At 49.2% G+C, this 71636-nt stretch overlaps 3 protein-coding genes across 3 annotated transcripts; all 3 read right to left on the minus strand.

Moving 5' to 3' along the window:
• Nucleotides 1–2353: 2353 nt before the first annotated feature.
• LOC100283858 (60S ribosomal protein L27) lies at nucleotides 2354–2939 on the minus strand. Its single transcript, NM_001291614.1, has one exon. It carries the CDS (start codon nucleotides 2876–2878, stop codon nucleotides 2465–2467), a length of 414 nt encoding a protein of 137 aa, NP_001278543.1. The 5' UTR covers nucleotides 2879–2939; the 3' UTR covers nucleotides 2354–2464.
• A 34299-nt stretch (nucleotides 2940–37238) lies between these two features.
• LOC103626278 (uncharacterized) lies at nucleotides 37239–38975 on the minus strand. Its single transcript, XM_035959009.1, has 4 exons — nucleotides 38877–38975; nucleotides 38477–38787; nucleotides 37791–38394; nucleotides 37239–37550 (listed from the first exon to the last, which is right to left on the minus strand). The coding sequence occupies exons 2-3, from the start codon at nucleotides 38570–38572 to the stop codon at nucleotides 37792–37794; spliced, it is 699 nt and encodes a 232-aa protein (XP_035814902.1). The 5' UTR covers nucleotides 38573–38787; nucleotides 38877–38975; the 3' UTR covers nucleotides 37239–37550; nucleotide 37791.
• A 64-nt stretch (nucleotides 38976–39039) lies between these two features.
• LOC118471924 (uncharacterized) lies at nucleotides 39040–40397 on the minus strand. Its single transcript, XM_035959008.1, has 2 exons — nucleotides 39896–40397; nucleotides 39040–39814 (listed from the first exon to the last, which is right to left on the minus strand). Exons 1-2 carry the CDS (start codon nucleotides 40394–40396, stop codon nucleotides 39122–39124), a joined length of 1194 nt encoding a protein of 397 aa, XP_035814901.1. The 5' UTR covers nucleotide 40397; the 3' UTR covers nucleotides 39040–39121.
• Between the last annotated feature and the right edge of the window lie 31239 nt (nucleotides 40398–71636).

The raw sequence follows: 71636 nt of genomic DNA on the forward strand, positions 1-71636 counted from the left end.
TAGACTAGAGGAGATACACGACTTGTGAGTAAAGTTGTACAACCTCTACTGGATGTAAAAAACGGATATATTAGTCGTGCTCACGGTTAAGAGAAGCCTGGACCCTCACATGATAATCAAATTTAAAGATGGAGATTAAATCGTGAATCCTTTTGATTCAAGTGGTTCACTTAAGCGTTTTGCTTAAGTGGCTTCGTGGTGATGAATAATACTATTGATTAATTGGGTTTTGGTAAATACATACACTTAGTAAATAGATGTTGTTAATAAAAGTTTAACCAACTAAAATGCAAAATGCCAACCTCTTAAACTCTCAGCCTATCCTTGCTAAGCTTTGCATCTTTCCTCCTCTTGCTGAGTACCCACCGTACTATAAGGAGGAGAAATTCATTTTATTCAGGTAGGTGAGGAAAGGTGGCGTCAGGTTGACCCTGTTCATAGAAAGCAAAGCAAGGTCTCACCCGAGTGACAGATTTTTTTTGGTTTGCATGGGGGTGTGGTCTTGTTCTCCAGGGAGAATGGGAGATCCATAGATCTTGATAGTCTTTCTCGCAAGGTAACGCAACACGATTCACATAAAATATAGAAAATATGAGAATAAAAATAGAAAATAACTTTTACCCAAATAACTCTCCAAATAAAAATTTAAAGCAAAGTTTAAAAAAACTATTGAAGGTCCTCTTAACCACATTCCAATCGCACACAACTATTACCTTTCCTCCATTTTAACCTCAATTTTTTAAATTAGATCACTCGCTCTTCCCATTATACATTTCTTGGAAATATTGATCATTGTTCATGTCTTGTCACAGAGGAACAGGATACAGTTCAAGAGTAGTTTATATAGCAGAATATTTTATCCTGCTGTTACGATTTGAACAGCAACAGAAGATATAGAACTATCTGTACAACAATTCCGAAGACCAAAAAGTAAGATGAAATTCACGGAACCAATTATTGTCCCGCGCGAAGACTGAAACTGCAGAAATCTCAGCTGTAGGTAAATACATTCTGAAATAGGTTCGAAACTGGGATTTGGTCATTTTCATGCCAGATTCCGTTCAAATAAGATTTTGAGGTGCACGAATTAAGTTATAAAATAAGGTTTACTGGTACCAAACGCATTGATAAATTGTAACCAGGAAGACAATGTTGAACTTGTAAAGCAAACAACACAATAGTAACGAGCAGCAAAATGTGCCAAAGCAATCAAAATGCGTACCAAATTACAAGAGGTTCTAGGTGAAATAACACCTAACACGTTTGTTTAAAAAGGCAACATTAAAACATACCCAGCCTCAGAAGGTTACATGAATTATTTGCTTTACTCCACGGTATATTCTATTCTACTCACATGTCACAATTTATAATTCGTTTGACTTTTTGAACCGAGATTGACCGGTTCATCTTATTCAATTTTTTTGCAAGAAAATGGAAAATTCAAAGCCATATTTAAAATATATTATATACTAAACGATATCACAGTAAAAATTAATAATAATTACGATTTTTTTTGAAAAGCCAGTCAAACAAATTATAAAATGGAACGAAGGTAGTAGAATTCTTAGGATCCGTTGTATTTTATTTCACGAGTAAATAAAAGATAACAAGAGGCTACAAGCATGATCAACAAACAAATGAGAAACTAAAACTAACTGCCCATTAATTACAAGACAATGAATGAAGCAGCATCCAATGTGATAGCCAACAGCGCTTCGATTCGAACGTATCAAATTTTCCCTAATGTTACTCAAAAATATTTGGAAAGGAATGACTACCCAGCTCCGAAAGGCAGTATGAACAGTATTAAAAAAATTCTTTGACAGGGAGTCAAACAGCATCTAAGTAAAGCATGATTTTCCATGGAAGTTTAATATTCGCAATCAACCCGACATTACAAGTTTAACAAACTAATCAATAGGATAAATAAGATTGTAGCCAATATTTGTTGTCATCTACTTGATGAAACAGTTAATCCTAAAGACACAAATTGAACATTCAACAATTCCATAGAGCCCAGGGCCACTAGCTCAATTCAGCTAAGACCCCCTTTGAATACATGAAATTGAATTTCATTCTAATAATCGTAATTTAGACATATATCAATTAAACTAATATGGTTTTATACATAATATATTTGTATACCTTATGCTACATTTCTACTTTTCATAATTAACCAGATCATCAGGAGAAACAAAAGAGCATACTTGATGAAACACTACTAACAAGATGCATCACAAATGTCTGGCACCAACAAGAAACCCGCAAGCCGTAAAACAGAACAAAATTTTAACCAGACCTATCACGAAAACATGTAACACAACAACGGCATATCTTAGCAAATTTATCTCTGAGAGCCCCAGGACTAAACACGAAATATTCATGGTAATACGAAAACAGAGATGGAGTGTGTCCGATACAACAAATCGACAGCTAAAGCAGGACTATTCGGGAGGCCGAGCATCTAGAAGCGGAGCTTGGTAAAGAACCACCTGTTCTTGCCGGTCTTGAACCTCTCCTCAAGGCGCGCTTTGGCCGTCTTGCAGGCGGCGACCTTCTTGTCGTGGGTAGAGAGTGCGTCGGGCCCACCGGTGGCGACATCCTTGAAATCGACGTCGAGGGTGTAGCGGGTGGGCATGAGGTGAGTGAAGTTGACGAGCTTGATGAAGCACTTGACGCGCGACTTCTTCGCAGTCTTCTTGGCGGAGTCCTTGCGGATCACCTTCTTTGGGTACTTGGCGAGGCCTGCGACGAGGCAGTGGCCATAGGGGCGGTCGCGGGTGCCCTCCTCGAACACGCGCACGATAACTGCCTTCCTGCCGGCGAAGCGGCCCTGGAGGAGGATAACGGCCTTGCCGGGCTTGAGGAACTTCACCATCTTCGGATGCTGCTGCCGCTGCTGCGCCGCCGCCGCCGCCGCCGGGAGTGTAGGGTTTGGGAGGTGTGTCAAATCGGAGCACGGCGAAGAGAGAAGGTTATATAGTGTGGCGGCGCTAGGGTTTCCAGGTGGGTGGGTTTCGGCTGTTGGATCCAGGATCGGACGGTGCTGCCGTGCTCGAGCTTCAGGGGGCGCGGGATGAAGTAGTTCTGGGTCTGATGTAAGGCTCGTCGTCAATGGCCCAAGGCCCAACATGAGCACTACTGTAGCTTTTCTTTGTCGTACAGAAAAAGATCCAGTCGGCCAGTCCAAATTCCATCCCAGCATTCCTTCATGTGCCCCAGCTCTGCAGCTCAACACCGGTCTCATCTCTTCTCTACTCCTTAAGGTTGTGTGAGGCAACTATGTCATCTCCTATCTTATCTTCTTATAGCATATAGTTTGTTCTAACACTACGATCTCGATCAGATGAGGAAAGAAGTCGATGGTGGCAGTGACACGAGTGAGAGGAGGGGGAGGGGCCGGCGGGGTCACAATAGAAGAGGGACTGGGGGAGGCTATGGCGGTGGGGTCACGGGGAGAGGATGAAGAATGATCCAAATAATATTGTCTATTTGATTTACGTGAGTAATAGATATTAAGTTATCTAATGTTCTGAACCGTTGAATTTAATGGTGTTAAATTTGGGTGCAATTTGTTTGGTGGATTTAGTTATTGTTATGAGTGTGGATGATTTGGTCAAGTGAGTTTTGCAAAGTTTAAACTATTGAAATATACAGTAGTATATATTTCAAACTTTACTAAATAAACAATAATGTCTACAATGCAAACAACAGTTTTTTTGTATGGCCTTATGTGCGATCTATTGAAGGTAGCCTAAAATACAAGTTTTCATTGTTCCATCATTTCCACTGTCCCGTTTGTCATGCACAAAGCATGTAGATCCATTCCTCTCCTCCAGCATCTCATAAACAAATAATTTTCGAGATAAGCTTCCATCCATATATGATCGAACAAGGACAACAAAAATATGATAGGCTCGAACCCCCATAGAAGCGGGCGACGAAACAGGAGCCATGAGGGACGTGCGCTCCCTGCCGTTACACCTAAAAATCCTTATCATTTAGTTGTCGGTTTTAGGGCTGAAAAATAAGCTCGAGGCTCACGAGTCGGCTCGAATTTAGAGTGGCTCGGCTCGGCTCGGCTCGAAGCGACTCACGAGCCTCGAACGAGCCGAGCCCATTTCTCGAGCTCATTTTTTCAGCGAGTCGAGCTGAGCCGGCTCATTTCGACTCGCGAGCCGCGCCAAATTGTTTGATTCCGAATAATGATTAATATTAGATAATTTTATGGATAATAGCTTGTTTTTTTAGTCTTTAATGGCGAATATATTACACTTTATAATTTAAATTACTCATAATATTGAATGATGATTCCATATTTCAAATTTATATAATGTTAATTCACTAAATAATGCAATAATCAGTATTAGGAATTAGCTCGCGAGCCAATATCGAGCCGAGTCGAGCCCATTCAATCATCGAGCCGCATCGAGCTGAGCCGAGCCGAGCTTGGCTTAGCTCGTTTCCAGCCCTGGTCGGCTCCCATCTCTGGTGCCGTTGTCGAGGACACACTAAACGCCTCGCTGATGTATTTGGCTCGCCTCGGATGGTCTCTTGTCTTCTGCCTCAACCGCTCTATCATCCATCGGTGCCCATGTCCACTCTAGGGGTGAAAATGGGACGGGTACCGGATACGGGTACCAAAATTACTCGAATTTTTGGATACAGATACATATATTTTTATGTCGGGTTGGATACATGTACTAGCCTGATATTTAACTTTCGGGTACGGGTAGAATATGGAATCAGTGTTACACGGCAACTACTCGGATACTAATACGTTCGGGTACCCGGCTGGCAGTGGCGCAGTGCGGTACAGCCATGTCCGTCAGCCGCATTGTGCCTTGGCCTGCTCCTGTGCAGCGGTGCTCACTGCTGGCTCAATAGCAGTAGCAGTGGTGCGCCTCGGCCTGCTGGATCTCTCCTGGGCTACGATGTATAGCAACGATCGACAGGTGTTGGCGTGTTGCTGTCGCCATTCACGTAGCATTTTGATGCCCAATTATTACGTTACACTGGCGCTGGGAGTTGAATATACAAGTAACCCCGTGGAGCACAATCTGCACATCGTCTACCGGCCTTAGGCCTGCTAATGGCAGAAAATCCAATCCACTCTCATCTATACCCAAATCTAATTACTTTGATATTCATCCCACACCTAACCAAAAATACTAGAAGTAAGTTAAACTCAACTCATCCAATAACATTATTGATCTCAAACCAACTCGTAATTGGATGGAAACACATGGAAAACCCGTGGGTTTAGCTTATTGTCTCACATCAAGCCAACTGCATACACTGATACACAGTGATAATTTTATAGATAGTTTCAGTGACATACAAAAACATAGTTGCATATATAGTGACAAATTTGGTCAATGAACATTTAGATCTCGAGAGAATAACAAAAACATATGTTAAAGATCCTTCATCCATCTATGTTTAAAAGAAAAATAAACAAAGTTAACAATTCAATTAACAAGGAGATACATAAAAAAGCCTTTGCTAAACGTGAAGTAGAAAACTTAGAGTAAAATAACTAAATGGCATGTGGTGGTGCTGTGGCTTAATTATCCTGTGTTCAGCCTGTAGTAGCATTAGTAGTTGTACAGCCTGTATAGAGCCGACAAGACAGACACTACCGGAATTTCTCTCTTTGCTGAGTACCAAATACTTTGTCGAGTGTTTTTTTCGGGCTCTCGGCAAAGAAGCTCTTTGCCGAGTGCCACACAAAAAACTATCGGTAAAATAAAACACCCGGTGAAGAAGCTCTTTGCCGAGTGTTTTTTTGACACTCGACAAAGAGCTTCTTTGCCGAGTGTCAAAAATATAACACTCGGCAAAGAGCTCTTTGCCGAGTGCTTTTTTCCAACACTAAGCAAAGACAATTTAAAAATCACATTTAAAGCAGTAAATTAATTCAAATGAAAAGGTTTTTAACTACAAATTTGTATAACTCATCATGATGTACATTTTATATTTTGAACATTTCTTCATATGACAAACTAAAAAAAAATTTGTTCATAAAACCTATATCTCTCTCATAGTTTATGGAACTACGAGAGATATGTATAGAATTTGTGTATATTGTTAGAACTATCAAGTGAGATGAACAAATGATCAAACAACCAAAATAAACTTTGTAGATCTTGAAAAGTTATAGAAGTTTGTAGTTGACAACTTTTTCATTTGAAGTCATATTGTCAACGAAAACTATGTCTGAATTTTAAAAAAAAATAAAATTTGAATTTTTAAAACAACCTCGAAAGAAAAAAACCACCAACATGAAAGTTGTAGGTATTGAAGAGTTATGAAACTTTATAGTTGACAATATTTTGATTTGAAATCATCTTGTTATGCAAAATTATGTTTGAATTTTAAAATTTGAATTTTTCAAACTACCTCGGATGGAAAAACCACAAAAATAAAAGTTGTAGGTCTTGAAATATAATGAAACTTTGTAATTGTCAACTTTTTTATTTGAAATCATCTTATCATTGAAAAATTCGTGTGAAGTTTTCAAATTTAAATTTCAAATTTTGTAAACGGCCTCGGATGTAGAAACTATTAAATAGAATTTATAGATCTCAAAAAGTTATGCAACTTTATAGTTGGTCACATTTTCAAATAAAATGGTACTGATAAAATGGTATAGTATAGTGTGCTGTGTGTGACTAAAGAAATCAAAGACTTCTCTAAACCTGAAATAAAATGGTACTGATTAGGGTGGTAGTCTGATTGGTGAATACCCATGGAAACCCATACCTATACAAATCCATCTATACGCATGGATATCAACCATTTTGACCCGCAATATAAAATAAACACACCTGTCGGCGTTTCGAGACAGGGGGGTCCCTAAGCCGACGAGTGAGTGTGTTGCGTGCCCCAGCCCAGATGGGTCGAGCGCGTGGGCGAGCGCGAAGGGGGGAGAGGCGAGGTGGCCGGAGTCGAGCGTGAGAGAGGTGTAAGTCCCGCGGCCTTCGTGTTCGTCCCGCGCCCAGGTCAGGTGCGCTTGCAGTAGGGGGGTTACAAGCGTCCACGCGGGTGAGGGAAGCGAGCGGCCCCAAGAGAGCGCCTGTCCCGTCCTCGGTCCCGCGCGGCCAACCTTCTCTGAGAAGGCCCTGGTCCTTCCTTTTATAGTCGTAAGGAGAGGATCCAGGTGTACAATGGGGGTGTAGCAGAGTGCTACGTGTCTAGCGGAGGGAGAGCTAGCGCCCTAGGTACATGCCAATGTGGCAGCCGGAGAGATCTGGGCACCCTGCTGGCGTGATGTCGTGGCTGTCGGAGGTGCGGCGGAGCCTGATGGAGGGACAGCTGTTGGAGCGGTCGAGTCCCTGCTGACGTTGTCCTGCTTCCGTAAGAGAGCCGGGGGCCGCCGTCGTCATAGAGCTTGTGGAGCGCCATCATTGCCCCTCTGGCGGAGCTGGCCGGATGAGACGCCGGTCTTGTTCTCCGTGACCCGAGTCGATTCGGGGTAGGATGATGATGGCGCCTCCTGTTGACGTGGCGGTCTGTGCCCTAGGCAGGGCGACGTGGGGGTTCCTCCGAAGCCGAGGTTGAGTCTGCCTTTTGTTGCCGCGGCCGAGCCCGAGCCAAGGGGTCGGGCGAGGCGGAAGTCGTTCGGCCGAGGCCAGGGCGGAGTCCGAGCCCTGGGGTCGGGCGAGGCGGAGTTTCATCGTCTTCCGGGTCTTAGCCCGAGTCCGAGCCCTGGGGTCGGTCGGAGCGGAGTTCGCCGTCTTCCGGGTCTTAGCCCGAGTCCGAGCCCTGGGGTCGGTCGGAGCGGAGTTCGCCGTCTTCCGAGTCTTAGCCCGAGTCCGAGCCCTGGGGTCGGGCGGAGCGGAGTTCGCCGTCTTCCGGGTCTTAGCCCGAGTCCGAGCCCTGGGGTCGGGCGGAGCGGAGTTCGCCGTCTTCCGGGTCTTAGCCCGAGTCCGAGCCCTGGGGTCGGGCGGAGCGGAGTTCGCCGTCTTCCGGGTCTTAGCCCGAGTCTGAGCCCTGGGGTCGGGCGGAGCGGAGTTCGCCGTCTTCCGGGTCTTAGCCCGAGTCCGAGCCCTGGGGTCGGGCGGAGCGGAGTTCGCCGTGGCAAGGCCTGACTGCCTGTCAGACTCACTCTGTCGAGTGGCACTGCAGTCGGAGTGGCGCAGGCGGCGCTGTCCTTCTGTCAGACTGGCCAGTGGAGCGGTGGAGTGACGGCGGTCACTTCGGCCCTGCCGGGGGCGCGTGTCAGGATAGAGGTGTCAGGCCACCTTTGCGTTTAATGCCCCTGCAATTTGGTCAGTCGGTGTGGCGATTTAGTCAAGGTTGCTTCTGAGCGAAGCCAAGGCCTCGGGCGAGCCGGTGATGTGTCCGCCATAAAAAGGGGGCCTCGGGCGAGACGGAAGTCTCTCGAGGTCGGCTGCCTTTGGCCGAGGCTAGGCTCGGGCGAAGCGTGATCGAGTCACTCGTGTGGACTGATCCCTGACTTAATCGCGCCCATCAGGCCTTTGCAGCTTTATGCTGATGGGGGTTACCAGCTGAGAATTAGGCGTCTTGAGGGTACCCCTAATTATGGTCCCCGACAGTAGCCCCCGAGCCTCAAAGGGAGTGTCAGCACTCGCTTGGAGGCTTTTGTCGCACTTTTTTGCAAGGGGACCAGCCTTTCTCGGTTGCATTTCGTTCCGGTGGGTGCGCGCGAGCGCACCCGCCGGGTGTAGCCCCCGAGGCCTCGGAGGAGTGGTTACACTCCTTCGAGGTCTTAATACTTCGCTTAACGCTTCGGCTGGTCTGGTCGTTCCCTCATGCGAACTGGCCGTAGCCCGGGTGCACGGTCGGGGCCCAAGCTCTCGGGCTGGTATGTTGACGCTGTCAACGATTTGGCCGGAGCCAGTTTTTGCGAGAGCAGCCCCCGAGCCTCTGCACAGGGCGAGAGGACGATCAGGGACAAACTCGACTTTTTACATACGCCCCTACGTCGCCTTTCCGCAAGGAGGAGGGGGGGAGTGCGCCATGTTACCCTCGATGGGCACCGAACATGGTGTCTCCGGTGAGCTGCGAGCGGGTAATCCGAGTGGACGTCCGTGCCCCGTTCGTTGGGGGTCGGCTAGGGGCCCAGAGGCACGCCCAAAAGTACCTGCGGGTGATTTGCCGGACCCGGTCCCCTGGCGACGGGGTCCGAGGGCTCGATGCCTCCCTCCGATGGGATTCCGTTACAAGATCGTTCCCGCTGGTCTCGGAAATGTCCTAGGGTACCTCGGGAGCGCAGCCCGAGCCTTGGTTATGTATCGAACGTACCCCTGGTCATCCCTCGCTCGGTGTCTGAGGCGACTGTGAACCCTTCGGGGGCCAAGCTTCGAACCCCTGATCAGTAATGGGCGCGGAGCCCGAGTAGCCTGAGGCGGCCATGGAGCCCTTCGGGGGGCTGGCCTTCGAACCCCTGACCAGTAGTGGGTGTCGGGCCCACGCGATCTGAGGCGACTGTTGAACCCTTCGGGGGGCCAGCCTTCGAACCCCTGATCAGTAATGGGGGGCTCGGAGCCCGGTTCCTTCGCGGAGAAGGATCCCTTTCGGGGTATCCCCCTTTCCCGGTCCCTGTTGCAAGAGATAGAGAAAGAGGAAAACGGAAAAGGATACGAAATCGGACGACGTGGCGTACCTTTTCTGACGCGTTTATTACGGCGAAGGTGAAGCGTCGCGCGCTCCGCCTGCCAGAGGCGCCGCGTGTCCCGTCGCGGAGTTAATGCGACGGGGCGAGTGGTTGGCGGGGCGGCCGTTGCGCGCGTGCTATCCGTTCGAGGAACGGGTCACGGGTGCACCGTTTCCACGCCGTGAGTGGAGGCTCTCTTGCTGTCTCAGGATGGGACGTGAGCCTGGCTGACGACGTGACCGCTGCGCCCGCCCGCCTGCCACCGCTATTACTGCCGGCCCACTTTCGGTCGCTTCAACGCGCCAGGCTGGCGCTGTTGAGTCGCCTCGAGTCGTGGCATAGACTTTGCAACCGAAGAGGCGCGATGGTGGCACAAGTGGTGGTGCGGTTGCTTGCATGCAGCAACTGGCGCGCCGGTTGCTCGACGCGTGGGCCTGGGTTCCCAAGCTGGCGTGTCAGAAGTCGGAGAAGCGCGTCCATCTGGCGCGGTTGCATGCCGCCTGCATGGCTGCCCGCCCCTTCTGCCCGTTGGTCTGGGCGGAAATGGGGGGTCGCCTGTAACCACCGGTCGGTCGTGCGCACCACGCGCGGCGGTTTGGCTTCTTCTGCCCTGAGCCGGCTTGCATGACATGCGGGACCCAGCCCCCGAGTCGCAGGGGAGGGCCTTGGAGCGTGTTGGAGAAGACTCAGCCCGCGGCGCCTGGGGGCGCACGTAGGGAGAGTTGCCTTTAAAAGGAGGGAGACTCCTTTCGTAAGGCAACCATGTCTTCTTCCTCCCTTAAGCGTCGTGTCTTCCTATCTTCCAAGCCCCCGGATGGGGGGTATCCGCCGCCTTTCCGCCTCCTCGTTGGAGTAACGCAACTCCATGGGAGTTGGTACCTCTCAGCCATCGTTCGGCTTCAAGGATTTTCATCACGCAGCCTGGCCACACCCCGCCACCGGCGGTCACCCAAGATGGTGACCTCTAGTTCGACGGTGGGGAAAACGGGCCAGGCCGCGACCTCTACTCCTCCCTCGGCCTCAAGGATTTTCGTCATCCAGGCCAAGATGGAAGATGAGGCGAGTCGGGGGACCGCCCCCGCGTGGGTCGGCTGCCCCTTTCTTCCCCCTGCGCCCGGGGGTGAAGGGCGTCCTTGAGCCCCACGGAGACTTCCTCCAGCCATGCCAGGATATGTAGGGCGCTAGGGGCCCTGGGTCCCCGTCTCCCTGCCTGAATGGCTGGTTCTCGTCCCCAGCGGGGGGGAGCCCTTCTGCCGTGACACCTTCCCCAAAGCTGCTGCCCAAGCCGTTTCGCTGTCTAGGGCAGGGGTGGTTGCCGTCACGGTTGTAACGGGCGGCAGCGAGCCGCCCATCGTTCTTCAGTTACTCCGCAGGCCTTCCCCTTCGGAGGGGGGTTGTTCATACCTGCGGAGGAGGGAACTGGAGCTCCATTGGTAGTGGCGTCTCGTACGCCAGTGTTCTTCGTTCATTGCGGCTGTCGAGGCCTGAACGTGTATGTAATTTCGGCACGGAGCCGTGTTTTTTCCTCATTTTCGAGCATTAAGTCTCGCCTGTTGATTATCTGAACCGCTTTACCAAGCATGAGTTGCCCCGTGTCAAGGTGACGGGTGAGGTATCCGTATCCCGGAGGCGTAGGAATCCCTCGGCCCGTTCGGCCTTGTTGTCTGGGGCTCCTCTAGCTTAGTTGAAGAGACCCCTCGGCCGCCCTTCGGTGGACCGAGGCCAGGGGTAGCGATATCAGTATGAACAAAGGCGGAGTTGGCTCGAGAATGGGAACCTGGTTGGCCGGAGCCTAGCCGTGTTGTCCGTCAGCGGAGCCGACGCCAAAGTCGATCAGTCGATGCCTCAGGTTGGACTGGCGCCCTTGGAAGCCGGTTGACCGAGGCCCCAGGGGTAACCGGTTGAGCCGCCTGCTCGGGCCGGATTCCCGGAGGAGTCCCTGGACCGCGGCGCCGCCCGAGGCTGGGTCGGGCTTTGCTGAAGACGTAGTCGATGCCGAGGGTGCTACGGCTCCCTTCAGCGTGAAGACCCGAGCCTGCAGGATCAGATCATCTTGTAGCGTGTGCTTTCTGCGGCCGCCGAGGCCAGAAGAACACACCCTCGCCGCGCTTGCGAAGCTGCGTCTTTTTTCCTCTTGTTTCGAGCGTCTGGACTCTGTCGGTAACAGGGATGTTTGTGTGAGCGAGAGCTGCTTTTCGCGGAAGGGACGAGTGAGGTATCCGTATCCCGGAGGCGTGGGAATCCCTCGGCTCGGTCGGCCTTGCGGCTTACGCGTACTTTCACTCGTCCATGAGGCCCTGTCCCCGACTTAGTCGAGAAAGCTTGAAGGACTGCTTCGGCAGGAGAGCTTCCGAGCGTGATGACTCGTTCGGTCCACGGAGTCGCTTTATCCGAGCGCAAGTTACTTATCGCAGAAGGTGATGAGTGAGGTATCCGTATCCCGGAGGCGTAGGAGTCCCTCGGCTCGGTCAGCCTTGGCTGCTTACGTGTACCTCGTCGTTTCCAGGATCCGCTTTCCGAAGTAGTCAAGAAGCACGAAAGAAATCCTGCTAAAAAGAGATCCTTTTTCGAGGAAAAAATTCGACGCAGAGGGGGTCTCCCCCCTTTTAGCCCCCGAGGGAGGGTCGGGCTTTGCCGAGGCTAGGCCGACCCTTCCTTGGCGACTAAACTTTGCATAGGTGCGAGGTATATGAACAACTTGAAAACATCTTAAGGGTAGAAGCGACGTAGCTGTTTGATGTTCCAAGCGTTGCCGTAGATCTCGCCTTGATTGTTGGCCAGCTTGTATGTTCCGGGCTTCAGAACTTTGGCGATGACGAATGGCCCTTCCCAGGGGGGGCGTGAGCTTGTGCCTCCCTCGGGCGTCTTGCCGCAGCCGAAGCACTAGGTCGCCCACCTGGAGTTCTCGGGACCGGACCCCTCGGGCGTGGTAGCGTCGCAGGGACTGTTGGTACCGCGCCGAGTGTAGTAAGGCCCTGTCCCGAGCTTCCTCCAGCTGGTCCAGCGATTCCTCTCGACTAGCTTGGTTACTTTGTTCGGTGTAGGCCCTCGCCCTCGGGGAGCCGTATTCCAGGTCAGTGGGTAAGATAGCTTCAGCCCCGTAGACCAGGAAAAACGGCGTGAAGCCCGTGGCACGACTCGGCGTCGTCCTTAGGCTCCAGACCACCGAGGGGAGTTCCTTCATCCATCGCTTGCCGAACTTGTTGAGGTCGTTGTAGATCCGAGGCTTGAGCCCCTGTAGAATCATGCCATTGGCACGCTCTACTTGCCCATTCGACATGGGATGAGCCACGGCGGCCCAGTCCACCCGGATATGATGATCCTCGCAAAAATCCAAGAATTTTTTGCCGGTGAACTGGGTGCCGTTGTCGGTGATGATGGAGTTCGGGACCCCGAAGCGATGGATGATGTTGGTGAAGAATGCCACCGCCTGCTCGGACCTGATGCTGTTCAGAGGTCGGACCTCGATCCACTTGGAGAATTTGTCGATGGCGACCAGCAGGTGCGTGTAGCCCCCGGGCGCCTTCTGCAAGGGACCGACGAGGTCCAGACCCCATACAGCGAAGGGCCAGGTGATGGGTATTGTCTGCAGGGCCTGAGCGGGCAGGTGTGTCCGCTTCGCATAGAATTGGCACCCTTCGCAGGTGCGGACAATTCTAGTGGCGTCAGCCACCGCCGTTGGCCAGTAGAAGCCTTGCCGGAAAGCATTTCCGACAAGGGCTCGGGGCGCTGCGTGGTGGCCGCAAGCCCCCGAGTGTACTTCTTGCAGCAGTTCCCGACCTTCGGCGATGGAGATGCACCGCTGGAGGATGCCCGAGGGGCTGCGATGGTAGAGCTCCTCTTCGTCGCCCAGCAAGATGAATGACTTGGCGCGTCGCGCTACCCGCCGAGCCTCGACTTGGTCGAGGGGTAGCTCTCCTCAACGGAGATATTGCAGGTACGGGGCCTGCCAATCTTGATCTGGTGTGGCCCCGCTCTGCCCTTCCTCGACGTTCAGTGCTCTGACCTCGGGGGCCGAGGGTACCTCGGGCTGTGCCGAGGGTACCTCGGGCTGAGCCGAGGGTACCTCGGGCTGAGCCGAGGGTACCTCGGGCTCGGGCGTGTCGTCGAGCTTGACGGAGGGTTGATGCAGATCCCGGGAGAAGACGTCCGGGGGGACTGTCGTTCGCCCCGAGGCTATCTTAGCCAGCTCGTCTGCGGTTTCGTTGTAGCGTCGAGCGATGTGGTTGAGCTCGAGCCCGAAGAACTTGTCTTCCAGGCGCCGAACCTCGTCGCAGTAGGCCTCCATCTTCGGGTCGCGGCAGTGGGAGTTCTTCATGACTTGGTCGATGACGAGCTGCGAATCACCGCGAGCGTCGAGGCGTCTGACCCCTAGCTCGATGGCGATCCGCAATCCGTTGACCAGAGCTTCGTACTCGGCCACATTGTTGGACGCCGGGAAGTGGAGGCGCAGTACGTAGCGCAAGTGCTTTCCGAGGGGCGAGATGAAGAGCAGGCCCGCGCCGGCCCCCGTCTTCATCAGCGACCCGTCGAAAAACATGGTCCAGAGCTCCGGTTGGATCGGGGTCGTTGGCAGTTGGGTGTCGACCCATTCGGCCACGAAATCCGCCAACACTTGGGACTTGATGGCCTTCCGAGGGGCGAACGAGATCGTTTCGCCCGTGATTTCCACCGCCCACTTCGCGATCCTGCCCGAGGCCTCTCGGCACTGGATGATCTCCCCCAGGGGGAAGGATGACACCACAGTTACCGGATGGGACTCGAAGTAGTGTCGCAGCTTCCGCCTTGTCAGGATCACAGCATACAGCAACTTTTGAACTTGTGGGTAGCGGATCTTAGTCTCGGACAGCACTTCGCTGATGAAGTAGACCGGCCTCTGAACGGGCAATGTATGCCCTTCCTCTTGCCTTTCGACCACAATCGCGGCGCTAACCACCTGAGTGGTCGCGGCGACGTAGACCAAGAGGGCTTCTCCGTCCGCCGGCGGCACCAAGACTGGCGCCTTTGTAAGGAGCGTCTTCAGGTTGCTGAGGGCTTCCTCGGCCTCAGGGGTCCAAGCGAAACATTCGGCCTTCCTTAAGAGGCGGTACAGAGGCAGACCTCTTTCGCCGAGGCGTGAGATGAAGCGGCTCAGGGCCGCGAGGCATCCCATGACCCTCTGTACCCCTTTTAAGTCCTTGATGGGTCCCATGCTGGTGACGGCCGCAATCATCTCCGGGTTGGCTTCGATGCCTCGCTCGAAGACGATGAACCCTAGGAGCATGCCTCGGGGCACCCCGAAGACACACTTCTCAGGATTAAGCTTGACTCCTTTCGCCTTGAGACACCGGAATGTCACTTCAAGGTCGGAGAGGAGGTCGGAAGCCTTCCGCGTCTTGACTACGATGTCATCGACGTAGGCCTCGACTGTGCGACCGATGTGTTCGCCGAACACATGGTTCATGCACCGCTGGTACGTCGCGCCCGCATTCCTCAAACCGAACGGCATGGTGACATAGCAGTACATGCCGAACGGCGTGATGAAAGAAGTCGCGAGCTGGTCGGACTCTCTCATCCGGATCTGGTGATACCCTGAGTAGGCATCGAGGAAGGACAGGGTTTCGCACCCAGCAGTGGAATCCACGATTTGGTCGATGCGAGGCAGAGGGTAGGGAACCTTCGGACATGCTTTGTTGAGACCAGTGTAGTCTACACACATCCGCCATTTCCCCCCTTTCTTCCTCACAAGCACAGGGTTGGCAAGCCATTCGGGATGGAATACCTCTTTGATGAACCCTGCTGCCATTAGCTTGTGGATCTCTTCGCCAATCACTCTGCGCTTCTCCTCGTCGAATCGGCGCAGAGGCTGCCTGACGGGTCGGGCTCCGGCCCGAATATCCAGCGAGTGCTCGGCGACATCCCTCGGTATGCCGGGCATGTCCGAGGGACTCCACGCAAAGACGTCGGCGCTTGCGCGGAGAAAGTCGACGAGCACTGCTTCCTATTTGGGGTCGAGCCCGGAACCGATCCGGATCTGCTTGGTGGTGTCGCCACTGGGGTCGAGGGGGACGGCCTTGACCGTCTCCGCTGGCTCGAAGTTGCCGGCATGGCGCTTCACGTCTGGCACCTCCTTGGAGAGGTTCTCCAGGTCGGCGATGAGGGCCTCGGACTCGGCGAGGGCCTCGGCGTACTCCACGCACTCCACGTCGCATTCGAACGCGTGTTTGTACGTGGGGCCGACGGTGATGACCCCGTTGGGGCCCGGCATCTTGAGCTTCAGGTAGGTGTAGTTGGGGACGGCCATGAACTTCGCGTAGCATGGCCTCCCTAGCATGGCGTGGTAGGTTCCTCGGAACCCGACCACTTCGAACGTCAGGGTCTCCCTTCGGAAGTTGGAGGGTGTCCCGAAGCAGACTGGGAGGTCGAGTCGCCCGAGGGGCTGGACGCGCTTCCCAGGGATGATCCCGTGGAAGGGCGCAGCGCCTGCCCGGACGGAGGACGGATCAACGCGCAGGAGCTTGAGGGTCTCGGCGTAGATGATGTTGAGGCAGCTGCCCCCGTCCATCAGGACCTTGGTGAGCCTGACATCGCCGACAACGGGGTCGACGACGAGCGGGTATTTCCCCGGGCTCGGCACATGGTCGGGGTGGTCGGCCCGGTCGAAAGTGATGGGCTTGTCGGACCAGTCTAGGTAGACTGGCGCCGTCACCTTCACTAAGCAGACCTCCCGGCGCTCTTGCTTGCGGTGCCGAGCCGAGGTATTCGCCGCATGCCCTCCATAGATCATGAAGCAGTCGCGGACCTCGGGGAACTCTCCTGCTGGGCGATCTTCGTTCTTGTCGTCGTCGCGGGCCCTGCCACCCTCGGCGGGTGGCCCGGCCCTGTGGAAATGACGCCGAAGCATAACGCACTCCTCGAGGGTGTGCTTGACGGGCCCCTGATGGTAGGGGCACGGCTCCTTGAGCATCTTGTCGAAAAGGTTTGCACCTCCGGGGGGCTTCCGAGGGTTCTTATACTCGGCGGCGGCGACAAGGTCCGCGTCGGCGGCGTCGCGTTTCGATTGCGACTTCTTCTTGCCTTTCCTCTTGGCGCCGCGCGGAGCAGACGCCTCGGGAGCTTCTTCCGACGGGCGGCCCTGGGGCTGCTTGTCCTTTCGGAAGATAGCCTCGACCGCCTCCTGGCCAGAGGCGAACTTGGTGGCGATGTCCATCAGCTCGCTCGCCCTGGTGGGGGTTTTGCGACCCAGCTTGCTCACCAGGTCGCGGCAAGTGGTGCCGGCGAGGAACGCGCCGATGACATCCGAGTCGGTGATGTTGGGCAGCTCGGTGCGCTGCTTCGAGAATCGTCGGATGTAGTCCCGGAGCGACTCCCCCGGCTGTTGCCGGCAGCTTCGAAGGTCCCAGGAATTCCCGGGGCGCACGTATGTGCCCTGGAAATTGCCAGCGAAGGCTTGGACCAAGTCGTCCCAGTTGGAAATCTGCCCCGGAGGCAGGTGCTCCAACCAGGCGCGAGCAGTGTCGGAGAGGAACAGGGGGAGGTTACGGATGATGAGGTTGTCGTCGTCCGTTCCACCCAGTTGACAGGGAAGGCGGTAGTCCGCGAGCCACAGTTCCGGTCTCGTTTCCCCCGAGTACTTCGTGATAGTAGTCGGGGGTCGGAACCGGGTCGGGAATGGCGCCCGTCGGATGGCCCGACTGAAGGCCTGCGGACCGGGTGGCTCGGGCGAGGGACTCCGATCCTCCCCGCTGTCGTAGCGCCCCCCACGCCTGGGGTGGTAGCCTCGGCGCACCCTTTCGTCGAGGTGAGCCCGACGGTCGCGTCGATGGTGCTCGTTGCCGAGGTGGCCCGGGGCCGCAGGCGCGGTGTTGCGCGTGCGCCCGGTGTAGACCGAGGCTTCCCGCATGAATCGGGAAGTCGCGGCATGAGGTTCCGAGGGATATCCTTGCCTTCGGGATGCAGTGCTCTCGGCCCGCCGGGCCGCAGCGCCTTCCAGGAGATTCTTGAGTTCTCCCTGGATTCGCCGACCCTTGGTGGTTGACGGCTCCGGCATCGCGCGGATGAGCATTGCTGCGGTTGCCAGGTTCTGACCAACCCCGCTGGATGCGGGCGGCGGTCTGATCCTGACATCGTTGGCGACGCGGTGCTGGAGACCTTGGGGCAGATGACGTATTTCTCCGGCCAGGGGTTGGCCCACCCATGCCTGTCCGACGTCCCGATGGATCGGCTCAAGCGCTCCTGTTCCCTCGTTGAGCCTGGCCTGCGCTTCGCGGACTTGCTCGAGTTGTGGGTCGTAACCCCCCGCCGGAGCGGGGACCACAGCTAGCTCCCGTGGGATGTCGGCGCGAGGCACCGGCCTAGGGAGATCACCATCCTCCGGCATGCCAAGATGGTTGCCTTCGGTGGGATCCCCTAGCTCGATGTGGAAACATTCGCGGCTTGGGCCACAGCTCTCGTCGCCAAGGCTGCGGCTTCCATCGGAACAGTCGGATAGGCAGTAGTCACATGCGGTCATGAAGTCCCGCACGGCACTGGGGTTGCCAAGTCCGGAGAAATCCCAACCGATGCCGGGATCGTCATCTTCCTCGGACCCAGAGGGCCCGTAGGTCGAGACGTCCGTCAGCCGGTCCCAAGGCGACCGCATACGGAACCTCAGTGGGGTTGCACTCGCCTCAATGAGAGCGCCCGCCAAAACGAGGTCGTTTGGCGGGTTGAGGCCGAGTCGAAATGACGCAAGATGGGAGTTAGTCGTTACCTTTTGGTCGACGAGGAGCGACGTAGTCACATCGGGGACTGGTTGCGCCGTCATCTCTGGTTCGAGGGCGACGTCCTGCAGGCTTTCCGCGAGCGTGCCGGCGTCGTCTTCTTGCTCGGGGTCAGCGCGCCGCGGGGGGACGGCGCTTGCCTCCGTCTTGAACGCGAGGTCGACGTCCGGCGTGCCTTCCATCGGGGCGTCGGGGGCGTCGATTCGCTCGACGGCCGACGAAGCGCGGCCTCCCGTCTGGCCTTGACGGTCCCGCCTCCTCCTCCGTTGGCGGGGGAGGGAACGGAGCGAGCCCGAATGTTGCTCTTCCACCACGCGGGGAAGACGTCGTCGATTCCGCCGCCGGCGGGCGGGTTGTCGGCCGCCATTGTCGTAGTCGCGCGGCGGTGGAAGAAGTATCATGTCGTAGCTGCCGTCGAAGGACATGAACTCAAGAGTCCCGAAACGAAGCACCGTCCCGGGCCGGAGAGGTTGCTGGAGACTGCCCATCTGGAGCTTGACGAGGAGCTGTTCGTCAGCACGCAGCAGGCCCCTACCCGGCGCGCCAACTGTCGGCGTTTCGAGACAGGGGGTCCCTAAGCCGACGAGTGAGTGTGCTGCGTGCCCCAGCCCAGATGGGTCGAGCGCGTGGGCGAGCGCGAAGGGGGGAGAGGCGAGGTGGCCGGAGTCGAGCGTGAGAGAGGTGTAAGTCCCGCGGCCTTCGTGTTCGTCCCGCGCCCAGGTCAGGTGCGCTTGCAGTAGGGGGGTTACAAGCGTCCACGCGGGTGAGGGAAGCGAGCGGCCCCAAGAGAGCGCCTGTCCCGTCCTCGGTCCCGCGCGGCCAACCTTCTCTGAGAAGGCCCTGGTCCTTCCTTTTATAGTCGTAAGGAGAGGATCCAGGTGTACAATGGGGGGTGTAGCAGAGTGCTACGTGTCTAGCGGAGGGAGAGCTAGCGCCCTAGGTACATGCCAATGTGGCAGCCGGAGAGATCTGGGCACCCTGCTGGCGTGATGTCGTGGCTGTCGGAGGTGCGGCGGAGCCTGATGGAGGGACAGCTGTTGGAGCGGTCGAGTCCCTGCTGACGTTGTCCTGCTTCCGTAAGAGAGCCGGGGGCCGCCGTCGTCATAGAGCTTGTGGAGCGCCATCATTGCCCCTCTGGCGGAGCTGGCCGGATGAGACGCCGGTCTTGTTCTCCGTGACCCGAGTCGATTCGGGGTAGGATGATGATGGCGCCTCTTGTTGACGTGGCGGTCTGTGCCCTAGGCAGGGCGACGTGGGGGTTCCTCCGAAGCCGAGGTTGAGTCTGCCTTTTGTTGCCGCGGCCGAGCCCGAGCCAAGGGGTCGGGCGAGGCGGAAGTCGTTCGGCCGAGGCCAGGGCGGAGTCCGAGCCCTGGGGTCGGGCGAGGCGGAGTTTCGTCGTCTTCCGGGTCTTAGCCCAAGTCCGAGCCCTGGGGTCGGTCGGAGCGGAGTTCGCCGTCTTCCGGGTCTTAGCCCGAGTCCGAGCCCTGGGGTCGGTCGGAGCGGAGTTCGCCGTCTTCCGGGTCTTAGCCCGAGTCCGAGCCCTGGGGTCGGGCGGAGCGGAGTTCGCCGTCTTCCGGGTCTTAGCCCGAGTCCGAGCCCTGGGGTCGGGCGGAGCGGAGTTCGCCGTCTTCCGGGTCTTAGCCCGAGTCCGAGCCCTGGGGTCGGGCGGAGCGGAGTTCGCCGTCTTCCGGGTCTTAGCCCGAGTCCGAGCCCTGGGGTCGGGCGGAGCGGAGTTCGCCGTCTTCCGGGTCTTAGCCCGAGTCCGAGCCCTGGGGTCGGGCGGAGCGGAGTTCGCCGTGGCAAGGCCTGACTGCCTGTCAGACTCACTCTGTCGAGTGGCACTGCAGTCGGAGTGGCGCAGGCGGCGCTGTCCTTCTGTCAGACTGGCCAGTGGAGCGGTGGAGTGACGGCGGTCACTTCGGCCCTGCCGGGGGCGCGTGTCAGGATAGAGGTGTCAGGCCACCTTTGCGTTTAATGCCCCTGCAATTTGGTCAGTCGGTGTGGCGATTTAGTCAAGGTTGCTTCTGAGCGAAGCCAAGGCCTCGGGCGAGCCGGTGATGTGTCCGCCATAAAAAGGGGGCCTCGGGCGAGACGGAAGTCTCTCGAGGTCGGCTGCCTTTGGCCGAGGCTAGGCTCGGGCGAAGCGTGATCGAGTCACTCGTGTGGACTGATCCCTGACTTAATCGCGCCCATCAGGCCTTTGCAGCTTTATGCTGATGGGGGTTACCAGCTGAGAATTAGGCGTCTTGAGGGTACCCCTAATTATGGTCCCCGACAACACCTAACCCAACCCATTAATAATTAAAACCCATCACAACCCACCAAAACAAAACAATTTATTAAACCCACCTAAAATACTCACTTACATCCACCCCATTTGCAGGCCTAACCGGCCTCGGCCTGTGCTTCTATCCGAGGCCTAATGCCAAATGGTTAACCCATAATTTCTTCTCCTTCAGCTCGCAGAAACTACACTCCGTATTGCTGGTTCTATAATGTTTTTGTTAGTGACTTTAAACTACATGATATTAATTTTATCGGTTTATTTTTTATATTTGAGCTATCATGTGATCCTTATGTTTCACAATAGAGTTCGTTGTATCACTTACTATTTATGTCTATATTCAAATAAAATGGTAATACATCTAGACATATATACACAAAACACATATACTAATTATTGTATGAATCCAATAAAAAACTATAACTAATTTTAATTTGAAACAGGGGAGTACATGATTTTGTGTTTCTTATTTTATTTGTTTGTTGGATGGTTGGACAAATAATATTATAGGGGCGAACTATCCGACAAATATCCCAAGTAATATCAAATATCTGTTTCTTACCCGCTCAAATTATTATCCGATTCCATTCTATAACCGTCCCAAATTTTAACTATCTATATTCGATCGCATATAAAAAAATACATTAGGATAGGATACAGAATGGCTGAATATCCGTTATATCCGTTCCGTTTTCATCCACTCGTTCATCTCGATTGATTTCTGCAACGCGAGCGCGAAGATTCTCACACATGGTTTTATTTCTTTTTCATGTTTCCCGGTCCTTCACTTCGACCCACGCAAGCGTATGCGTAAGAGGTGATTCGTGTGTGAGTCCTTCATGCACTTCCATTTCAATCATTCTACCTCACCAATTAGTAATTATGTTTTGCAAGATTGACGTACAATGCTAACAACATGATTGGCCACAAGCTTGAGGGGCCGTTGCCATGCATTCCACATTGTGAAGGTTCGAGCGATCGAGTGCTATGCGGTTTGAAATTTCGTGTTGTTAGTATTGCTTAGTTTTGGTTACATAAGTTTGTGTTCCTACAAGTCCTGGATCTTGTAGTACATCTGAATCATGCTAGACCGATGTCAATAGCAGCACCAACGACCTCACCATCTAAGGTGCTCTGGCGGACGCAGAGCGAGAATTCACGGGGACCAAAAAAATTGTATGATAAAAATTAAGAAAACCCGTAAAAAACTAGTATTACGTAAAATTCAAGTTTCATATCAATATACGATACAAATTCAAAAAACAAAACTATATGAACCCTTGTCGAATGTCAATCTATAGATCTTCTCGAATGGTGGGCCATCAGAAAGGAGGTGGGGTCAGGCGACCTCTCCGACAGAGATTGTCAACGCTTGTTGGTTTGCTAAGCTCGTCGTCTGTTGGCGATGGGTCGCATCTTCGTGGCGAGCGAGATCGGGCTTGCTGGACGGGCCGACGTCGCAACAAGGACGAGCAGGGTGAGGGTCTCAGGAAGGGGTCAGGGTCAGACGGCAACACACGTTAGGAAGGTGACAACGGCGTGCAGTGTCGGGAACGGGGCAATGGAGCAGATTAGTTCGGGTGAACTTGAGAAGAATGAGATCAAACATTCGAAGTTATAGATGCAAGAACTGGATCAAGAAAGAGAACGAGGGTTAAGAGGACTATACTTCGAACGGATAGATGCAAGAACCGGATCAAGAAAGAGAACGAGAGTTAGGACGACTGTACCGATCCGATTAGAAGGTCTAGGACAGAACTGGCTTGATCTATCTGTCGGGGACAATAATTAGGGGTACCCTCAAGACGCCTAATTCTCAGCTGGTAACCCCCATCAGCATAAAGCTGCAAAGGCCTGATGGGTACGATTAAGTCAGGGATCAAGTCCACACGAGTGACTCGATCACGCTTCGTCCGAGCCTAGCCTCGGCCAAGGGCAGCCGACCTCGAGAGACTTCCGTCTCGCCCGAGGCCCCCCTTTTAACGGCGGACACACCTCCGGCTCGCCCGAGGCCTTGGCTTCGCTTAGAAGCAACCCTGACTAAATCGCCGCACCGACTGACCAAGTTGCAGGAGCATTTAACGCAAAGGTGGCCTGACACCTCTATCCTGACGCGCGCCCCGGCAGAGCCGAAGTGACCGCAGTCACTCCGCCGCTCCACTGACCGGTCTGACAGAAGGACAGCGCCGCCAGCGCCACTCCGACTGCAGTGCCACTCGACAGAGTGAGTCTGACAGGCAGTCAGACCTCGCCAGAGGCGCCATAGGAAACTCCGCTCCGCCCGACCCCAGGGCTCGGACTCGGGCTAAGACCCGGAAGACGGCGAACTCCGCTCCGCCCGACCCCAGGGCTCGGACTCAGGCTAAGACCCGGAAGACGGCGAACTCCGCTCCGCCCGACCCCAGGGCTCGGACTCGGGCTAAGACCCGGAAGACGGCGAACTCCGCTCCGCCCGACCCCAGGGCTCGGACTCGGGCTAAGAACCGGAAGACGGCGAACTCCGCTCCGCCCGACCCCAGGGCTCGGACTCGGGCTAAGACCCGGAAGACGGCGAACTCCGCTCCGCCCGACCCCAGGGCTCGGACTCGGGCTAAGACCCGGAAGACGGCGAACTCCGCTCCGCCCGACCCCAGGGCTCGGACTCGGGCTCGGCCCCGGAAGACGACGAACTCCGCCTCGCCCGACCCCAGGGCTCGGACTCCGCCCTGGCCTCTGCCGAACGACTTCCGCCTCGCCCGACCCAGGGGCTCGGGCTCGGCCTCGGCAACGGAAGACAGATTCGACCCCAGCTTCGGAGGAGCCCCCACGTCGCCCGACCTAGGGCACAGGCCCGCCACGTCAACAGGAAGCGCCATCATCATCCTACCCCGAGCCGACTCGGGTCACGGAGAACAAGACCGGCGTCCCATCTGGCTAGCTCCGCCAGATGGACAATGATGGCGCTCCACAAGCTCTGTGACGACGGCGGCTCTCAGCTCTCTTACGGAAGCAAGGCGACGTCAGCAAGGACTCGACCGCTCCTACAGCTGTCCCTCCGCCGGGCTCCGTTGCTCCTCCGACAGCCACGACATCACGCCAGCAAGGTGCCAAGACCTCTCCGGCTGCCACATTGGCATGTACCTAGGGCGCTAGCTCTCTCTCCGCTAGACACGTAGCACTCTGCTACACCCCCCATTGTACACCTGGATCCTCTCCTTATGGCTATAAAAGGAAGGACCAGGGCCTTCTTAGAGAAGGTTGGCCGCGCGAGGACGAGGACGAGACAGACGCTCTCTTGGGGCCGCTCGCTTCCCTCACCCGCGTGGACGCTTGTAACCCCCCTACTGCAAGCGCACCCGACCTGGGCGCGGGACGAACACGAAGGCCGCGGGACTTCCACCTCTCTCACGCCCGTCTCCGGCCACCTCGCCTCTCCCCCCTTCGCGCTCGCCCACGCGCTCGACCCATCTGGGCTGGGGCACGCAGCACACTCACTCGTCGGCTTAGGGACCCCCCTGTCTCGAAACGCCGACAGTTGGCGCGCCAGGTAGGGGCCTGCTGCGTGCTGACGAACAGCTTCCCGTCAAGCTCCAGATGGGCAGTCCCCAGCAACCTCTCCGGCCCGGGACGGTGCTCCGTTTCGGGAGTCTTGAGTTCATGTCCTTCGACGGCAGCTACGACATGATACTCCTTCCACCGCCACGCGACAACGACAATGGCGGCCGACAACCCGCCCGCCGGCGGCGGAATCGACGACATCTTCCCCGCGTGGTGGAAGAACAACATTCGAGCTCGCTCCGTCCTCTCCCCCGCCAACGGAGGAGGAGGCGGGGCAACCAAGGCCAAGCGGGAGGCCGCGCTTCGTCGGCCGTCGAGCGAATCGACGCCCCCGACGCCCCGACGGAAGGCACGCCGGGCGTCGACCTCGCGTTCGAGACGAAGGCAAGCGCCGTCCCCCCGCGACACGCTGATCCCGAGCAAGAAGACGACGCCGGCGCGCTCGCGGAAAGCCTGCAGGACGTCGCCCTCGTACCTGGGACGACGGTACAACCAGTCCCCGATGTGACTACGTCGCTCCTCGTCGACCAAAAGGTACCGACTAACTCCCATCTTACGTCATTCCGACTCGGCCTCAACCCGCCAAGCGACCTCGCTTTGGCGGGCGCTCTCATCGAGGCGAGTGCAACCCCACTGGGGTTTCGTATGCGGTCGCCTTGGGACCGGTTGACGGACATCTCAACCTACGGGCCCTCTGGGTCTGAGGAAGATGACGATCCCAGCATCTGTTGGGATTTCTCCGGACTTGGCAACCCCAGTGCCATGCGGGACTTCATGACCGCATGTGACTATTGCCTCTCCGACTGTTCCGACGGAAGCCGCAGCCTTGACGACGAGGGCTGCGGCCCAAGCCGCGAATGTTTCCACATCGAGCTAGGGGATCCCTCCGAAGGCAACCATCTCGGCATGCCGGAGGACGATGATCTTCCTAGGCCGGTGCCTCGCGCCGACATCCCGCGGGAGCTAGCTGTGGTCCCCGCTCCGGCGGGGGGTTACGACCCACAACTCGAGCAAGTCCGCGAGGCGCAGGCCAGGCTCAACGAGGGAACAGGAGCGCTTGAGCCGATCTGTCGGGACGTCGGGCAGGTATGGGCGGGCCAACCCCCGACCGGAGAAATACGTCACCTGCCCCAAGGTCTCCAGCACCGCGTCGCCAACGATGTCAGGGTCAGGCCGCCGCCCGCATCCAGCGGGGTTGGCCAGAACCTGGCAGCCGCAGCGATGCTCCTCCGCGCGATGCCGGAGCCACCAACCACCGAGGGTCGGCGAATCCAGGGAGAGCTCAAGAATCTCCTAGAAGGCGCTGCGGCCCGACGGGCCGAGAGCACTGCCTCCCGAAGGCAGGGATACCCCTCGGAACCTCATGCCGCGACTTCCCGATTCATGCGGGAAGCCTCGGTCTACACCGGGCGCACGCGCAACACCGCGCCTGCGGCCCCGGGCCACCTCGGCAACGAGCACTATCGACGCGACCGTCGGGCCCACCTCGACGAAAGGGTGCGCCGAGGCTACCACCCCAGGCGTGGGGGGCGCTACGACAGCGGGGAGGATCGGAGTCCCTCGCCCGAACCACCCGGTCCGCAGGCCTTCAGTCGGGCCATCCGACGGGCGCCGTTCCCGACCCGGTTCCGACCCCCGACTACTATCACGAAGTACTCGGGGGAAACGAGACCGGAACTGTGGCTCGCGGACTACCGCCTGGCCTGCCAACTGGGTGGAACGGACGACGACAACCTTATCATCCGAAACCTCCCCCTGTTCCTCTCCGACACTGCTCGCGCCTGGTTGGAACACCTGCCTCCGGGGCAGATCTCCAACTGGGACGACTTGGTCCAAGCCCTCGCCGGCAATTTCCAGGGCACATACGTGCGCCCCGGGAATTCCTGGGACCTTCGAAGCTGCCGGCAACAGCCGGGGGAGTCGCTCCGGGACTACATCCGGCGATTCTCGAAGCAGCGCACCGAGCTGCCCAACATCACCGACTCGGATGTCATCGGCGCGTTCCTCGCCGGCACTACCTGCCGTGACCTGGTGAGCAAGTTGGGTCGCAAAACCCCCACCAGGGCGAGCGAGCTGATGGACATCGCCACCAAGTTCGCCTCTGGCCAGGAGGCGGTCGAGGCTATCTTCCGAAAGGACAAGCAGCCCCAGGGCCGCCCATCGGAAGAGGCTCCCGAGGCGTCTACTCCGCGCGGCGCCAAGAAGAAGGGCAAGAAGAAGTCGCAATCGAAACGCGACGCCGCTGACGCGGACCTTGTCGCCGCCGCCGAGTACAAGAACCCTCGGAAGCCCCCGGAGGTGCAAACCTCTTCGACAAGATGCTCAAGGAGCCGTGCCCCTACCATCAGGGGCCCGTCAAGCACACTCTCGAGGAGTGCGTCATGCTTCGGCGCCACTTCCACAGGGTCGGGCCACCCATGGAGGGTGGCAGGGCCCACGACGACGACAAGAAAGAAGATCACCAAGCAGGAGAATACCCCGAGGTCTGCGACTGCTTCATGATCTACGGTGGGCATGCGGCGAATGCCTCGGCTCGGCACCGCAAGCAGGAGCGCCGGGAGGTCTGCTCGGTGAAGGTGACGGCGCCAGTCTACCTAGACTGGTCCGACAAGCCCATCACTTTCGACCAGGCCGACCACCCCGACCACGTGCCGAGCCCGGGGAAATACCCGCTCGTCGTCGACCCCATCGTCGGCAACGTCAGGCTCACCAAGGTCCTGATGGATGGGGGCAGCTGCCTCAACATCATCTATGCCGAGACCCTCAAGCTCCTGCGCGTCGATCTGTCTTCCGTCCGAGCAGGCGCTGCGCCCTTCCACGGGATCATCCCTGGGAAGCGCGTCCAGCCCCTCGGACGACTCGACCTCCCCGTCTGCTTCGGAACGCCCTCCAACTTCCAAAGGGAGACCTTGACGTTCGAAGTGGTCGGGTTCCGAGGAACCTACCACGCGGTACTGGGAAGGCCATGCTACGCGAAGTTCATGGCCGTCCCCAACTACACCTACCTGAAGCTCAAGATGCCGGGCCCCAACGGGGTCATCACCGTCGGCCCCACGTACAAACACGCGTTCGAATGCGACGTGGAGTGCGTGGAGTACGCCGAGGCCCTCGCCGAGTCCGAGGCCCTCATCGCCGACCTGGAGAACCTTTCCAAAGAGGTGCCAGATGTGAAGCGCCATGCCGGCAACTTCGAGCCAGCGGAGACGGTTAAGGCCGTCCCACTCGACCCCAGTGGCGACACCTCCAAGCAGATCCGGATCGGTTCCGGGCTCGACCCCAAATAGGAAGCAGTGCTCGTCGACTTTGTCCGCGCAAACGCTGACGTCTTTGCGTGGAGTCCCTCGGACATGCCCGGCATACCGAGGGATGTCGCCGAGCACTCGCTAGATATTCGGGCCGGAGCCCGACCCGTCAGGCAGCCTCTGCGCCGATTCGACGAGGAGAAGCGCAGAGTGATTGGCGAAGAGATCCACAAGCTAATGGCAGCGGGGTTCATCAAAGAGGTATTCCATCCCGAATGGCTTGCCAACCCTGTGCTTGTGAGGAAGAAAGGGGGGAAATGGCGGATGTGCGTAGACTACACTGGTCTCAACAAAGCATGTCCGAAGGTTCCCTACCCTCTGCCTCGCATCGATCAAATCGTGGATTCCACTGCTGGGTGCGAAACCCTGTCCTTCCTCGATGCCTACTCAGGGTATCACCAAATCCAGATGAAAGAGTCCGACCAGCTCGCGACTTCTTTCATCACGCCGTTCGGCATGTACTGCTACGTCACCATGCCGTTCGGTTTGAGGAATGCGGGTGCGACGAACCAGCGGTGCATGAACCATGTGTTCGGCGAACACATCGGACGCACAGTCGAGGCCTACGTCGATGACAGCGTAGTCAAGACAAGGAAGGCTTCCGACCTCCTCTCCGACCTTGAAGTGACATTCCGATGTCTCAAGGCGAAAGGAGTCAAGCTCAATCCTGAGAAGTGTGTCTTCGGGGTGCCCCGGGGCATGCTCCTGGGGTTCATCGTCTCCGAGCGAGGCATCGAAGCCAACCCGGAGAAGATCGCAGCCATCACCAGCATGGGACCCATCAAGGACTTAAAAGGCGTACAGAGGGTCATGGGATGCCTCGCGGCCCTGAGCCGCTTCATCTCACTCCTCGGCGAAAGAGTTCTGCCTCTGTACCGCCTCTTAAGGAAGGCCGAGTGTTTCGCTTGGACCCCTGAGGCCGAGGAAGCCCTCGGGAACCTGAAGGCGCTCCTTACAAAGGCGTCTGTCTTGGTGCCCCCAGCTGATGGAGAAGCCCTCTTGGTCTACGTCGCCGCGACCACTCAGGTGGTTAGCGCCGCGATTGTGGTCGAGAGGCAAGAGGAAGGGCATGCATTGCCCGTTCAGAGGCCAGTCTACTTCGTCAGCGAGGTACTGTCCGAGACCAAGATCCGCTACCCACAAGTTCAAAAGCTGCTGTATGCTGTGATCCTGACGAGGCGGAAGTTACGACACTACTTCGAGTCTCATCCGGTAACTGTGGTGTCATCCTTCCCCCTGGGGGAGATCATCCAGTGCCGAGAGGCCTCTGGCAGGATCGCAAAGTGGGCGGTGGAAATCATGGGCGAAACAATCTCGTTCGCCCCTCGGAAGGCCATCAAGTCCCAGGTGTTGGCGGACTTCGTGGCCGAATGGGTCGACACCCAGCTGCCGACGGCTCCGATCCAACCGGAGCTCTAGACCATGTTTTTCGACGGGTCGCTGATGAAGACGGGAGCCGGCGCGGGCCTGCTCTTCATCTCGCCCCTCGGGAAGCACCTACGCTACGTGCTACGCCTCCATTTTCCGGCGTCCAACAATGTGGCTGAGTACGAGGCTCTGGTCAACGGGTTGTGGATCGCCATCGAGCTGGGGGTCAGACGCCTCGACGCTCGCGGTGACTCGCAGCTCGTCATCGACCAAGTCATGAAGAACTCTCACTGCCGCGACCCGAAGATGGAGGCCTACTGCGATGAGGTTCGACGCCTGGAAGACAAGTTCTACGGGCTCGAGCTCAACCACATCGCTCGGCGCTACAACGAGACTGCGGACGAGCTGGCTAAAATAGCCTCGGGGCGAACAATGGTTCCCCCGGACGTCTTCTCCCGGGATCTGCATCAACCCTCCGTCAAGATCGACGACGCTCCCGAGCCCGAGGCACCCTCGGCACAGCCCGAGGCGCCCTCGGCACAGCCCGAGGCACCCTCGGCTCAGCCCGAGGTACCCTCGGCCCCCAAGGGCGAGGCACTGGACGTCGAGGAGGAGCAGAGCGGGGCCACGCCTGATCGAGATTGGCAGGCCCCGTACCTGCAATATCTCCGCGGAGGAGAGCTACCCCCCGACCAAGCCGAGGCTCGGCGGGTAGCGCGACGCGCCAAGTCGTTCATCTTGCTGGGCGATGAAGAGGAGCTCTACCATCGCAGCCCCTCGGGCATCCTCCAGCGATGCGTCTCCATCGCCGAGGGTCAGGAACTCCTGCAAGAAATACACTCAGGGGCTTGCGGCCATCACGCGGCACCCCGAGCCCTTGTCGGGAATGCTTTCCGGCAAGGCTTCTACTGGCCAACGGCGGTGGCTGACGCCACTAGAATTGTCCGCACCTGCGAAGGGTGCCAATTCTATGCGAAGCAGACCCACCTGCCCGCTCAGGCTCTGCAGACCATTCCCATCACCTGGCCCTTTGCTGTATGGGGTCTGGACCTCGTCGGTCCCTTGCAGAAGGCGCCCGGGGGCTACACGCACCTGCTGGTCGCCATCGACAAATTCTCCAAGTGGATCGAGGTTCGACCCCTGAACAGCATCAGGTCCGAGCAGGCGGTGGCGTTCTTCACCAACATCATCCATCGCTTCGGGGTCCCAAACTCCATCATCACCGACAACGGTACCCAGTTCACCGGCAAAAAATTCTTGGATTTTTGCGAGGATCACCACATCCGGGTGGACTGGGCCGCCGTGGCTCATCCCATGTCGAATGGGCAAGTAGAGCGTGCCAACGGCATGATTCTACAAGGGCTCAAGCCTCGGATCTACAACGGCCTCAACAAGTTCGGCAAGCGATGGATGAAGGAACTCCCCTCGGTGGTCTGGAGCCTAAGGACGACGCCGAGTCGTGCCACGGGTTTCACGCCGTTCTTCCTGGTCTACGGGGCCGAGGCCATCTTGCCCACCGACCTGGAATACAGCTCCCCGAGGACGAGGGCCTACAACGATCAAAGCAACCAAGCTAGCCGAGAAGAATCGCTGGACCAGCTGGAAGAGGCTCGGGACAGGGCCTTACTACACTCGGCGCGGTACCAGCAGTCCCTGCGACGCTACCACGCCCGAGGGGTCCGGTCCCGAGACCTCTAGGTGGGCGATCTGGTGCTTCGGCTGCGGCAAGACGCCCGAGGGAGGCACAAGCTCACGCCCCCCTGGGAGGGGCCATTCGTCATCGCCAAAGTTCTGAAGCCAAGAACATACAAGCTGGCCAACAATCAAGGCGAGATCTACGGCAACGCTTGGAACATCAAACAGCTACGTCGCTTCTACCCTTAAGATGTTTTCAAGTTATTCACATACCTCGCACCAACGCAAAGTTTAGTCATCAAGGAAGGGTCGGCCTCGCCTCGGCAAAGCCCGACCCTCCCTCGGGGGCTAAAAGGGGGGAGACCCCCTCTGCGTCGAATTTTTCCTCGAAAAAAGGATCTCTTTTTAGCAGAATTTCTTTCGTGCTTCTTGACTACTTCGGAAAGCGGATCCTGGAAACGACGGAGTACACGTAAGCAGCCAAGGCTGACCGAGCCGAGGGACTCCTACGCCTCCGGGATAAGGATACCTCACTCATCACCTTCTGCGATAAGTAACTCGCGTTCGGATAAAGCGACTCCGTGGACCGAACAAGTCTTCACGTTCGGAAGCTCTTCTGCCAAAGCGGTCCTTCAAGCTTTCTCGACTAAGTCGGGGACAGGGCCTCACGGACGGGTGAAAGTACGCGTAAGCGGCAAGGACGACCGAGCCGAGGGACTCCTACGCCTCCGGGATACGGATACCTCACTCATCACCTTCCGCGAGAAGCAACTCTCGCTCACGCAAACATCCCTGTTACCGACGGAAAGTCCAGATGCTCGAAACAAGAGGAAAAAAGACGCAGCTTCACAAGCGCAGCGAGGGTGTGTTTTCTGGCCTCGGCGGCCGCAGAAGGCACACGCTACAAGACAATCTGATCCTGCAGGCTCGAATCTTCACGCTGAAGGGGGCCGTAGCACCCTCGGCATCGACGACGTCTTCAGCAAGGTCCGACCCAACCTCGGACGGCGGCGCGGTCAGGGACTTCTCCGGGAATCCGGCCCGAGCAGGCGGCTCGGCCGGTTACCCCTGGGGCCTCAGCCAACCGACTTCCAAGGGCGCCAGCCCGACCCGAGGCCTCGGCTGATCGACTCCGGCGTCGGCTCCGCTGACGGACAACCCGGCTAGGCTCCGGCCAACCAGGTTCCCATTCTCGAGCCAACTCCGCCTCTGTTCGTACTGATATCGCTACCCCTGGCCTCGGCTCATCGAAGAGCGGCCAAGGGGTCCCTTTAACTAAGCTAAAGGAGCCTCAGACAACAAGGCCGATCGAGCCGAGGGATTCCTACGCCTCTGGGATACGGATACCTCACTCGTCACCTTGACACGGGGCGACTCAGGCTTGGTGAAGCGGTTCAGATAATCAACAGGCGAGACTTAGTGCTCGAAAATGAGGAAAAAACACGGCTCCGTGCCAAAATTACATACATGTTCAGGCCTCGACAGCCGCAATGAACAAAACCACTGTCATTCGAAGTGCCATTACAAACGGAACTCCGGTTCCCCCTCCGCAGGTACGAACAACCCCACTCCGAGGGGGAAGGCCTGCGGAGCAACAGAAGACTGACGAGCGGCTCGCCGCCGCCCGTTCTGACTACGGCGACAACAACCCCCGCTCTGGATCGCCGAGCCGCAGCAGTGCGGGCCTCAGGGCGGGCGCTGCTGCAATCTTGCCCTCGCCCACGCCGACGCTCGAGGGGCGAGGACAAGTACGAAGAACCGGAGGCCCGGGGCGCGGATGGCGGCAGTGATCCCGTCGGCGACGAGGACTTCTCGAGCCGCCTCCGCCTCGGCGCCGATGGCAGGGGACACCAGCGGATTTGAGTGGGGATCTGTCGGCCTCTGCGAGAGGGCGCCGTCCCAGTGCAAAAGCAGGGCCACCCCAGAACACGAACGCCGCCCTAGCAGTGCGTGGTATCGTGGGTGGTCCTCCCGTGCACACGGCGCGGTAGCCGCCCTCCGGCAGGAGGGGCCGCCGGGAGCCCGGCCGACGACTCCGACACGCTGGAGGTGACGACGCCCGCCGTCGATCAGCCCCACGTTGTCTAAGTCCGCGCCGCCCGCAGGGCCAGTGAGCGCCTCCACCCCCGAACGCCGCGGGAGAGGGTGACCCGCAGGCCCGCATGGGAGGTAGAGCGCCGGCTCAGCCTGGCCCCCACCCCAGTGAGGATGATGAACATCCTTGAAGCTGAGGGTGGGACCAAGATCGCAGCCCGGCTTGCTCTTCCCCACCCAGGAACTGGTGGTCACCATCCTGGGTGACCGCCGGCGTGGGGGTGCGACCGGGCCGGCTGATGAAAATCCTTGAAGCCGAACGATGGCTGAAAGGTACCAACTCCCATGGAGTTGCGTTCCTCCAACGAGGAGGCGGAAAGGCGGCGGATACCCCCCATCTGGGGGCTTGGAAGATGGAAAGACACGACGCATAAGGGAGTAAGAAGACATGGTTGCCTTCCGAAAGGAGTCTCCCTCCTTTTAAAGGCAACTCTCCCTACGTGCGCCCCCAAACGCCACGGGTTGAGTCTTCTCCAACACGCTCCAAGGCCCTCCCCTGCGACTCGGGGGCTGGGTCCCGCATGTCATGCAAACCGGCTCAGAGCAGAAGAAGCCAAACCGCCGCGCATGGTGCGCACAACCGCCCAGCGGTTACAAGCGACCCCCCACTTTTGCCCAGACCAACGGGTGGAAGGGGCGGGCAGCCATGCAGGCGGCATGCAACTGCGCCAGGTGGACGTGCTTCTCCGACTTCTGACACGCCATCTTGGAGGCCCAGGCCCACGCGTCACGCAACCAGCGCGCCAGTCGCTGCATGCAAGCAACCGCGCCACCACTTGTGCCACCGTCGCACCTCTTCGGTTGCGGAGCCTATGCCGCGACTCGAGGCGACCCAGCGCACGACCCAGCGGCGCCAACCTGGCGCGACGGTCAATGCGGCCAAAAGTGGGCCGGCAGTAATGACGGTGGCAGGCGGGCGGGAGCAGCAGTCACGTCGTCAGCCAGGCTCACGTCCCGTCCGGGGACAGCAAGAGAGCCTCCTCCCACGGCGTGATGACGGTGCACCCGTGACCCGTTCCTCGAACGGCTCGCGCACGCGCAACGGCCGCCCCGCCAACCACTCGCCCCGTCGCATTAACTCCGCGGCGGGACAGGCGGCGCCTCTGGCAGGAGAAGCGGACGACGCTTCGCCTTCGCCGTAATAACCGCGTCAAAAAAGGTACGCCACGTCGTTCGATTTCGTATCCTTTTCCTTTTTCCTCTTTCTCTATCTCTTGCAACAGGGACCGGGAAAGGGGGATACCCCGAAAAGGGTCCTTCTCCGCGAAGGAACCGGGCTCCGAGCCCCCCCTACTGATCAGAGGTTCGAAGACTGGCCCTCCGAGGGGTTCAACAGTCGCCTCAGATCGCGTGGGCCCGACACCCACTACTGGTCAGGGGTTCGAAGGCCAGCCCCCCGAAGGGCTCCATGGCCGCCTCAGGCTACTCGGGCTCCGCGCCCATTACTGATCAGAGGTTCGAAGGCTGGCCCCCGAAGGGTTCACAGTCGCCTCAGACGCCGAGCGAGGGATGACCAGGGGTACGTTCGATACATAACCGAGGCTCGGGCTGCGCTTCCGAGGTACCCTAGGACATTTCCGAGACCAGCGGGAACGATGTTGTAACGGAATCCCATCGGAGGGAGGCATCGAGCCCTCGGACCCCGTCGCCAGGGGACCGGGTCCGGCAAATCACCCGCAGGTACTTTTGGGCGTGCCTCTGGGCCCCTAGCCGACCCCCAACGAACGGGGCACGGACGTCCACTCGGATTACCCGCTTGCAGCTCACCGGAGACACCATGTTCGGTGCCCATCGAGGGTAACATGGCGCACTCCCCCCCTCCTCCTTGCGGAAAGGCGACGTAGGGGCGTATGTAAAAAGTCGAGTCTGTCCCTGATCGTCCTCTCGCCCTGTGCGGAGGCTCGGGGGCTGCTCTCGCAAACCCGGCTCCGGCCGAACCGTTGACAGTGTCAACATACCAACCCGAGAGCTTGGGCCCCGACCGTGCACCCGGGCTACGACCAGTTCGCATGAGGGAACAACCAGACCAGCCGAAGCATTACGCAAGGCATTAAGACCTCGAAGGAGTGTAACCACTCCTCCGAGGCCTCGGGGGCTACACCCGGCGGGTGCGCTCGCGTGCACCCACCGGAACAAAATGCAACCGAGAAAGGCTGGTCCCCTTGCAAAAAAGTGCGACGAAAGCCTCCAAGCGAGTGCTAACACTCCCTTCGAGGCTCGGGGCTACTGTCGGGGACCATAATTAGGGGTACCCTCAAGACGCCTAATTCTCAGCTGGTAACCCCCATCAGCATAAAGCTTCAAAGGCCTGATGGGTACGATTAAGTCAGGGATCAAGTCCACACGAGTGACTCGATCACGCTTCGTCCGAGCCTAGCCTCGGCCAAGGGCAGCCGACCTCGAGAGACTTCCGTCTCGCCCGAGGCCCCCCTTTTAACGGCGGACACACCTCCGGCTCGCCCGAGGCCTTGGCTTCGCTTAGAAGCAACCCTGACTAAATCGCCGCACCGACTGACCAAGTTGCAGGAGCATTTAACGCAAAGGTGGCCTGACACCTCTATCCTGACGCGCGCCCCGGCAGAGCCGAAGTGACCGCAGTCACTCCGCCGCTCCACTGACCGGTCTGACAGAAGGACAGCGCCGCCTGCGCCACTCCGACTGCAGTGCCACTCGACAGAGTGAGTCTGACAGGCAGTCAGACCTTGCCAGAGGCGCCATAGGAAACTCCGCTCCGCCCGACCCCAGGGCTCGGACTCGGGCTAAGACCCGGAAGACGGCGAACTCCGCTCCGCCCGACCCCAGGGCTCGGACTCGGGCTAAGACCCGGAAGACGGCGAACTCCGCTCCGCCCGACCCCAGGGCTCGGACTCGGGCTAAGACCCGGAAGACGGCGAACTCCGCTCCGCCCGACCCCAGGGCTCGGACTCGGGCTAAGACCCGGAAGACGACGAACTCCGCTCCGCCCGACCCCAGGGCTCGGACTCGGGCTAAGACCCGGAAGACGGCGAACTCCGCTGCGCCCGACCCCAGGGCTCGGACTCGGGCTAAGACCCGGAAGACGGCGAACTCCGCTCCGCCCGACCCCAGGGCTCGGACTCGGACTAAGACCCGGAAGACGGCGAACTCCGCTCCGCCCGACCCCAGGGCTCGGACTCGGGCTCGGCCCCGGAAGACGACGAACTTCGCCTCGCCCGACCCCAGGGCTCGGACTCCGCCCTGGCCTCTGCCGAACGACTTCCGCCTCGCCCGACCCAGGGGCTCGGGCTCGGCCTCGGCAACGGAAGACAGATTCGACCCCAGCTTCGGAGGAGCCCCCACGTCGCCCGACCTAGGGCACAGGCCCGCCACGTCAATAGGAAGCGCCATCATCATCCTACCCCGAGCCGACTCGGGTCACAGAGAACAAGACCGGCGTCCCATCTGGCTAGCTCCGCCAGATGGACAATGATGGCGCTCCACAAGCTCTGTGACGACGGCGGCTCTCAGCTCTCTTACGGAAGCAAGGCGACGTCAGCAAGGACTCGACCGCTCCTACAGCTGTCCCTCCGCCGGGCTCCGTTGCTCCTCCGACAGCCACGACATCACGCCAGCAAGGTGCCAAGACCTCTCCGGCTGCCACATTGGCATGTACCTAGGGCGCTAGCTCTCTCTCAGCTAGACACGTAGCACTCTGCTACACCCCCCATTGTACACCTGGATCCTCTCCTTATGGCTATAAAAGGAAGGACCAGGGCCTTCTTAGAGAAGGTTGGCCGCGCGGGGACGAGGACGAGACAGGGGCTCTCTTGGGGCCGCTCGCTTCCCTCACCCGCGTGGACGCTTGTAACCCACCTACTGCAAGCGCACCCGACCTGGGCGCGAGACGAACACGAAGGTCGCGGGACTTCCACCTCTCTCACGCCCGTCTCCGGCCACCTCGCCTCTCCCCCCTTCGCGCTCGCCCACGCGCTCGACCCATCTGGGCTGGGGCACGCAGCACACTCACTCGTCGGCTTAGGGACCCCCCTGTCTCGAAACGCCGACACTATCTAAAATGTTTATTTTTATATACTTAATAGTAAATGAACATGAGTTATAAGAGGTACTAAAAATTGAGGGGGGCCACGACCACCTTTGTCCCCTATGTGGATCCGCCCCTGCGTTGGAGCCCATAAGGTGTGAGAGAATGTTTTGATTTACTTTTGTCATTTTCTCCACTTAGAAGTGTAGTATGTGTAATTGTAGTTATGTTTGTTAGATATATGCTCAGGTTGGTCTGAAGGTTGTCATGATGATTTCTTGTTTCGTATATGAGTCGTACAGCCCACGGGAGCACATTCCCTTCTAGAAAAGGTTTTGCTTGTATTATATATTTTGACCATGTTTGATTTTGATTATGCTTAGAGATTATGGAATATAGCACTTAATGCCTATTTCTATCCATGTGGTTGTGTGAGGACTATCCACTATTGATGTAGTACATAGCTGACTGAATGAAGTTTTGTTTGAAAGTTTTAGTTACTGAATTGATTTCTTGATACATCAATTTGCTACCAAGCTCTACATTTGGTAGGTTGTTTCCCTTAGGTAAATTATGCAGGATGGAGAATAGTATGTTTGTTCGTTTATTCCATGTGGATTAAATTCTAAACTTAAATGCCAATAAAATCAACAACATTTAAGCATAAAACATGTCATTTCTCCAAAATTTAAGCATAGAACATGTCATTTCTCTAGAAATTTAAGCATCCCATCCAATTCTCGATACATATTTTTTTTCAAATATTTAAGCATGTAATAGACTTAGTATAAGCTAGATTTTATCCAGAAATTTAAGTATGTCATACAAGTCTTGCAACAACCTTCCTTCAGTTCTATTACATGCTGAGCCCAAATATGGAGAAATACAACATATATATAGCTCATACTGGCACATGCAGACTCAGAACGCTGTGCAGAACTGTCTCCATATGACCAATATTTCCTGTCTGCAAAGTTTAAATAAGGAATCAAAAGCATAAATCAACAGATAAAAAATGAAATTTATGCAGAAAGAAAAACTGAACAAGCAACTAAGCAAGTGCATGAAAACTGAACAAGCAAGTGCATCGTGCACACAAGCACTTCATTGTGTATTGTGCACACAAACACAAAAGGCTAGCACTGCTGCACTAGAAGCACAAGTGCAACAAACTAGTACAAGGTATGAAATCATTGATTATACTTACCTTAGAGCTTATCAATCTTCCGTCTTAACCATAGGAGGGCAGTTTCTGGTTCATCAACGCTAAAACTGATAAATGTCTCTCTGTTGTTTGGTATGTCGAACACCTCAGCTGCTTTTATCTTCTCATCTGCTGTCACATTCATGGATCTAAGAACAGAAATGCATCTCATGATGGAGAAGTCATTACCTTGAGCAGATTCTTTTCCTTTCGCCATTTGTGTAACCTCATCCTCAACTTGTTTTGATTTTAGATCTAGATATCTCCCAACAAGTCCTTCCAAAGAATCCTTCTTCATCCTCTTTGCTTCCTTATCTTGATTGATTGTTGATGCAGTAGACCTCTGTTCAGTCCTTTCAATTATAGGATCTTCATCTTGTTCCAATCTTGAATCCTCTTCTTGTGGTTGTTGTTGAATAATGCCTTCCTCATCCATTCTTGTGGTGTTCACTTGTTCTTCTTCATTTGAAATTGTGTTCCATTCTTGTGGTAGCTGTGTAGATGTTATGTTCCAGGTCCCTTGAGCAATGTGCCCATCATATAGTTCCCCAAGAGCATCAAAGAGAGGGAAAGACTTCTTTTGAAATTTCTTGGCCCTAGGAAATGACTGATAAAACATTGTAAAAAAGTAAGTTCCTAAACTACTTTATGATAAGTTCACAATTATAAAGCTAGAGTCAAAAACTTACTTTTATGATGTTTTCCCATATTGGTGGATCAGCAACAATCATGCATCGTTTCTCATTCCAGGAAACACCACTTTGCTTTCTAGCCTCTTTCAACATCTTGTAATCCCTTTTCAGTTCCCTCTCCTTCTCCTGAATTTGAATCTTGTTGAATGTGACATACTCATGCTTCTTATTGAATTCAGTAACAATTTTGTTCCAAGCATCTGGACTCTAGCCATTTTGAGCCCTATATGGAGGTACATGGTGCTCAAACAACAAATCAACGAGGCTCTTCTCCAATTCAGAATTCCATGCTGCTCTCTGAACACCACCTAAATTTCAAAAAAATACGAGGGACAATTAATCATTTGAAACACAATAAGAATAACATGTACAAGATTTTATATTAAATAACATGTACCTCCACACTTCTTTGATGTAGAAGCTTTAGGAGAAACCTTCTTTTGAGCAGCTTTAGATAACATCAAAATTTTGGGAGAACCTCTTGTGAACATCATATCTATTATAGAGAATCACCAGCAAAAAATAAACTATGAACATCATTTCTACTTTTATGGCCATAGTAAAAAAACACAATATCCATTACAAAATATCCATTACAGAAATGGCATTTATTGATTACACAATATCCATTACAGAAATGATTCACTGATTTCTACGTTGCTCATAATCTGCCCACATATGATAAGCTATCATATCTCTTAAGTTATTCCCTTCCATATTCCCTTCATCATTTCCATGGTCACTATTGGGTAGGCTGACAAAACTTTGCGGGTTGATATTTCCTTGATCATTTTCTAGCCATCTCTCATCACCATTATGTGACCGAATTAAGTTATGGAGGACTGCAGCAGCAATAGGTATTTTTGCTTGATTTTCCATTTTGTGAAGGGTAGCAACTTTGAGGATTGGAAATCTCTTCTTTATGACACCCAAAGCCCTCTCTACATGATTTCTTAAAACAGCATGGCGATGGTTGAATAACTCTTTGTGATTTTGAGGCCTTCGATGACCATGGACAAACTCTTTCAGGTGATATCTAACCCCATGATATGGTGCAATAAAGGAAGCTGTATTGGCATAACCACCATCTACTAGGTAGTACTTCCCAGAAGGTACTTCAAACTTTCCTATAACATTGTTCATTGCAGATCTAAGAACCATTGAATCTGTTGCTGATCCTTCCCATCCGGCTGACACATAAGTTATGTTAAGGTTAAAATCACACACAACCATCACGTTTTGGCTAAGGGTCCCTTTTCTATTCCTGAATGGTGCGGCTTGATCGGGTGACATTGATACTGGAACATGGGTTCCATCTATTGAACCTATGCAATTCTGCAAAAAAAAGAAACGATCTTCTAAGATCTAATATTGAGGATGTTCTAAGATGGACACATAAGAGTTAAAAGAAGTCACCTTGAAGTATGGATAAAATCGGTTGTCTCCATGAATTTTAGGATGAACTTGATTGGAAGGAGGCTTTAGGAACCACATGCTAAGGCCAGGGATAACAATGTCGAAGAAATGTTTGATGACACAGTGAAATGTATCATTGCTATGACCAAAAAAGACTTGGAGATCTTCAAATGTTGCATTGTGGCTAATCATGTATAGGAAGAAGCCAAGTTTTTCCTCAACTTTGATTCTTGTATCTTTAACCAATCCTTCCATTCTAAGATAGTTGGCCAAGGATTTGAAAATGTAAGGTTCCATTCTAAATGATACCCTGCAGTTCTTGATATGACCTTCAAGTAGCTCTCGAACCTTTTCCTCTCCGGTCAGCGCTGATGTATGCCTCAGTTTCTTTTTACTACGTCCAAGATAGCCCAAGAGATGTAGGGAAGGGAGAATCAAAAGGAAGAGGTCATCATCATCCTCCTCCCTCCTCCTAAGGTGATCTCTATTGCTCATGTCCATAGCAAAACTAAAAATAACATCAAGAGAAATAAGGAAAACTAATTACTAAAGCTAGTTATGCAGTTCATATAATTCAGTTTCTTTAGGTTTTGGCTAGTACTTTGATAAAATGAGTCAGGCACCAACACCCAGGATGGGGGAGGCTCGTCCTTGCCTACTCTTGCTGGAGCAGGGACAATCTGAAAATAAATAAATTATTTGGTTCATATAAGCATCAGTAAGAACATATTCCATGTACTAGTTACTAGTAGCACACAAGACTGAGAGAATGCAGTACAAATAAAGAGTATATGCACATTAGCAAGCAAGCAAGCAAATAAGTGCAGATTTGTACAATCTAATTTCATTGGGGTTATACCACACAGCAAGCAAATAATCTGTATGGACCTACACATTTCTCTACAATCTAATTTCATTAGCAAGCAAGCAAAGAAGTCATCAGGCAGATTTGTACAGAAGCTAAGCTACCCTGCGGTGTAGAGAGAGAGAAGAAGCTAGTGGTACGTGAGTGAAAGTTGCCTAGAGGGGGGTGAATAGGCAAGTTAAAACTTTTTCAATAAAAACTAGAAGCAAATTGGGTAAAACTAAATTGATCTTGAAATTCACCCAGTTAACTTTGGAAATGAGATGTTCTAAATGATCCACAGGGTTCAAAGTAGTAGATCTGAGAACGGCACTTCTCAAAATCCACACACCAAAAAGATATAAACAATCTTTCACGGAATGGTGAGAGAACGAAGAACATGAATAAGCACAATGAACAAGAACACAAGAGACACAAGATTTATCCCGAGGTTCGGTCACACCACCAAGGTGCCCTACTTCCTCGTTGAGGCGCCCACAAAGAGCCGGGTCTCTTTCAACCCTAATCCTCCCTTTGCCGACCACAAAGGTCAAGCCCACACACTAATCTTTGCTCAAACGAGCGGGTAATACAAACTTTCTTGTGGTCTTCCACAAGATTTGGAGACTCACAAGAGACACCTAGTCGTCTAGGAGCTAGAAGCTCCAAGAGTAATGAATCCACAAAGAACTCGATGTAGTACCAAAGCTCGAATCAAGAAGAGCAAGAAGGATTTAGAGATGAAGCACCAAAATCGCAGCTCTTCAATCTCACTCAAAGATTTCTCTCCAAAGATTTGAAATGGGAGAGGCAAGAGGTGTGTGAGAGAGAGTGGGAGGTGTTTCTCAGGTTGGGAATGAAGTTTTTTCGTGCTCTCCTGTGGGGAGAGAGGTAGGAGTGAGTATATATAGGTGCTCCCAAAAGCTGGTGGCCGTTGGGGAAATCTGACTGAAATTTGGTTGAACCGGTTTCAAATTCGGTTGAACCGGATTCCACCAGTCGGTTTTCGGTTCACTGGTGGACTCAGCCGGAGACTGGACCGGACTCAAATTCGGTTGAACCGGTTTCAAATTCGGTTGAACCGGATTCAAAATTCGTTTGAACCGGTTTTCCAAAAATCTGCACATGACTTTTTCTGACAGGACTGACTGGCAGACTGGCAGTGACAGAGGGGAACAGTGCAGAAACCGGTTGAACCGGTTTTAGGTCTGGTTGAACCGGTTTTTGAACTGTTGCACAGATTTTGAGAAAACCGAAGTGAAACCAGGGTAAAATGGAAGTTTTAGATCAAGGATTTTGAGCTTTAGTACCAACACCAACCTTCTTTTTAGATCCCCCTTGATAGTACGACGATTCCTATACTCAAGTTAAATAAAATATAATTAAGTAAACTCCTTGAGTCATTGGTGTCTCAAGTGTGATTTCTCCATGGTGTTGCTTCATAAGGATCACAAACATTTTTGTCTCACCTTTTGAAGCAAACACAAATTGAGCCTGTGACTTGTGACATTTCACCATATATGAGTTCAAATCATGGCTTCAAGTCACCTTACTGATGCATCAACATGTTGTAACTCTTCATAGCTGATTAGTTCATCGACTTAGTGCAAGTACTCTCTTCTTCACCTTAGCCATGGTACCTCGGTCTACAAGCCGTCGCTTGGCCTTCACCTTCACTTAGTTCCTCGAAGCCCTTTCCTTGCTATCTTCACCCTATCAAGCCATTCTTGAGTCACATCCTATTGAGCATCCATTGAGAGAATCATTTCTTCAATATTGTGAACCTTGCTTGAATATTGTGAACCTTGCTTGAATGTCATCTAGATATAACTGCTAAGATCAATCAAGCTCTAGTTTGATTCTCATATATTCATATATGGACTAATAGTAATATGGTCAAGCCAATTCACGATTCCTCATATCTTATTCACTTTGGCTTGACCAATCCTCTTAATCACTTCAACCTCTATTATTATCATAGTTATGCATAGTGATTTCTCAGGACTTGTCCATATATTCAAACCAATATAGAGACCATATTATATCCATTTGCATTGTCTCATTGGTTATTTGACCTTGTGTTGAACCTTGTTCACTGATCATTATACACTATTCAAGTATGTTCATCATACTCAATTTCCTGTTCAACACTTAACAAACTTGTTAGACCTTTAAATGTGTTGTTATCCAAATCACCAAAACTCACAAAAGGGATGAATGCACTTTCAATCTCCCCCTTTTTGGTGATTGATGACAACACATTTAAAGCTTACATAATATTTGATAAATAAGATTTTGAATCCTAGGATATAGTTTCCTCCCCCTAAATATGTGTATTTCAGAAAATACCAATTTTGTACTCAAATGCCAAAACCACATATTTGGGTCAAAGAGTGAAGACAACTTATATCATACTATTCATAGGGTGCTTTGTGTCATAAATAAACGTGATGCTCATGACATATTATGCACTCATCAATTTCCTTCATCTTATGTTTTACTTATGATTCAACCCCCTTTTTTCAATTATTTCTCCCCCTTTTCAAAAGTCTTCTTACACTTAGTTACATAAGACTAAAGGTAAGCTTTAATGCACAATTTCTCCCCCTTTGTCATAAATCTCCAAAAAAAGATATAAAGAATATAAAGGGTAGAAATTATGATTAATCAAGATTTGAACACACTATCATGAAAAGGGTCCTTATATGGCACAAAGGTAATGGAGAAGTGTCATAAGTGATGTACCTTTGCGTTTTACCGTTTCAAAGGGATGTTCCACACTTGTGTTGTATTTAGAGTTCATTTTGCAATCTCTTGTTGGCATAATTGTGACATAGGTCCAAGATATCAAATGAATATTGTCATACTAATTGAAAGATAAATCTTGATACCTGGAGTCTAGATGTCACCTAGCATTTTCTTATCATAACAAGAGCCAGCATGAAAATTGCACAAGTATGAATTATACAACTAGTGATCATGTACGAAAAATATCAATTGAAAACCACCAATTGATACAATTTGATAGATAATCATATCACTTATTGCATATTACACTAAGTTCTCCTCAAGTTTTAGTGCACACACATATATATGAATTCAATTGATACCTGTTGAGAGTACTTATTTGCAACTTAAAGTACCATTGGCATAAAAGGAGTATCAATTGAACATAATCATGCAACATAAGAAACATGTGCACTATTTAATCAATTAAGTTCTAGACAGGAGAATCTATAAGCTATGCTACTTCAGATATTTGTAATCCAAAAAGATGTGATACATATTTACCAATTTTAGATGACGTTGGAGTAGCATATACAAGAGAAACTCATTCTCTTATGAAATTTATAGAAGATACATTTATTGGAGCAAAGAATCTTTGATACTCATCAAAATTTGCAGTGGAAGCGATTGTCTTTGCTTGAAGATTCCTTTCTAATTTGAGACTACACACATAATAGACTTGAAAATGAAGTTAGTCTCAAAGATTCAAATTATAGACCATTCTCCCCCCTAAATGTGTGCATACAAGTGATGAATACTTGTTTAGCTTATGCACTTGGACTTGTGAGGCCAGGGGATTAAGTTCTACAATTTGAACCTTGGTACAAATAAAGTATGAAAATATCAAATTGCACCAATTTAAGGAATTACTCATAATCAAAAGGTATACTAATAGACATGATATGCAATATTTTAAGCCAAGATTCAAGTGCAACCTTATGATGTGACTTAAGATATTGCATATACATGCATACACTAACTTGTAAGAGCCTAGATACATAAATGTAATACAATAGTTCATGGAGTGACACACCTTTGTTCCATGCCATATGGTCTTAATTATAATCATGAATTTCTATCTTAGCTTTTGATAGGCTTGACATTTCAAAGAGAAACTTATCCTCTTTAAACGATCAAGAGAAATTCATTCTCTTCAAAGAACTACACAAATTCATTGATTCAATTAAGACTCTTAGAGGGGTTCATCACATATCTTGGTCAAGGCATAATATATTTGAAACAATTGAATTTATGCTAGAGAACACATATCGTTCCCCAATAGAACTAATCCATGGGCTGACATGTGGTAAATATTTGATCATTTCCTTAGAACCACTCGTCCTCATTTGATGTTCTCCAAGGTGTGAGACTACAAAACATGAACTTGAAGAAATCATTAGTCTCACAAGATATAGGCTAAACTCTCCCTCAATTTGTGCATGCAAGAGTACACAAAGTACACTTATGCACATCAACAATACGAGGTTAAAGGAGATGTTTGCACTATATCTTGGTTTAACATAACATGCTTTACGTAGATGATGAAAATTAAACCAATTGAAAGTTTAAGAACTGAAGTATATCAATTGAAATTCTGAAGGGTAAAGCATGCTAATATGAACCTCAACCTCATAATGAAGGATATCATATAAATATGTCACTACATCTTCATTATTTGGTTGACAAAAAAATATAACTCCCTTCTTGATTCACTGTGATCTCTTTTCTCTTTGTGATTTCATCCAACCAAGTGATCTTGAACTTCATTCATTTTTTGTAGATTTTGAATCCATCTTGAAAGCTCTTGGAAGGACCTCGTTGTAACACTTAGAAAAGAGAGCATTAAAAACACAAGAGAGGGTTTCACAAATGATGATCCTTATATGTGGATGGCAAATGAATCATCATTATTGAAACCCAAAAGGATAGACTAAATTCCTTTAAATTAGTGCACACATATAGTTGATGTCAAAGTTATATGCACTATTGAACATTTTATATTGCAAGGAATTTAACCTATACTATGGTACATCCCACTAAGGATAGAATACTAAAACAACTGAAGGAGAGGAAGTTTTCATACCTTGGCCTCTTATCAACTCCATCTTACTTTAGTTGAATAGTATCCTTTAAGCTTGTGATTTATCCAATTTAATAATAAGCACCATCTCTCAACATAGATTTTCTATGGATAAACTCAACACAAGAGATGGCATTAGTAGCACAAGCACTAGTTTCTTATTTTGCAACCCTTTATATGTGAGAGACAAACGAGTTGCTAAAATAGAGAAACCTCATAATATGGACTAAATTTCCCTTGATCCCTCATGCACAATATATTTTGAATGACATGGATAATATGCATGGTTGTTCAATGAAGTCTAAAGGTCTGACTTAATCCATATTATGGTTAGTGTCTAATATAGAAGAATCAAATCCAAATTAACTAGATAGAAAATACGTCACATAATTTTGGATTGTTGACCATATGATAATATTCATTCATCTTCTAATTGGACCTTTATTTCATAATCAACAACTGATGTATACCCTCAAGTGCTCCCTCTTCCTTAGTGGCTACACAAGTCATAAAGGAGGTAAGAATTGAAAATAATATGCACTTGAGATTCAATTGTTACCACCCTTGCTACTATCTCCAAATATGATTTATACATCCATTATCGAGCACCCAACTTGATTCATTTAAGGAGTGATCCTGCAAAACAAGTTTAAGCTTCGTATTTTGGTACCCAATTTGAATTGGGTCCTTTGAGATTAGTAGTAAGAGCCTTGGGTACCCACACATTCAATATTGTGGCCTTTCTCTTTGTGTAGGAATCCACATATACTTGACAACCATCTTACTATGGTTCCAAGTTAATATGTAAACTCATAGATAAGGGTTAGAGTTAAGAATAGGAGCCTTTTCTCCTTTTCTTGATACATCATTGTGTTGCCTTCTTGATGATGAACCTAGCTTGACCTTGGGTGCACCTAGCTTATCAAGGTTAGTCGCACAAGCATTCATATCATAAAGACAAGTTATACATGGAATTTACAACTTAGTGATCCAATCCTAGTGTGAAGCATATGGATACCGATTGAAGTAGATTCCTAAGATATCAATTTGTAGGTTTCCAAAATTTAGATAGTATGGATCATTAATTGTACCTTTTACAGTTTAAAATCATATCCAAGTTAGTGCATATGTATGTGATGAATATCAATAAAAAGGATTCTTATGCACTTCTAGAATTAACGATAAGGGAATTTTAAACTGCGTCAAGAGTAACTATTTAGAAAACAAAGATTACAATCCATATGAATGAGATACAAATTTATCATTTTGGATTGTCTCAAGTGAAACTTATTGAAAGGGAAATGTGCCCTTGGGCCATTTCTAAGTATTTTGGTGATTTAGTGTCCAACACAAGTGCCTAAGTGTAAAATGGTGGACAAAGTACAAATCAAGGATAAAGGTATGTTTCTCGGACTTAGTACATTGTTTTAGAGACTAATGTATTATGTCTAAGTGCTGGAAACAGGAAAAATCCAATTGGAAATGTCTTGGCTCAAGCAGCCAAAAATCTGCTCAGTCTGGGAGCACCGGACTGTCCGGTGGTGCACCGGACAGTGTCCGGTGCGCCAGGCTGGTTTGAGCGAAGTGGTCGCTCTCGGGAATTCACAGGCGACGTACGACTATAATTCACCGGACTGTCCGGTGTGCACCGGACTGTCCGGTGAGCCAACGGTCGGCCGGGCCAACGGTCGGCCGCGCGATCTGTGCGGGACACGTGGTCGAGCCAACGGCTAGAAGGGTGCACCGGACATGTCCGGTGCGCCAACGGCTCCCAAATCTACAACGGTCGGCTTCGCCATTTAAGGAAGGAAATCGGGCACCGGACAGTGTCCGGTGTGCACCGGACTGTCCGGTGCGCCAGACGATAGAAGGCAAGATTTGCCTTCCCAGATTGCTCTCAACGGCTCCTAGCTGCCTTGGGGCTATAAAAGGAACCCCTAGGCGCATGGAGGAGGACAACAAGCATCCTTTGAGCACTATTGATCACTCACACATCATTCTTGCGCACTTGTTCGACATTCTAGTGATTTGAGCTCCGTTCTAGTGTGCTAGCCATTTGAGCTTAAGTCTGGGTTCTGTGTGTGCGTATTTGCTGTGATCTTTGTGTCTTGTGTGAGTTGCTAATCCCTCCCTTGCTCCGTGCTTCTTTGTGAACTTCAAGTGTAAGGGCGAGAGACTCCAAGTTGTGGAGATTCCTTGCAAACGGGATTAAGAAAAGCAAAGCAAAACACCGTGGTATTCAAGTGGGTCTTTGGACCGCTTGAGAGGGGTTGATTGCAACCCTCGTCCGTTGGGACGCCACAACGTGGAGTAGGCAAGCGTTGGTCTTGGCCGAACCACGGGATAAACCACTGTGTCATCTCTGTGAGTGATATCTTTGTGGTTACTGTGTTTTGTTGAGACTCCTCTGTAGCCACTTGGTGATTATTGTGCTAACACTTAACCAAGTTTTGTGGCTTCAGTTTTAAGTTTTACAGGATCACCTATTCACCCCCCCTCTAGGTGCTCTCAATTGGTATCAGAGTCGTTCTCTTCAAGAAGGGACTAATCGCCCGAAGAGATGGATCCTAAGGGAAAGGGGATGGTGGTCAACAACAACGAGAAGGAGTCTATCTTCAACGAGCCGAAGGATGACAAGCCTACCAACTCGGGCTCGGGCCACAAGCGCAAATACGGGAAGAAGAAGAAGACAAGGCGCATCAAGGAGATCGTCTATTACGACAGCGACGAATCTTCCTCTTCCCAAAAGGACGATGACGACTACGAGAAAAAGAAAACGGTCAATTCGAACTTTTCCTTTGATTACTCTCGTATTCCTCAAAGTACAAATGCTCATTTATTATCTATTCCACTTGGTAAACCTCCTCATTTTGATGGAGAGGACTACGGATTTTGGAGTCCCAAAATGCGTAGTCACTTGTTCTCTCTCCATCCTAGTATATGGGAGATTGTAGAGAGTGGAATGCACTTTGATAGTACGGATAGTCCCATGTTCATTAATGAGCAAATTCATAAAAATGCACAAGCTACTACTGTTCTTCTAGCTTCATTGTGCAGGGATGAATACCACAAAGTGAGCGGCTTGGATAACGCCAAGCAAATTTGGGACAACCTCAAGATCTCTCATGAGGGGAATGACGTCACAATGCTCACCAAGATGGAGTTGGTGGAGGGCGAACTCGGGAGATTCGCTATGATAAGGGGAGAAGAGCCAACCCAAACGTACAACCGGATCAAGGCCCTTATCAACAAGATAAGAAGCTATGGAAGCACGCGATGGACGGACCACGACGTCGTCCGCCTAATGCTAAGGTCCTTTACTGTCCTTGATCCTCATCTTGTAAACAATATTCGTGAGAATCCTAGGTACACCAAGATGACGCCCGAGGAGATACTTGGAAAGTTCGTGAGCGGGCGAATGATGATCAAGGAAGCAAGATATGTGGACGACGCATTGAATGGTCCAATCAATGAGCCTCAACCTCTTGCTCTCAAGGCAACAAGAAGCAAGGAGACGCTACCTAGCAAGGTGGCACAAATTGAGGCGGCCGGACTTAATGATGAAGAGATGGCTCTCATCATCAAGAGATTCAAGACGGCGCTAAAAGGTCGCAAGGGGCAGCCAAGCAAAACCAAGACAAAGGGGAAGCGCTCATGCTTCAAATGTGGTAAGCTTGGTCATTTTATTGCTAACTGTCCCGATAATGATAGTGATCAGGATCAAGGGAACAAGAGGGAGAAGAAGAAGAACTATAAGAAGGCAAAGGGCGAGGCGCATCTAGGCAAGGAGTGGGATTCAGATTGCTCCTCTTCCGACTCCAACAATGAAGGACTCGCCGCCACCGCCTTCAACAAGTCATCCCTCTTCCCAAACGAGCGTCACACATGCCTTATGGCAAGGGAGAAGAAGGTATGTACTCGAAACTCTACTTATGCTTCTTCAAGTGAGGACGAATCTAGTGATGAAGATGAAATAGATTATTCATGTTTATTTAAGGGCCTAGATAGAACCAAGGTAGATAAAATTAATGAATTGATTGATGCCTTGAATGATAAGAATAGGCTTTTAGAAAAGCAAGAGGATTTGTTGTATGAAGAACATGACAAATTTGTAGAAGCACAAAAATCTCATGCTCTAGAAGTTAAAAGAAATGAAATGCTTTCTTGTGAATTATCTTCTTGCCATGAGACAATCTCTAACTTAAGGAGCATTAATGATGATTTGAATGATAAGTTAGAAATAGCTAGTAAATCAACATCTTGTGTAGAAATTGTTGCAACTTGTAATAGGTGTAAAGATTTTGACATTGATGCTTGTAGTGAACACCTAGTTTCAATTTCCAAACTTAAGGATGAATTGGTTAGTCTTAATGCCCAACTTAAGACTAGCAAAAGTGAATTTGATAAGCTAAAATTTGCAAGGGATGCCTACACGATTGGTAGACACCCCTCAATTAAGGATGGACTTGGTTTCAAGAGGGAAGCCAAGGACTTAACAAGCCATAAGCCTCCCATCCCCCCAAGGAGAAATGGAAGATCCCTATGGCTAGTAGTGCTAAAAAGAACCATGCTTTTATGTATCATGATAGAAGACAGTCTCATAGGAGTTGTAATGCTTATAATGCTTTTGATTCACATGCCTATGATTCTTATGCTATGTGTGCTTCAAGTTCTTCCTATATGCATGGTAGAGATATGCCTAGGAAAAATATTCATCATGTGCCTAGAAAGAATAATGTTCATGTTCCTAGGAAAGTTATGAATGGACCCTCTACAATTTATCATGCTTTAAATGCTACCTTTGCTATTTGTAGAAAGGATAGGAAGATAGTTGCTAGGAAATTAGGGGCAAAATGCAAGGGTGATAAAACTTGCATTTGGGTCCCTAAGACAATTATGACTAACCTTGTAGGACCCAACAAGAGTTGGGTACCTAAGTCCCAAGCCTAAATTTGCCTTGCAGGTTTATGCATCCGGGGGTTCAAGCTGGATTATCGATAGCGGATGCACAAACCATATGACGGGGGAGAAGAAGATGTTCACCTCCTACGTCAAAAACAAGGATTCCCAAGATTCAATCATATTTGGTGATGGGAACCAAGGCAAGGTGAAAGGTTTAGGCAAGATTGCAATTTCAAATGAGCACTCTATATCTAACGTGTTTTCAGTTGAGTCCCTTGGATATAATTTGCTATCTGTCAGTCAATTATGTAATATGGGATATAATTGTCTATTTACAAATGTAGATGTGTCTGTCTTTAGAAGAAGTGATGGTTCATTAGCTTTTAAGGGTGTATTAGACGGCAAACTTTACTTAGTTGATTTTGCAAAAGAGGAGGCCGGTCTAGATGCATGCTTAATTGCTAAGACTAGCATGGGCTGGTTGTGGCATCGCCGCTTAGCACATGTAGGGATGAAGAACCTTCACAAGCTTCTAAAGGGAGAACACGTGATAGGTTTGACTAACGTGCAATTCGAAAAAGATAGACCTTGTGCAGCTTGTCAAGCAGGTAAACAAGTGGGAGGAGCGCATCACAGCAAGAATGTGATGACCACATCAAGACCCCTGGAGCTGCTACATATGGACCTCTTCGGACCCGTCGCCTATCTAAGCATTGGAGGAAGTAAGTATGGTTTGGTTATTGTGGATGACCTTTCCCGCTTCACTTGGGTATTCTTTTTGCAGGATAAGTCTGAAACCCAAGGGAACCTCAAGCGCTTCCTAAGGAGAGCTCAAAATGAGTTTGAGCTCAAGGTGAAGAAGATAAGAAGTGACAACGGGTCCGAGTTCAAGAACCTTCAAGTGGAGGAGTTCCTTGAGGAGGAAGGGATCAAGCACGAGTTCTCCGCTCCCTACACACCACAACAAAATGGTGTGGTAGAGAGGAAGAACAGGACACTCATCGATATGGCGAGGACGATGCTTGGAGAGTTCAAGACCCCTGAGTGCTTTTGGTCGGAAGCCGTAAACACGGCTTGCCACGCCATCAACAGGGTCTACCTTCATCGCCTCCTCAAGAAGACGTCGTATGAGCTGCTAACCGGTAACAAACCCAATGTATCGTACTTTCGTGTATTTGGGAGCAAATGCTACATTCTAGTGAAGAAGGGTAGAAATTCTAAGTTTGCTCCCAAAGCTGTAGAAGGGTTTTTGTTAGGTTATGACTCAAATACAAAGGCGTATAGGGTCTTCAACAAATCATCGGGTTTGGTTAAAGTCTCTAGCAACGTTGTATTTGATGAGACTAATGGCTCTCCAAGAGAGCAAGTTGTTGATCTTGATGATGTAGATGAAGAAGATGTTCCGACGACCGCTATACGAACCATGGTGACTGGTGATGTACGACCACAGGAACAAAAGGAGCAAGATCAACCTTCTTCCTCAACTATGGTGCATCCCCCAACTCAAGACGATGAACAGGTTCATCAACAGGAGGCGTGTGATCAAGGGGGAGCACAAGATGATCATGTGATGGAGGAAGAAACTCAACCGGCACCTCCAACCCAAGTTCGAGCGATGATTCAAAGGGATCATCCCGTCGATCAAATTCTGGGTGATATTAGCAAGGGAGTAACTACTCGATCTCGTTTAGTTAATTTTTGTGAGCACTACTCCTTTGTCTCTTCTATTGAACCTTTTAGGGTAGAGGAGGCCTTGCTAGATCCGGACTGGGTGTTGGCCATGCAAGAGGAGCTCAACAACTTCAAGAGGAATGAAGTTTGGACACTGGTGCCTTGTCCTAAGCAAAATGTTGTGGGAACCAAATGGGTGTTCCGCAATAAACAAGACGAGCACGGAGTGGTGACGAGGAACAAGGCTCGACTTGTGGCAAAAGGTTATGCCCAAGTCGCAGGTTTGGACTTTGAGGAGACTTTTGCTCCTGTGGCTAGGCTAGAGTCCATTCGTATTTTGCTAGCATATGCCGCTCACCATTCTTTCAGGTTGTTCCAAATGGATGTGAAGAGCGCTTTCCTCAACGGGCCAATCAAGGAGGAGGTGTACGTAGAGCAACCCCCTAGCTTCAAGGATGAACGGTACCCCGACCACGTGTGTAAGCTCTCTAAGGCGCTCTATGGACTTAAGCAAGCCCCAAGAGCATGGTATGAATGCCTTAGAGATTTCTTAATTGCTAATGCTTTCAAGGTTGGGAAAGCCGATCCAACTCTCTTTACTAAGACTTGTGATGGTGATTTTTTTGTGTGCCAAATTTATGTCGATGACATAATATTTGGTTGTACTAATAAAAAGCCTTGTGAAGAGTTTAGCAGGGTAATGACGCAGAAATTCGAGATGTCGATGATGGGCGAGTTGAACTACTTCCTTGGGTTCCAAGTGAAGCAACTCAAGGACGACACCTTCATCTCCCAAACGAAGTACACACAAGACTTGCTAAAGCGGTTTGGGATGAAGGACGCCAATCCCGCAAAGACTCCGATGGGGACCGACGGATACACCGACCTCAACAAAGGAGGTAAGTCCGTTGATCAAAAGGCATATCGGTCAATGATAGGGTCTTTACTTTATTTATGTGCTAGTAGACCGGATATTATGCTTAGCGTATGCATGTGTGCTAGATTTCAATCCGATCCTAAGGAGTGTCACTTAGTTGCAGTGAAGCGAATCCTTAGATATTTAGTTGCTACGCCTTGCTTCGGGCTCTGTTATCCAAAGGGGTCTACCTTTGACCTAATTGGATATTCAGATTCCGACTATGCTAGATGTAAGGTCGATAGGAAGAGTACATCGGGGACGTGCCAATTCTTAGGAAGGTCCCTGGTGTCATGGAATTCTAAGAAACAGACCTCCGTTGCCCTATCCACCGCTGAGGCCGAGTATGTTGCCGCAGGACAGTGTTGCGCGCAACTACTTTGGATGAGGCAAACCCTCAATGACTTTGGCTATAATCTGAGCAAAGTCCCACTCCTATGTGATAATGAGAGTGCTATCCGCATGGCGGAAAATCCTGTTGAACACAGCCGCACAAAGCACATAGACATCCGGCATCACTTTTTGAGAGACCACCAACAAAAGGGAGATATCGAAGTGTTTCATGTTAGCACCGAGAACCAGCTAGCCGATATCTTTACCAAGCCTCTAGATGAGAAGACCTTTTGCAGGTTGCGTAGTGAGCTAAATGTCTTAGATTCGCGGAACTTGGATTGATAGCATACATGTATTTATACCTTTGATCATGTTCCTTATGCATTTCGTTGCTTGCTTATGGTGCTCAAGTTGTACAAACACTCCCCGGACCTCACAAGTCCTTTTTGCAAGTGATGCACATATTTAGGGGGAGCTGTGCTACAACTTGCCCTTTGAGACTAACCATGTGCTTGAGTTTGCTTGTTTTAGTCTTAAAGGAGGTTTGAAAGGGAAAAGGTGGACTTGGACCATGAAAGACTTCCACTGCACTCCGATGAGAGGGTAACTTATTCCAAGTTCATCTTATGTACTCTTATTGCCTTTGTATTCTTATTGAAGATTTTGGTGAGGCAATGGGATTAAAGGGCCAAGATTGATCCCGTTTTGGTGCTTGATGCCAAAGGGGGAGAAAATAAAGGCCAAAGCGATAAATGGATCAGCTACCACTTGAGAGTTTTTGAAAATAGTAGAATAGACCTTTTGGTTTGTCAAAACTCTTTTATTTGTCCCTCTTGTCAAAAGTTGGCCTCTTGTGGGGAGAAGTGTTGATTATGGGAAAAAGGGGAGTTTTTGAAATTTTTGATCAATTCCTTTTGAGATAGCTCTCTTTATGTCTCAACATGTGTGTTTGACTTAGAGATAGGAATTTGAGTCTGATTTGCAAAAACAAACCAAGTGGTGGCAAAGGATGATCCATATATGACAAATTTGATTCAAAACAAATTTGAGTTCTTATTTGAATTGATTCTGTACTTGTTCTACTTGCTTTATGTTGTGTTGGCATAAATCACCAAAAAGGGGGAGATTGAAAGGGAAATGTGCCCTTGGGCCATTTCTAAGTATTTTGGTGATTTAGTGTCCAACACAAGTGCCTAAGTGTAAAATGGTGGACAAAGTACAAATTAAGGATAAAGGTATGTTTCTCGGACTTAGTACATTGTTTTAGAGACTAATGTATTATGTCTAAGTGCTGGAAACAGGAAAAATCCAATTGGAAATGTCTTGGCTCAAGCAGCCAAAAATCTGCTCAGTCTGGGAGCACCGGACTGTCCGGTGGTGCACCGGACAGTGTCCGGTGCGCCAGGCTGGTTCGAGCGAAGTGGTCGCTCTCGGGAATTCACAGGCGACGTACGACTATAATTCACCGGACTGTCTGGTGTGCACTGGACTGTCCGGTGAGCCAACGGTCGGCCGGGCCAACGGTCGGCCGTGCGATCTGCGCGGGACACGTGGTCGAGCCAACGGCTAGAAGGGGGCACCGGACTGTCCGGTGTGCACCGGACATGTCCGGTGCGCCAACGGCTCCCAAATCTACAACGGTCGGCTTCGCCATTTAAGGAAGGAAATCGGGCACCGGATAGTGTCCGGTGTGCACCGGACTGTCCGGTGCGCCAGATGACAGAAGGCAAGATTTGCCTTCCCAGATTGCTCTCAACGGCTCCTAGCTGCCTTGGGCTATAAAAGGAACCCCTAGGCGCATGGAGGAGGACACCAAGCATCCTTTGAGCACTATTGATCACTCACACATCATTCTTGCGCACTTGTTCGACATTCTAGTGATTTGAGCTCCGTTCTAGTGTACTAGCCATTTGAGCTTAAGTCTGGGTTCTGTGTGTGCGTATTTGCTGTGATCTTTGTGTCTTGTGTGAGTTGCTAATCCCTCCCTTGCTCCGTGCTTCTTTGTGAACTTCAAGTGTAAGGGCGAGAGACTCCAAGTTGTGGAGATTCCTTGCAAACGGGATTAAGAAAAGCAAAGCAAAACACCGTGGTATTCAAGTGGGTCTTTGGACCGCTTGAGAGGGGTTGATTGCAACCCTCGTCCGTTGGGACGCCACAACGTGGAGTAGGCAAGCGTTGGTCTTGGCCGAACCACGGGATAAACCACTGTGTCATCTCTGTGAGTGATATCTTTGTGGTTACTGTGTTTTGTTGAGACTCCTCTGTAGCCACTTGGTGATTATTGTGCTAACACTTAACCAAGTTTTGTGGCTTAAGTTTTAAGTTTTACAGGATCACCTATTCACCCCCCTCTAGGTGCTCTCACTTATCCTCTATGACACAAGATATATAATGTTCTCCCACTAGATATGTGCATCAAGTATTTGAATGACTTGCCACATGCACTTTCAATTCAGTTAAGAGTCTCATGAGAAGTACATTACATATCATGGTCAAGGCATGACAAATTTTCAATGAATTAACTTATGCCTAAGAATACTTACCACCATATAGAATGTACCATTTGTTATACCAATTTGACAGATCTTACTATTTGTGGTGGTGTCACCTTAGTATTCTTCTTTTCATCATTTGTGGAGACTTCCTTCTTTGTTATCTCTTTTCCTTTTAAAAACTAGTCGATAAAACACTTTGAAAAGAGGTATTAGTAGTACAAGGAAGTATTTAATGAATGATGATATCTATATGTATGAATGGCAAACAAATCATCATTTATGAGGTGTAAAGACATAAATTAAATTCCTTTTAAGTTAATGCACATGAAGCAGTGAATTCACAATATGCACTAATTTACAAATTTAAGCCAAAAGGAATTTAACCTTCATATTGACATTCCTTTCCATAGAATATATTATTACCAATTGAAAGAATGCCACTTGGAAGGAACTAGTATTGATCAACTACCAATTGAAGCAATTTGTTCCATACCTTTGCCTTGAGCATCCCTAATCTTTCTTTTAGGTGAAGATTAACCTTTAAAGCTTGTGATTTTACCAATTGAAAGAGCACAATCTCTACTTATGAATTTCCATGAAATATCTTAAAAGAGACTGTATTAGTAACACAAGCAATAGTTTTCTATTTAGCAACCTCTAGTATATGAATGACAAGAAGGTTACTAAAACAAGGAAACCTCATGATATGAACTAAATTACCCTTACAAGCATCATGCATAACATCAATTGTAAAAAAGATGAAAGTAGCATGATTATTTAATTAAGTTTTACATGGCAAGTTTAACTCATAGCATGGTGAGTGATTAATGTAGAAGACTCAAAACCAATTTAAACAAGAATGGATACATCACATAGTATTGGTTCGATCTTCTTTGAATGTTGAATGGCACACTCCATTTGGGAAACACATTCTCATGTTGTGAGACTACATAAACACTTAGATAGAAACATTAGTCTCACAACTCTAGTCATTTAGAATTCCCCATTTGGTAAGTGCTATAAGAATTTGAATTTCTTACTTAGTACTCTATTCATTTAAGAACATGGGATAATCCTCTTTATGTCTAGGTCATGGCAATAACACGATAATTAATTTGAAATATGCCACAAGATACATGCAATCAATTTAAAGCATGTAGATTGTCACACTATAAAATTATGAACTTGCAATCTACCATATAATTAGATCCTTTCCAAAGCAAGGTAAAATCTCTTAAGTTCATTCTCAAGTGCTTCATTTTTCCTATGTGGCTACAAAAGACACAAAGGAATATACCAATTAAAAGCAATGTGCACTTAAGAATTAATTGTTACCATCCTTTGGATATCACTTGGTTGTAGGCCTTTTGCTTGATTCCCACAAAGGTTAATCCTTATTCCCTACAACACAAGTTCTTGCTAGAGATGAATATGAAGTTAGTGATATAACAACTCAATTCATCTTTGGGTCAATCTTAAAGGATAGACAATGTAAGATTGATAGCTTGAGATAAGAATTGAGTTAAACCGCTCAAGCACCCCAAAGCTTCATATCATCTCTGGGTACCTGCAAAACTTATTAAGTACATTTTGGTACCCATTTTTGGATGGGTCCACCAAGGTTAGCTAATAAATACTTAGGCACCCAAATGGCCTTTGTGCTAGTTTTAGGTGAACTACTTACCTTTCTAGCACAAGTGACATTTTTGGGTCTCCTAAGTGAATATGAATGAATTGACATGGTAGGCTTAGGATACTCACTCATGGGACAATCCTTGCATAGGTGTCCCTTTCTTCGGCAAGTGTAGCAAATCTGATTTTTAATTTTGCAAGACTCCTTCTTGTCTTGCTTCTTGTTTGCTACATGGTTAGTGAGCCTCTTTCTTTCTAAAGTTAAGCCACTATCCTTTGTGTAGGGACATGACTTAATCTCATGTCCCTTCTCATGACATTGATAACACTTTCTAGCGCATCTTCTCTTATTTGGAAGAGTGACTTGTTTGTTACCTTGTGTGGAGCATGTGGAGGCGTGGTTGAGGCACTTGTCATGAGCTTTGGCTTTCTTCTCTTGATGTTTGCTCATGCCTTTCTTGGGGAACTTAGCATTCTTTTGAAGGGGGTTCGTGCATGCTACGATTGTCCCCTTCTCAAGCTTCTTCACCATGTTATCACGGTTATCGTGAGAAAGTTGAGCATGACACTTTCCCTTCAAAAGAGTAAAGCTCCTCCTTAGCCTTGCAACTTCTTCCTTGAGCTCTTTATTTTCTTGTGTGATAGAAATATCACTAATTCCTGAAATTTCTAGCTCAATGGAAGATTGGCTTGCTTGATAACAACAATTGTTAGCACATGGTAATATAGTTTCAATTTCAACACATGTGCACATGTGAGGTTGGTATGATTTCAAATTAGTTAACATAACCTCATGAGCCATTTCTAACATGATATGTGAATCCATACATTCATTATGAGAGCACACGAGCATATCATGTTTTTCTTGCAAAGCTAGATTTTCAATGTTTAGCCTTTTTATCGTGTTCTTGAGCATAGTATTTTCTTTTTCTAATTGAGCAACACAAGATAAAGCATTTGAAGTACTAGTTTGCTCAATTGAAATCTTTTCATACCTTTGGACCAAATCATCATGAGAGCACTTTAGCTTCTCATGCTCTTTGGTCAACTTCTCCAAGTCTTTGATTTTTTCGATGAGGATATCTTCTTGCTTATGAAGCATTTCCTTTTGTTCTTTCACTCTTTTCATGAGTTTGAGCAAGCTCATCCGGTTCTTCTTGCTTAGTTGAGCGAAGAATTTTTGAAGATCATCCTCATCTTCACTATCACTTTCATGTTCATCCTCATCCTCACTTTTGCTTTCACTGTCACTTCCATTAGCGACAAAGCACATATGAGAAGTTGATTTGAAAGACAAACCTTGTGAAGAGGTGGATTCATCGTTTGGTCTCCATCGATCATTTTCTTCTTCTTCAATCTTGTTCTTCGCCTCATCTTCCTTCATTTTGAGGAACATCCTTTCGGCGATTCTCATGGCAAGATCTATTGCCCTAGGATCAACATCTGCACCAAAAGATAAAGTCGAGGCAACCTCAACTTTTTCAAGCTTAGAAGCACTTTCGTTTCTTAGTCCCCCCGACATGATCTTTTCCTCACGCGGTTAAGCGTTAGAACGAGGATTAGGCTCCGATACCAATTGAAAGTTGCCTAGAGGGGGGGGGGGGTGAATAGGCAAGTTAAAACTTTTTCAACAAAAACTAGAAGCAAATTGGGTAAAACTAAATTGATCTTGAAATTCACCCAGTTAACTTTGGAAATGAGATGTTCTAAATGATCCACATGGTTCAAAGTAGTAGATCTGAGAAGGGCACTTCTCAAAATCCACACACCAAAAAGATATAAACAATCTTTCACGGAATGGTGAGAGAACGAAGAACATGAATAAGCACAATGAACAAGAACACAAGAGACACAAGATTTATCCCGAGGTTCGGTCACACCACCAAGGTGCCCTACTTCCTCGTTGAGGCGCCCACAAAGAGCCGTGTCTCTTTCAACCCTAATCCTCCCTTTGCCGACCACAAAGGTCAAGCCCACACACTAATATTTGCTCAAACGAGCGGGTAATACAAACTTTCTTGTGGTCTTCCACAAGATTTGGAGACTCACAAGAGACACCTAGTCGTCTAGGAGCTAGAAGCTCCAAGAGTAATGAATCCACAAAGAACTCGATGTAGTACCAAAGCTCGAATCAAGAAGAGCAAGAAGGATTTAGAGATGAAGCACCAAAATCGCAGCTCTTCAATCTCACTCAAAGATTTCTCTCCAAAGATTTGAAATGGGAGAGGCAAGAGGTGTGTGTGAGAGAGTGGGAGGTGTTTCTCAGGTTGGGAATGAAGTTTTTTCGTGCTCTCCTGTGGGGAGAGAGGTAGGAGTGAGTATATATAGGTGCTCCCAAAAGCTGGTGGCCGTTGGGGAAATCTGACTGAAATTTGGTTGAACCGGTTTCAAATTCGGTTGAACCGGATTCCACCAGTCGGTTTTCGGTTCACTGGCGGACTCAGCCGGAGACTGGACCGGACTCAAATTCGGTTGAACCGGTTTCAAATTCGGTTGAACCGGATTCAAAATTCGGTTGAACCGGTTTTCCAAAAATCTGCACATGACTTTTTCTGATAGGACTGACTGGCAGACTGGCAGTGACAGAGGGGAACAGTGCAGAAACCGGTTGAACCGGTTTTTGAACTGTTGCACAGATTTTGAGAAAACCGAAGTGAAACCAGGGTAAAATGGAAGTTTTAGATCAAGGATTTTGAGCTTTAGTACCAACACCAACCTTCTTTTTGGATCCCCCTTGATAGTATGACGATTCCTATACTCAAGTTAAATAAAATATAATTAAGTAAACTCTTTGAGTCATTGGTGTCTCAAGTGTGATTTCTCCATGGTGTTGCTTCATAAGGATCACAAACATTTTTGTCTCACCTTTTGAAGCAAACACAAATTGAGCCTGTGACTTGTGACATTTCACCATATATGAGTTCAAATCATGGCTTCAAGTCACCTTACTGATGCATCAACATGTTGTAACTCTTCATAGCTGATTAGTTCATCGACTTAGTGCAAGTACTCTCTTCTTCACCTTAGCCATGGTACCTCGGTCTACAAGCCGTCGCTTGGCCTTCACCTTCACTTAGTTCCTCGAAGCCCTTTCCTTGCTATCTTCACCCTATCAAGCCATTCTTGAGTCACATCCTATTGAGCATCCATTGAGAGAATCATTTCTTCAATATTGTGAACCTTGCTTGAATATTGTGAACCTTGCTTGAATGTCATCTAGATATAACTGCTAAGATCAATCAAGCTCTAGTTTGATTCTCATATATTCATATATGGACTAATAGTAATATGGTCAAGCCAATTCACGATTCCTCATATCTTATTCACTTTGGCTTGACCAATCCTCTTAATCACTTCAACCTCTATTATGATCATATTTATGCATAGTGATTTCTCAGGACTTGTCCATATATTCAAACCAATATAGAGACCATATTATATCCATTTGCATTGTCTCACTGGTTATTTGACCTTGTGTTGAACCTTGTTCACTGATCATTATACACTATTCAAGTATGTTCATCATACTCAATTTCCTGTTCAACACTTAACAAACTTGTTAGACCTTTAAATGTGTTGTTATCCAAATCACCAAAACTCACAAAAGGGATGAATGCACTTTCAGTGAGGCATATTATATGCAATATGCTTATAAAGTTCATTGCCCAAATGTTGTCTGAAAACCGTTCTTTTTTCAGACATTCAGGTTCGCTCGGTGCTGAGCTTAGTGCCATCATATCGTCTGTTAGCACTGCTAGTTAAAGAAGGGGAGAAGAGATTCGCTCGGTGCGTGATGCAGGTGTAATAAGCATCCTGCCGACCGCCGTGCCCATTTGCCCAAACCATGACGAGACCACACAACGCAGGACCACCACTCGCTAGCATCGACTGTCTAAAAGTATCTCAGAGAGAGAGAGAGAGAGAAAGGTGGAGGCAAGCAAAGGGTTAGCAGCCAGCCACTAATCTTGGAGGCAGCGCGCGAGGGCACCGCGAAGGAGAAGCCCCGGCAGGAGAGGATGCTGCGCGCGGCGGCAAGGACGAGAGGCGGTTGATGCGGCAACGACAGGAGCAGCGCTTTTTCTCCGACATGGGGAGGAGCGATAGATCGGAAGGCGGTGGAGGGAAATACGGGTTCTGGGGCGCAGATAGCGACGTCGGCGGCGGGGCTTGAGCTCGAGCGTGGCTGCGATTTGGTCTGGTGGTGAGGACTGAGTGTGGAGAACAAGGGCGGCATGCTCGACGGCGAGGCCGTGAAGAACAAGGGAGGTAATCATGATCAGGAGAACTCCACGAGCTTCTTCTTCTTCTTGGTGACGGCGGTCGCGCCCCCGGCTGGCTCTGGAACAGTCTGCTTGCACCTCGGCCTTGGCCTCCTCCTCCGCCTTCCTCCCTCTCTTCTTCTTCTTGTGCCAGCAGAGAGCAGATCCCAGCGCGCGGTGCTGGCTGTGCGTGTCCAACGCCGAACAAAAGAGAGGTAGAGAGCAGATGTAACGAAAGAGAAGGGATCCTACCGGAGAGAAGCTCGCCAGCGAGTATAGGTCGCCGGCGGCGGGGAGGATGGCTCGACTTCTTCCGCCGCCGCCGCTCCTGGGTCTCACGGTCTCACGGGATTTGTTCCAGACCCTTGCAGCCTTGGCTCCAATCCAGGACCGTCTCTGGCCAAAAAAAATCCCAAACCCATGGGCTTGAAATCCAGTGGGCTTAACCGAACAAAAATAAATTAGAATCTGGATTTTTCCCTGGGCTTGGAATATAATCTGGATTGGGCTCCAATCCAGCCTCAACCTGGCCTGGTTTGGCAGAAACGAACGAAGCCTTACATGGTTTTTCATCCATACTGTTTACTAGGAAGTTCTTGAGTGGATGAGAGTACATGCCTATGTGCCTTCTGCTTCTAATAGTTGGTGATTAGGATAGTGTCAGGGTTGTGCGCTATGATCATTGTATCTTTTTTTACTTTAGTATATTGTTTATCACTCATTCATTTTTATCCTTGACCAGCTAAGATATATACTTGAATTTTATCGTTTTCATAAGACTCAATAGAGACAAATAGTAATTGACACCTATCTCAAAACTGCCTCCGACTTACCTTTGTCGAGCCATCTCGTTGGCAGAGGCGTAGACAGTGGGTGGTCCGGGTGGGCCACGGCATATCCTAAGCCGGCCCACCGGACCACCAGCCCACCAAAATCCATATAAAAAATACTGATATATATTATATTTGCATTCTAATATATACATTTATAGACTTAAATATTAAATCTATAGTGTTATATTTTGAACTATATACCAAATTATTATATATTATATTAAATTATTTATAAAAAATTCTAATGGCATACCTCACGAAAAAATTCTAGCTACGCCACTGCTCGTTGGCCATTGAGCCTTTCAAAGGTCACGCCCGGATTTGTCTGATGGTGACTTAGCTCCCAGTTTGCGAGGCTTTATCCCTAGGTTTGATGATGGCTTGTTCATAATGTTGTTCGTTAGCGGTTTCCAAGGTTGTTCTCCAACTTCGTCTTTCTATGCTCTGTTTGGACCTTCGAGTGCATCGGATCTCATCTCTACATTGTTGAAGGTCCTCCATGATGGAGGCAAGAACTTGTTAAAAATTTATACGATGGGTTATATAGGCTAATACCAATATACCCATAAGAGATCTACTTTTCTATGTAATAAACATATGTCAATTCATAATGAACTAGGTAGGTGCCCGTGCGTTGCAACGATATACAAAATATTCGATAAAATGGCAGTGTCCTTGTGTTTGTCTGTCTTTGTGTTCAATAGTACACTTGAAGAAGGCGAGAAGCATGAAAAAAGCGAGGGAGACATGCAAGCGCACGATACAAGTAGCATACAGTGTGAAAAGAGAATGAAACATTTTAACAGCGGTGAGGGTAAAAAATAGTATAAAACATAGATACAAAACAACAAACATTATTATAATATGCAAAATTCATATGGCAAACCGATCATTAATTTTAGTGTGCTGTTAATTTTGAGTTCCTAGAGCTAACAGAGTTCATTTGAATAGAAGACGGTCTACCCATGGCCATCCAGTTTTCCTGCCTGACAGTCACAATCATTGCTGCACGCTAATGAATTCATCTCCCTATGCATCATCTCTGACCAACAAGAACTAAATTTGATGTTAACTATCGCATCAACATTCACCATTATATTGTTGTTTAACACGCAACATAGATTCTATTCACCACAGGGTTAGAGAGAAAACCGACATTAGGCTAAAAAAATCCACAGTTACATCGTCACTCTTGTCTCATCCCCAAGATGGCGAGCCTCATCCTAAATTCATCACTTGCCCCAGAAACCAATGGTCACCACACCTTATGTCGCTTCCGAATCAAAGCCCTTAATTAATAGAAAGGATCACCGGGTGGTGGTTGGCTGCATTGCGTTGTGGAGACCGGCAGTGTGCATCGGCACAACCTTAATTTCTTCGGGCGCCATTCTAGGACCATCTGCACACTGCTAGAGGAGGCAACAGAGACATAAAAAAGATGAGCGACGGTGGATTTGGCTGAATTGAATCCATCCGATTTCAGCAGAGATAACATTGAAATGTCCATGGTATGCAGCAGAGTGAATTAGAATGAACACTATAGCTGCAGAGAGAAGACAAAAGGATACTGGAATTTGGGGGTGAAATAATAAGCCATGGTATGTAGGAGCAGTGCAACCTGTATCCGAAACACTATAGTGACTAATAGTTGTATCTATGCATTTTGCAATCTGTATAATTACCTCTATATTAGGAAGGCGTCTGAGGCGGAAGTTTTTTTATTCTTCCAATTACTCCATCATGGGAAATATAGAATGCATCACTGAGAACATTAGTACGCCGCAATATTTCCAAATGAAAATGTGATATTTTTCATATAACAAAATGAATATCACAGAAAATGGTGAAAGCTGTGTGGTCTATCTTGTCTAGCTCAGGGGTTGAACGGGTCAACAATTCCACACTGTGTGGTTACTGGAATTTGTGTCTGTTTATTGTTCATTCGATGTGGATGAATGTCCCCACCACAAAGCTAGTTGTTCAAGACATCGAGAAAATAGTTGTTCAAGTCATCGAAAAATCAAACAAAGGCAGTAAGGTCAATCTCACTCGAGAGTTAGGTGACACAAGAGCAGAATAAATAAAGAGGTGTTGAAAAGGTATAGCAGAGTCAACAACTATAATGTACACACCATAAGTTAAATGAAGCTTAGAAGCATTTAAACATTTTTTGGAAGAGTTCTACAGCAAGAGCAACAAATCCAATCATCAAAATATGGCACAAACTTGTGTATCGATGTACAAACAAAATGTTGCCATATCCTATATCGATTTTAGCTTTTTACTTTAAGTCACCAGCAGTACATTTATTAGTTATTTGGGTAATTATCAAGGTCAATGTATCTCATTTTGCACAACAAAGTTAAAACAAAAGGAGAGTGCAGAAGAACTTCAATTGACACCTTGTTGCAAACGATTCCTTCATCCATAGTACAAAACTGCTTGTATACAAAGATTACCAATGGTACAGTGCAGTATAATATCTATATCAAAATAATTGCAAAGAAACTTGATCACCTTCTCTTGTTGCTCCTTCACCTTCTCCCTTAGCTTGCTAATCCCCATGTTGACCATCAATTGATTCTCCTGATGAAAATACAACAAAATGACACGATTGAGAGGCTATTCTCATTGTCCTGTCTTTGGGAGAAATTATTGTGGACGAAATATCACCTTAACATAGCTGATGCCAAGGTCTTTATGATTGTACCCACAAGTCAGATTCCACATAATGTATTGGTTGTAGTCCTTCAAGATCGTAGTGATGATGTCCGATGTCGAGATGCCCTTTGTGCGCTTTAGTTCAGAGGTCCTAACTAACTCGTAGACATCATTGGCAGGTCCACTCGTGTCAGCATTTCTGAAACAGTCAGATTGTGTTAGATACCTCTGCTTTGATCATTTGCCCAAACTTGTTGCATGAATACACACTTAAGGAGTGCGTCGTGAGTGACATAGTCGATGTTGTGCTTGTCGATGAACTCTTGGTTGATCACCCATGGAGCTAAAATAGTCAGAGAGGATCTCCATCAGCTCCTATGGCGGTGGCGCGACTGAAACCCTGAAAAATGGGGAGGTGTAAGCTTACTTGCAATGCTGAAGCGATTCATAGTGCTCGTCTATGGTCATGGCGATCTTCCCTTGTACATGTGGGTGATCTCATCACTGTAGCGACCTCCAACAAGTATTTGTTGGGAAATCTCCCAACAGAAATGTAGCAGAATGTAAGTTCAAAAACTGATACTACCATAATATACATATGAACTTTCGGCTGTTAGCTGCCAAAGAATATAAAGCATAGAATATAATTGTTAATAATAAAGACTAAACAATGAACGATCATGCTTACAGAAATTTATTCCATGAGATTCTATGTCGTTAACAAACAATTCAGTTTTAATAGAAATACTGTGGGTCTAGTTTGTTAGAACCTCCTTGTAGACGATGTTCTTGGTATATGTCCCACAATCTATTATGGGGTTCTTTCTTACACCCTTCCTCGACCTCTTCGTGCCATCGATCCTTGCAGCTTAGAAAACAATAGTGTCACACATATCTCTTCATCGCATTGACATGATTGTTTTTGTTTTCAGATCCAAGTTGGTTATGAATACATGAATTTGGGTGATCAACGTGTATTGGAAACCATAAAATACCAATTCATGTTTTATTCCATTTTGAGATTATTCCGGCATGTAGCTTTAAGTGGTGACTGATGAGATAGAACATCAGTACCATTAAATCTGGTACTTGCATCCCTGTCTAGCTTACTCATTCATGCTGTTTGAACTAAACAGTAGAGACATCTGGTTCTTGCATCCCTAAACAGTAAATACACTGGCTGAACTAAATTTTGGGCAGACCTACCCATTCATTCTGTTTGAACTAAACAGTAAAGACACTGGCTTCAAATAGTAGAGACATTTGGCAGTGCCAGAATCGAAGTAATTCGAACTAAACAGTAGAGACATTACCTTGCAAAGTTGACGCCAAAGCACAGAGCTATTCCTTGGAGAGATTGGTGTTGCCGTGTTTGTTGGACTGGCATGAGACAGAACAACAGTACCATGAAAGTGAAACTGAAAAGAAATCACAAGATAGACGATGATGGAGGAACTGATGATCCATCCCTTTAGAGACCTCGACAGTATCATCGAGAAAGAGATTAAATTTTAGATCCAACTTCAAAGGTAATTGAAACTCTATAACTACAACAATACTTCTAAGCTATGTATTTGAAACTCTATATTATTTTGCTCCAGTTATGTTATTGTCTGAAAATGGATTGGGTTGAAAACAGCTCCTCTTGGATCATATAAAATATCTAACCAATGTACAACAGTGTAATCCCAATCTATCTATGTATTTTATGGATTAAAACATCACAGGATGAGATAAACACTACACACCTACTTGTGCATCCACAAAATTTTCTTGTGCAAGAATATAACATAATCTGCTATCAAGCATACAGAGACATCCTATAGTTGCATACTTGAATCAATCAATGATTAGATCCAACCACAAATAATAACCAAGATTAAACACAGCTAAAAAAGGTCTCTACTTGTGTAGCGTCCACAAATTTTATCTGTCTAAACCTAAAATACCAATCCATGTTTTATTCCATTTTGAGATTATTTCGGCATGTAGCTTTAAGTGGTGACTGATGAGATAGAACATCAGTACCATTAAATCTGGTACTTGCATCCCTGTCTAGCTTACTCATTCATGCTGTTTGAACTAAACAGTAGAGACATCTGGTTCTTGCATCCCTAAACAGTAAAGACACTGGCTGAACTAAATTTTGGGCAGACCTACCCATTCATTCTGTTTGAACTAAACAATAAAGACACTGGCTTCAAATAGTAGAGACATTTGGCAGTGCCAGAATCGAAGTAATTCAAACTAAACAGTAGAGACATTACCTTGCAAAGTTGACGCCAAAGCACAGAGCTATTCCTTGGAGAGATTGGTGTTGCCGTGTTTGTTGGACTGGCATGAGACAGAACAACAGTACCATGAAAGTGAAACTGAAAAGAAATCACAAGATAGATGATGATGGAGGAACTGATGATCCATCCCTTTAGAGACCTCGACAGTATCATCGAGAAAGAGATTAAATTTTAGATCCAACTTCAAAGGTAATTGAAACTCTATAACTACAACAATACTTCTAAGCTATGTATTTGAAACTCTATATTATTTTGCTCCAGTTATGTTATTGTCTGAAAATGGATTGGGTTGAAAACAGCTCCTCTTAGATCATATAAAATATCTAACCAATCTACAACAGTGTAATCCCAATCTATCTATGTATTTTATGGATTAAAACATCACAGGATGAAATAAACACTACACACCTACTTGTGCGTCCACAAAATTTTCTTGTGCAAGAATATAACATAATCTGCTATCAAGCATACAGAGACATCCTATAGTTGCAGACTTGAATCAATCAATGAATAGATCCAACCACAAATAATAACCAAGATTAAACACAGCTAAAAAAGGTCTCTACTTGTGTAGCGTCCACAAATTTTATCTGTCTAAACCTAAAACCTATTTGCATAATCAAGCATACGAAGACATCTGGTACTTGCATCCCTATATAGCTTACCCATTCATTCTGTTTGAAATAAACACTACACACCTACTTGTGCATCCACAAAATTTTCTTATGCAAGAATATAGCATAATCTGCTATCAAGCATACAGAGACATCTGACAGTTGCAGACTTGAATCAAGCAATGAATAGATCCAACCACAAATAAAAAATAAGATTAAACACAGCTAAAAAATGTCTACTTGTGTAGCGTCCACAAATTTTATCTGTCTAAACCTAAAACCTATTTGCATAATCAAGCATACAGAGATATTTGGTACTTGCATCCCTATCTAGCTTACCCATTCATTCTATTTGAACTAATCAGTAGAGACATCTGGTACTTGCATCCCTATCTACCTTACCCATTCATTCTGTTTGAACTAAACAGTAGAGACATCTGGTACTTGCATCCCTATCTAGCTTACTAATTCATTCTGTTTGAACTAAACAATAGAGACATCTGGTTCTTGCATCCCTAAACAGTAAAGACACTGGCTGAACAAAATTTTGGGCAGACCTACACATTCATTCTATGAACGCTACACAAGTACTCGCAGACCTACCCATTCATTCTGTTTGAACTAAACAGTAAAGACATTGGCTTCAAACAGTAGAGACATTTGGCAGTGCTAGAATCGAAGTAATTCGAACTAAACAGTAGAGACATTACCTTGCAAAGTTGATGCCAAAGCAGAACTATTCCTTCGAGAGATTGGGGCTGCCGTGTTTGTGGACTGGGGTGGCATGGTTTTTAAGGACGACCCAAATCGGCGTTGATGGTAGGTCTGCATCGATTTGGGGTGAGGTTTTGGGCAGCATGATTCTCGTCGGTGGTAGGTTTGCGGGCTTTTAGGCTCCCAGATTCTCGTCGATCTGGGGCAATGTCGGGGTCCCGCGCGCGATTGCGTCGATCTGGTGCAGAGGAGACAACCGTTGTGGCGGCACCACAGAGGCGACACAAAATTGAGAAGGTGCGCTGGGAGCCGATGATAGGATGTCACGGCGGCCGGCAGAGATTTGTGCTGCAGCGACGGGAGGAGGGAGGGAGGAGGCGAGCGGGGCGAAGGGATCCGAAGTCCGAAGGAGCAGCACAAGATGGAGGGCGGGAGCAGGGGAAGTGGTCACGGGATTGAAGATCGTCTCTTTTGGCGTGGATGGAAGGAGACGTCAATGTATACGTGAGGATGGAAGGAGCCGCCGAGGTTGGAAGGCGGGGGCTCGATCCTTGCTTTGTCGTAGGCGAGATTCGTGGCCGCGGGCGTGGTCGGCGAGGACGACAGAGGCAAGGATGGAAAGGTGCGGCATGCGCGGAGGCGAAAATGGTGGAGGTGCGGCGCGGAAATCTTGGGAGGCGGAGGCGCAAGCGGAGCGGAGGATGTCAGGGTGGGAGGCAGAACCGTGGGTGTGGACGCCTACACTCTTTTCTTAAGGAGTAGTAGAGATAATAAGAGAACGATTTTTCACCATTATCTTATGTCTTGTGTTTGCATTTTAAGGGAAGGAAATGGCGAACATGTCGCCTAAATTATTGAAGGATTGAACCATACATGCACCCAGGACTTATTATTTCCATTATGCACGAATGAAGCCAACCATAAAAAAGCAGCCCATCGGCCTAAACGAAACTCTTAATATTAGGCTCAATTTTCATATATGTTTGTAGCTTGCACATCTAACATGTTATTTGCTAATAATAATCCATAATTTTTTTTTATTTTATTGTTTGACATAGAAAAAGGGAAACAACTAGTGTGGATACTATGTTCATGAATTTATTCACACATTCATAGCTAACAAGTTAGTGGCCAAATATATCGAGGTATGTTGACATTTTCTACAGTTTTGATGTTGATTTCATTATAATAAAGTGTCTCGGTTTTTAGTTTAATGCAATAACACTCTTTATTAATGTTTTTTGGCAAATCATAGATAATAAAGATGATGAAAGAAATACTCCCTTTGGATAGGATACAAGCAATTCCAGAACAACATAAATGGTTTATGAATAAAGAGATCATATACAAAGACGGAGAGTTGTATTGTGATGGAGGAATTCTTCTGCCCTCAACATAAGACGAAGGCGATTTATATTGAGAATATATAGATATTTAGGGCCCGTTTGGCACAGCTCCAGCTCCTGATTCTAAGCGAGGATCTGGAGGAGTCGTGCCAAACGGGTATTTTTTAAAACTGATTCTCGTGTGGAGCCGAAAGATTGGGAGTCGTTTTTGTGAAGAAAGGTGAGATCTAAAAAAAACCTGCTCCACCCTCTCTTAAAACAGCTCCTCAACCAACCAAATATGGACCTCCCCTTAAAGTTTGATCGAAATTACCCGCAATTGCCATTGGACAAAAACATAACGAGCCAATTTATGGATTAAACATTTGAGACCATTTTATGCACTACTATGATGGGAATATTTTATATGTTATTATTTCATAATTTTTTCCGTATATGCATCCTACTTATTGGTTTGTAACAAAGTTGAACTGCAAAGGGTAAAACAGACAATCGTCACAGACCACCAACTCTCAGAAGACAAGAATCAGTTTACTTGCCAAACGGTTTTAAAAATGATTCTGATTCTCTAGGAGAATCAGGAGGATCAGCTCCTCACGAGGATCAAGATCTGGAGCTAAAGAAGCAGGAGCTGGAGCTTTGCCAAACGGGCCCTTAGTACCGGTTCTTGTCAAGAACCGGTGTTAAATATGGACTCTTGAGTACCGGTTCAAACCAAGAACTAATACTAATCATCCCTCTATAGGACCAGGCCTTGAACCTGGCTAAAGGTTGAGGTCTTAAGCCTAGATGCCCAGTACCCGTTAGAAATCCGATACTATGGACGGCTTCCCATCGGCACAGATAGCCCTTTTGTCTCTCTACTAGTGGCCGAGTTTGTAGGCATCACGACCGAGTCTACGGACCCACCTATCATGGTCTTGTTCGCTAAATTAGAATTGGTACTCTTGGTATATATTTGTAACACATTGATCACACGTATAATCATGATTGGTAGGCCTCGTGTGGTAATAAAAGCCCATTATGTGAGGCAGTTGTGTTAGAAGAAACGCATTCATGATCCTTGCAGATATGAGGCAGTAGTGCATGTGTGATCCCATTTGGTCAGGCATAGCCGGGTAGTAATGGTAATAGTATTCGTCCTCCCTTGTTTATTTTTCGCTTCATGCTCTGTACTAACCTCTGAGCTAGTATCATCATTCATCAACGCACTTGATCCCCCACCCACCACACACACCTCGCTATATACTTCAGGTTCCATCAATCTGCACTATATATATCCACACCACAAAACGTAACCATACCCTCCTACATAGTCTTTTAATATGGTTTTGGTGTTGTAGCTACTCCCTTCTCTCTC

Source organism: Zea mays, chromosome 5 (assembly GCF_902167145.1).
Source record: "Zea mays cultivar B73 chromosome 5, Zm-B73-REFERENCE-NAM-5.0, whole genome shotgun sequence".
In the NCBI taxonomy this organism is placed as follows: Eukaryota; Viridiplantae; Streptophyta; class Magnoliopsida; order Poales; family Poaceae; genus Zea; species Zea mays.

Coding starts and splice junctions, on each gene's coding strand:
- LOC100283858 (NM_001291614.1), bottom strand. CDS start 2,878: ATGGTGAAGTTCCTCAAGCCCGGCAAGGCCGTTATCCTCCTCCAGGGC.
- LOC103626278 (XM_035959009.1), bottom strand. CDS start 38,572: ATGTTGAAAGAGGCTAGAAAGCAAAGTGGTGTTTCCTGGAATGAGAAA. Junction 38,395..38,476: donor TATGGGAAAACATCATAAAA/GTAAGTTTTTGA, acceptor ATGTTTTATCAG/TCATTTCCTAGGGCCAAGAA.
- LOC118471924 (XM_035959008.1), bottom strand. CDS start 40,396: ATGGACATGAGCAATAGAGATCACCTTAGGAGGAGGGAGGAGGATGAT. Junction 39,815..39,895: donor GATTTTATCCATACTTCAAG/GTGACTTCTTTT, acceptor TTTTTTTTGCAG/AATTGCATAGGTTCAATAGA.